The sequence below is a fragment of the Neoarius graeffei genome, chromosome 3 (genome assembly GCF_027579695.1).
Source record: "Neoarius graeffei isolate fNeoGra1 chromosome 3, fNeoGra1.pri, whole genome shotgun sequence".
NCBI lineage: Eukaryota > Metazoa > Chordata > Actinopteri > Siluriformes > Ariidae > Neoarius > Neoarius graeffei.
This window is the reverse complement of record NC_083571.1, coordinates 5,534,590-5,588,444: the sequence shown is the minus strand read 5'-3', so window position 1 is coordinate 5,588,444 and position 53,855 is coordinate 5,534,590. Positions and strand designations below refer to the sequence as shown.

Sequence of the window (53,855 nt, the reverse complement as noted above, 5' to 3'; positions counted from 1 at the left end):
AATAACTTAATATGGCTAATATGCTAACTACCCACATTAGCGCTTGCAGCATGCCTGAAAATGTCTTTTGATTAGACTGTAATTTACTTCTATATCCACAATCGTAAACAAACAAGATATATTCATGAACATTAATCTCTTAAATTTGTATTGAATAGAGACACTTATCCAAGATGAGGGCTGGAATTTCATAAAACATTGTTGAATGCGGGGTCTCTTCAGAGCAAAGTTTATGGACAGCTTTCAAAATGACCGCCAGGATGAGTCAGCAGAATTGTGGTCATATCAAAATATGCAGCTGAATGATTGGTTGCACAATACAGGAAATGTTTAATAACAACTGTATCTATTGGTTCATTTGTAAAGCCAGACTATTTCATGTGCATTTTATTAGTTATTTGAGTTTAAAGTTGGCAGTGAGCTTAAAGTGCCATTCCACCATTGGATGTATTCTTTGGCATAAAATACAATATATTTTATGACAACATGACTAGACAGAGAAATATTTTAGCTTCAAAATGATATATCAAACATAATTTTTTGACAATGACAAGTACAACCCCGATTCCAAAAAAGTTGGGACAAAGTACAAATTGTAAATAAAAACGGAATGCAATAATTTACAAATCTCAAAAACTGATATTGTATTCACAATAGAACATAGACAACATATCAAATGTCGAAAGTGAGACATTTTGAAATTTCATGCCAAATATTGGCTCATTTGAAATTTCATGACAGCAACACATCTCAAAAAAGTTGGGACAGGGGCAATAAGAGGCTGGAAAAGTTAAAGGTACAAAAAAGGAACAGCTGGAGGACCAAATTGCAACTCATTAGGTCAATTGGCAATAGGTCATTAACATGACTGGGTATAAAAAAAAAGAGCATCTTGGAGTGGCAGCGGCTCTCAGAAGTAAAGATGGGAAGAGGATCACCAATCCCCCTAATTCTGCGCCGACAAATAGTGGAGCAATATCAGAAAGGAGTTCGACAGTGTAAAATTGCAAAGAGTTTGAACATATCATCATCTACAGTGCATAATATCATCAAAAGATTCAGAGAGTCTGGAAGAATCTCTGTGCGTAAGGGTCAAGGCCGGAAAACCATACTGCGCGCCCGTGATCTTCGGGCCCTTAGACGGCACTGCATCACATACAGGCATGCTTCTGTATTGGAAATCACAAAATGGGCTCAGGAATATTTCCAGAGAACGTTATCTGTGAACACAATTCACCGTGCCATCCGCTGTTGCCAGCTAAAACTCTATAGTTCAAAGAAGCCGTATCTAAACATGATCCAGAAGCGCAGACATCTTCTCTGGGCCAAGGCTCATTTAAAATGGACTGTGGCAAAGTGGAAAACTGTTCTGTGGTCAGACAAATCAAAATTTGAAGTTCTTTATGGAAATCAGGGACGCCGTGTCATTCGGACTAAAGAGGAGAAGGACGACCCAAGTTGTTATCAGCGCTCAGTTCAGAAGCCTGCATCTCTGATGGTATGGGGTTGCATTAGTGCATGTGGCATGGGCAGCTTACACATCTGGAAAGACACCATCAATGCTGAAAGGTATATCCAGGTTCTAGAGCAACATATGCTCCCATCCAGACGACGTCTCTTTCAGGGAAGACCTTGCATTTTCCGACATGACAATGCCAAACCACATACTGCATCAATTACAGCATCATGGCTGCGTAGAAGAAGGGTCCGGGTACTGAACTGGCCAGCCTGCAGTCCAGATCTTTCACCCATAGAAAACATTTGGCGCATCATGAAACGGAAGATACGACAAAAAAGACCTAAGACAGTTGAGCAACTAGAATCCTACATTAGACAAGAATGGGTTAACATTCCTATCCCTAAACTTGAGCAACTTGTCTCCTCAGTCCCCAGACGTTTACAGACTGTTGTAAAGAGAAAAGGGGATGTCTCACAGTGGGAAACATGGCCTTGTCCCAACTTTTTTGAGATGTGTTGTTGTCATGAAATTTAAAATCACCTAATTTTTCTCTTTAAATGATACATTTTCTCAGTTTAAACATTTGATATGTCATCTATGTTCTATTCTGAATAAAATATGAAATTTTGAAACTTCCACATCATTGCATTCCGTTTTTATTTACAATTTGTACTTCCTCCCAACTTTTTTGGAATCGGGGTTGTATATTAATTTTGCGACCAAAGTCACCTACCCTTTTAATTTCCGCGCGGTAGTGAAACGTGATGTCATCGGCAGGTTCCCCTTCTTGTGTACCACGTCACGTGTGACGTGGCACAGATTATCAGCAATGGCGGATAGAACGCGATTGTCAGCTTCGGAAAAGAAGCGAAGGAAAATAGCAAGTGATGCCCAAAGGAGACGGTCGATGGTGAATATCGGCACAGCAATCGACAAGTGGAAATCGTGTTCTATCCGCCATTGCTGATAATCTGTGACGTGGTACACAAGAAGGGGAACCTGCCGATGACATCACGTTTCACTACCGCGCGGAAATTAAAAGGGTAGGTGACTTTGGTCGCAAAATTAATATACTTGTCGTTGTCAAAAAATTATGTTTGATATATCATTTTGAAGCTAAAAGATTTCTCTGTCTAGTCATGTTGTCATAAAATATATTGTATTTTATGCCAAAGAATACATCCAATGGTGGAATGGCACTTTAATTGGTACGTTTACCTAGTTGGTGGTGGTGGCTGCTGTTATTATTATTATTATTATTATTGTTTTTGCTATTATTATTAATGCTGGTGGTGGTTGTTTATTTTTGTTATTGGTAGTTATTATTACTGTTTGTGACTATTATTGTTGATGGCGGTGGTTGTTCTTGATATGATTACTGTTTATTATTATTATGAAGGTTAAAAGATTCTAATTGGACATGCTTTTACAGAATTGTACAACCCTTAGATATTTGTTTCTAAGGAGGAAAAAAAAAAAAAAAACACCCACCACCTTTACCGTAACTGAGTAAACAGGCATCCTGAGGTATTTATTCACACACAAATATTTCCTCACCTGTGTTTATAAGATTTTTCATCTCCTGAACAGAGCGCTGTGTCCTGCTGAGGATCCCGGCGTGTGTCTAACACACTGACTGTCTCACTGCAGGACACCTGAGGCTTCACAGCACGACACAGAAGGGACGAAAACCATCAGACGACCGCGGACTCCGTCACAAAACAGTCATTTTGTCAGGAGAGCAGGAGGAGAGAAGCTCCGACCCAGCTGATCTGGGTGGAGCTCGGAGAACTGTCAGAACAGTCCAAACAGCATCCTGTGAAAATGAATCCTGTCCAAATAGGGCTTCAGATCACAACATGAGCATAGAGGAGCTTCAGGCTTTTCACAGAAATAAATCTTTTGGGACATTTAGGAACAACTGCGCCATCAGGTGGATGATCAGGAGACAGCTCAGAGGAGAGCGAGCAAAACAATGTGGAAGATAAACATCCTTCCTTCCTTCCTTCCTTCCGTATCCACCGGGTCTGTCTTCATTTAGGGTGGGTCCCAAAATAAAACAAAAAAAAAAAACACCCAGTCGCCCCACACACCCATTTTTAGACTCTCTTCATGATTTATTTGTATGATTAGTGCTAATTAATTCTATTAATTATTTGAATAAAAAAATTATTCTAATTCTTGAATATTTTATCCAACAGAACCGAAACCTTTCGCACTGTGTGCACGCAGGGTGGAGTTTCTGTGCATCCTCGAGTGCTTTATTCCTCTTCCACCACAGTCGCTCCCTCATTAATCTCGACTCGACCGCACAAGAGTTTAAGAGAAAACAGTACTGTATCTTAAAGAAAAATTAATAAATAACCCCCCAAAAGTTTTAAAAGGCACGATTGTATGTGTAACATTGAAATTTATTAACACATTTACTTTTATTTAATTAATTCAGGGCGGCACGGTGGTGTAGTGGTTAGCGCTGTCGCCTCCCAGCAAGAAGGTCCGGGTTCGAGCCCCGTGGTCGGCGAGGGCCTTTCTGTGTGGAGTTTGCATGTTCTCCCCGTGTCCGCGTGGGTTTCCTCCGGGTGCTCCAGTTTCCCCCACAGTCCAAAGACATGCAGGTTAGGTTAACTGGTGACTCTAAATTGAGCGTAGGTGTGAATGTGAGTGTGAATGGTTGTCTGTGTCTATGTGTCAGCCCTGTGATGACCTGGCGACTTGTCCAGGGTGAACCCCGCCTTTCGCCCGTAGTCAGCTGGGATAGGATCCAGCTCGCCTGCGACCCTGTAGAACAGGATAAAGCGGCTACAGATAATGAGATGAGATGAATAATTAATTTAGTCCAGATTTGCTCACCTTTCTCAACTTTTTTTTTTTCCTTTGTAATGAATTTTAGTGCCTGTTAATTTTAACAATTTTTTTTTCTTTTGAATGTTTAAAAATTTAAGAATTTTAAATTTAATACATTTTATTTATTCAGAATTTTCACAGAATAAAATTAATACTGCTGGGTTTTTTTTAAACATTTATAAAAGCTGTTTCTGAACACAGACGCAAACTTACTCTGAATTGCACTGAGGGTCGTTTAAAAGAAAAAAAAAAAGCCCTCATACTCAAAGCCGAGCTCATGGAAAGATTTGATTTGGCTTTTTTGTGTTTTTTTTTTTAAGAAAATAAAATTAGTTTGACAATGCACAAATTGAATATCTAACATTTGAAATTTATTAACTTATTTAATAATTTTATTTTTTTAAATTTAAATTCAATCCAGATTTGCTCACCTCTCAATTTTTTCTCCTTTTTTTGTAAAGAATTTTACAACCTGTTGAGTTTTCTTCTTTTGAATGTTTAAAAATTTAAATTAAATACATTTAATTTATTCAGAACAAATTTAATATTGCTGTAGGATTTAAAAAACAAAACCCACAACCCCACACAAAACTCCCTCATACTCAAAGCCAAGCTTCTATCAAGAATTGATTTTTTTTTAAAGAAAATGGTTTTAAAATGTACATTTGAATGTTTAACATTGAAATTTATTACCACATTTACTTAATATAATTTTATTATTTAAATTCGGTCCAGATTTGCTCACCTTGCACAACTTTTTTTTTGGTAATGAATTTTACTACCTGTTAATTGACAGGTTTTTTTTTCCTTTTGCAATGTTTAAAAATTTAAAATTTTTACTTTAATAATTTATGCAGAATTTTTACAGAATAAAATGAATATTTCTGCATGATGTTTTTAAAAGCATTTATAAAAGCTCTTTCTGAACACTGATGCAAACTTGCTCTGAATTTCACTGAGGGTCATTTTAAATAAATAAAACCACAAGAGTGACGTTAAATGACTTGACACGACACACACGATATATTTGTTCAAAGAAATTCATTTATCATAAGCTTGAGTTGCATAGTTTATACATTAAATCCCAGATTAATTGTAGGACAAATGAGACGAGTGAAAACTAAACCAAACTAGCGAAATGAGTCAGTTCAAGAGTGTTTTCAGTTTCAAGACTGTATTAAATGCAATATTTTAGTGTTGATGTTTAAAAAAAAAAAAAAAAACAAACAAAAAAAAAACACATTTGTACAGTTAATGCTGAACAGCCTCCGAGTCACGGCTGAGAGAACACGGCCGAGAAAAAGGGACATCTGGAAAAAAAAAAAAAAAGTCGCCAGATCTCCAATCAGTCAAAATATTAAATCAGAAGAACAATCTTAATAATAATTAAAAATTAAAGAGCACCCCAAAAAAAAAAAAAAAAGGTTCCTGCTGAAGCTGGTTTGATTCTGTACGATTTCAGGAGCGGAATAAGATCAGAAAAAAAGGGTCCTGATGTACGAGATCCCTTCTCCGAATTGTTTAAGAGACCAAGTGTGTTCTCGACACACCATTAAAGAACATCGTCACGTTTTCCTCAAGTCAGTCAGCCAGCATGATTCGGAGAGTCACTCGTGCAGGAAACAGACTTGCACCAACATGAATAAGTGAGCTGTGTGAAGTATGAACAAAGGTGAGGGTATCCGTCTACATGGGCGTCGCCCTACACCGTCCTCTGATCGGTGGATTTTAGATGAATGTCAAAGCAGCGATCGAGATTTTAATTTATAAAAAAAAAAAAAAAAACACAACCTCGCAGAACGTTGTTGGTCGTCCTTACACAGGGCTCGACGTTAACTCTTTAATCCACTCGTCCTGACAGTAGTAATCTTTCTATTCCTGTGTATTTACTCGCTCGATGAAAGGAAAAATGATTAAATCAAGTTGATCAAAAAAAGCAGATATAGTTATGATAAAGTTAAATCCTGATTAATCCAGTAAAACCTGAAGTATAAATTAATTTCATTAAAAGAAATCTCGTTGGGAACGAAAATGAACCGCAAGCTCGGCACTGTCGTAAAGTTCCCGCGGAATATTTTACGATGGTTAAGTTTTAATATGAACCACGCAAAAGAAAAAATACAGTAAAAAGTCTGAATGAAATGAAATATGTTCACCACGTACAGATATTTATTTTATTGAGGTGTTTGATTGCAGTTTCTCTGATTTCGATGACGTCTACTGTAATAATCTATAATTAGATATTATGACGTGGTTATTTTTGCGCACACACACACACACTGTACTCGGGTTCTCCAGAATTTCGTAAACAACAACACGGCGGATCAGTGAACAAGTTGTGTTGGAACTTTATTGATGTAACTCTTGAATAATTACTAGAACAACAAGAGTCATCAGGAGATGGTGTATCCCCCGGGCCCCCACTCCAAAATTTTCCCTAAGTTGAATTGGTTGCCATGGAAATACGGGGGGGGGGTATAAAAAAATAAAAAATATATATATCACAGAAATCCAAAAACGTCAAAAGGCACAACTGCTCTAGTCACTTAACATACAGTAACTGTCAGGTTTTGTGAAGAAAACTAAAACGTTTCCAGACAGACAGATGGAGTGATCGCTATAGATTGTCTGGGGCGGTTATATGGAATACTCTGAGTAATTTGCTCTCGTCTGTAAACCACGAGGTCGGCCTACATGCAGAAAACGTCACAGTACAATACGTAGACGACTTATAACTGTTCATGTAAACTGCTTACTATTATTTAACTCCTATAGACCCCTTTCACTGACGTCACCCGAAACCGGAAGTAAACAGACCCTGCGCCATTTTGGAAGACCAACAAACTCGTGATAAAGGGATAATAACGGCAGCGGTATGTGAACCCACGAGAATAAAGTGGAGTGGCAAACGACTTAAACAAACAAATCTGAGCTGTTTTATTTATGATTTATTGGCCCAACAGTAGACTTGAAAGAAACCTGTGTGAGACTTGGCAAAAAACTGTGGATATAATGGATAAGTCTGTGCATGATCTGCGGACACTTTGAGGTAAACAAACGCAAGAAATTCAGATTTAAAACATGCTAAAGTGGCCCCAAGTTGATAACTGTATGAGGAGCAAGCCTCCCAGACTTCTACAATTTAATAATAATAATAATTTAGGATGGTTTGGGGCTTGCTCGCTGCTGCCAGGTTGGTTGTTGAGTAGCCTGACTTTTTTTTTTCTTGCGTGTGGTATCATTGTTGACGCGAGGTTGTTTTTTGAACACGCCAATGCGGACACGATTTCCCCTGATGAGTTATGACTTCAGACGCGATGCGTGTGTGGAGTCCGCGTGATATGTGCGCAAGATAGGCTTCTCATGTGTTTGGAGATCCGCGCTCCGAGACAAGCGCAAGCACTCCCCCCCGAAAATATCGGCATAGTTCGAACACTGAGTGTAGGCACTGGGTGTAAACAACAAATAGTTTACAATGTCTGGGTAGCAAACAGATGGCAGAATTGGTGTCCGGTCCTACTTATGTTTCCATTCTCCCTTGCCCCGAGTCTTATCATATGGGTCAAACCCATCAATCACAGCCAGTTTCTCCACATACCGTGCCCTTTCTGCAGCTGGTAATGTACTCACATAACCAGAATTATCATCCATCGTGTCACTTTACTCTCACTCGTAGTTTGTTTTATATTGTGAGTGCATGTACTTGGTCTTCCAATATGGCGCCTAACAAAATCTCACGGTGTGGTGACGTCATGTGAAAGGGGTCTATACCTGTATTATTGCAACTTCAAGCAAATCTTCACGGAGTTTGTCCTTATCCTGTAGCCTTAGCGGTGAGCCAGCGAGTATAAATAACCTGCGCATGAACACATGACCCTGTGAAACTCGCCTCAACATGTCATACAATCGTTTACCGCGCCATGGACAACGCTAAAGTCACGGTTACAAACAGGACAGCGTGCACTGGCATGGCACTCGGCCATGACGCTCCTGGATACACTGAACTGATGGACTCTCGGTCCGGGAGAGAAGATGTAAAACCCGCCCACACAACACTGATCGGTCTACTTAACAATACAGCACGATCAGGATGCTCTCTCTTTCGCGCGCGCTCTAGATTCCGGGATATTGTATCTAATTTGCGGGCGTCAGAGCGCCATATTGGGGGAAGCCATGGCCTAATGGTTAGAGAAACAGCTTTGGGACCAAAAGGTCACTAGTTCAAGTCCCTGGACCAGCAGGACTGGCTGAAGTGCTCTTGAGCAAGGTGCCCAACCCCCAACAGCTCCAGCAAGTGTGGCGCCATACCTTGTGTCTGATTAGCCAAAAGAGAGTTGGGAATAATTCACCTTGTCCCGTCAGACAAGCAGATGAAGATTTGACTTGTCTGGATCAAACCACTACTTGACAAGCGTTAATGTCCAGCCCTGGTAACTCTTACTACAAAAATTATGATTTCCACCAAATATTCAACTTGTCCCGTCGGATGCAGATTTGACCAAACATTTTGTTGTCCCGGACAGTCGGACTACCATTAAAAGGTAGACTGCCTTTCAGATTTTTCAAGTCCTAAAGGTCATAAAAAGAATTTTCCCGACACCCAATTATATTGTTTAGTGACCGAAAGCTACTGAATTCGAATCACAGACTTCCAATTTTATTAGTTATTTTAAAAATAGAACAATTAATGAATTTATCTCCACGTGGCCCTAAATTCTCCACTATTTTTTCCTGCTTCACCATGACCCAGTACAAGATACTACGTCATGCATTACATGATGGGCTTTCCCTGTTCGCGCAAGGCATTGTGGGATACAAATTTGAAACAGAAGAGAAAAATGGAAGATGCGAATGAAACGTGAAAGACCGACTACAGTAACAAAGAAAGCAAGAAGAAAAAAGACGTTATGTTCTATACAAAGGAAAGGAAACTCAGAACCAAACTAATAAATATGGGCGCTCAGCGAGCACCTCGGTGTGATCAGCTGTTCGTTTAGCGACAGAATGATGGAACTGTCAGTGCACGCTCAAAGGGAAACCTGTGCATGCGCACACACACGGACTTTCTCTGTCTGCTCAACTGCGCAAAGCGAGTGATTTCATGCACAATTTGCTTTAATCCCATCAAATTAAATAACTTCCCAGCCACAGAACAGAACGGCCTGATATTTTGCGAGACGTTACAGAAATAATCACACTGACCACATTTCAGAGCGAACTAAATTTCACCGATTTTATGAAATCGAAAGGCCGTCGAGCTTTAACGTCGAGCCCTGGTTTGGTTATAAATAGCATGAAATCCTCAATTATCCTCAAATTTTTTAAAACAATGTATGCAACAGCTAAAAATCTGGCCAAAAATCGTACAGTGTAAATCCAGCTTCATGCTTAACTTCTGTAAGATAAGCAGGAGAATTGATTTAAAAAAAATCATAATAAAAAAAAAAATAATAATAATAATGGACCAGTTAATCTGGACTAAAATAGAAGGACATTTCTGTTTGAAACTGGTGTTACACTTAAACTTTACACGTAGAGTAAAATGAAATGAGATTTATCAAAAAAAAAAAGTGTGCCTAACGCTCGAGGCACTGAATCCAACAACACCTGGATTATGCATACAATTAAAAGTGCAGTTTCATAGATTATTTGGTGTCTAAGTGCATAGATTTCTCACATTTATCGCAAAAAATGGCTTATTTAAAAAGGGAAAAAAAAACCCAACAAAATCATATGATCCCCGTTTACTGCCTCTTGGTGTGCTTTAGGTTGTAGTGGCTTCGCATGTCTTTGCGAAGGCGAAACTTCTCGCCGCACACGCCGCAGATGTACAGGTGAACGTCCATGTGCTTCTCCAAGTGCTCGGTACTGGGAAAGATCTGGAAGCACACCTGGCAGATGGTCTCTCCGGCTGACAGGTGGGAGATCATGTGGCGCACGTGGTCGTGCTTCAGGAAGGTGCCTTGTTCGCACACGGGGCACACGTAGCGCGCCATCCCCTTGTGCATGTCGGTGTGCAGCCGAAGCTGGCGCTCGCGTAGAAACCGCTTCCCGCAGGTCTGGCAGGTGAACTGTTTCTCCTTGGTGTGCACGGTGTAGTGCTCACGCAAGTGGCACCGCTGGTAGAACCCTTTGCCGCAAATGGCGCAGAAGTGCTTGCGCCGGTGGTCCGGTTCGTCTTCCATGGTGGCAGGACGGAAGGAGTCCTGCTCAGGACAGGCCAGAGTGTGCTCCACCGCCAGGCTTTCCGTCTCGAAGATCAAGCCACAAAGAGGACAACGGAAGCCCAAGTCTGCACCTTCGATCAAGCCTTCCTCCATGGCCTGGGTGTCTTCCGGTAAAGGGCTCTCTTCACCTGGGGAATCCGTTTCGGCGCAATGGGGTTCACCGCAGCGCTCGGCATGCTCCTGGAGCTGCCTGCCTTTAATCAGAACCTGACCACACCTTCCACAGGCACATATGTGTCCCATGTGGTTGGAGATGTAATGAGCAGATTGATCCTCCTCGGTTAGCAAAGCGCCACACAGCTCACATGGAGTGCACTCTCCATCCTGCTTTTCCTCTTTAATCTGGCAAACGTTCGCTTCCGGACCCTTACTGTGGCCCTCCAGAGCACCATCGTCTACGACAGAAACTCCTGCTCCTTCTTCTTCGCTGTCGAATCGGACGTTATCTCCGACATTGGTTCTGAATGTTCTTCGGCGTATTTTGCAGCTCCCCACGCTGTGGTTGCTGACTTGGACAACTTTTATGTTTTCCATCTCAGTATCCGAGTCTTCTTCCTGCTCCACTTTGATCTTGATGTTGGACGCCGATTCGTTGTCCATCCCAGTGGCGATGGATCTGATGACCGTTTCGGTGTCAGACTTGTGGTCAGGCCAGTCTTCTTCCCCTTTACAGACTGCTCTCTGGTCTCCGTTTCCTTCGGACGCCGAGCTCTCGCCTTTGCTGGAGTCGCTGTCTGCCGCTTTGCCGGCTCTCGGGGTTTGGAACGCCTTGCGGTTGGTGCATGTGAGGATGTGTTCGATGAGAAGCTTCTCACAGCTGAAAACGAACCCGCAGTCGTCGCACGTGTACGTGCGACCAAACCGGGGACGCTCTTTCAAGGTGGCGCTTCGGCCCGAGGTTCTCTTTCTCAGATCGCACGGTTGCTCGACAAGATTCTCAGAGTGCACTGGAGGAAGCGGAAGAACCACGTCCTCGACGGGCCTTACAGTAGATATATTAACGTTTTGCTGAGTCGCCGGGTTTGAAATCTTCGGCACATGGTCACTTTTAGCAGGACTCGGCCTCTGCTGCTCAAACATGCGAACGCCGAACATCATCTTCCCTCCTACCACACCGGACGAAGACGAGGAACTGGATGATGACGAAGAAGAGGAGGAAGAAGGAGTAAGATTAGACGCACGGATGTCTCGGAGATCCTCCAGCGAGTCGGGGATGTAGTACATCTGCAGGTAAGCCATAGACGACTTCAGTTCTTCGAACTCGTAATGTCCCACGACGATGCGCCCGAGGTACATGAGCTGCAGGATGAGGTCGAAGCACTCGGCGCTGATCTGCATGTTGCTGAGATCAAGGCGCGCCGTGCCCTGCTGGTCTCGGATGAACATCATCCTGAAGTAGGAGCTGCAGGCTGCCAGGACGGCCTTGTGGGCCCTGAAGTAAATGTCACCGATGGCGATGCAGCAATCGCACAGGAAGCCCCATTCGCGTTGGTTGTTGAGCTGCTGGAGGACATGCTCACTGTGGCTTGGTCTTGCCATCACCCTGTAAAGGACTGGGAAAGAAAGACAGACAGACAAGAGCTTCAGTAGAATTCAAAAGCTTATTCAGCATGAGAACGGATCTCAGCTTGCTTCGGGGAGATTTCCAGCAGTAAACAGGAAGCAAAACTACTTAGAAGAAGTATTTAGTCATGAAAGTTCTCAGTTGCTATGGATCTCTGAGGTCTCTCAATTTGCTCCTGTGCCAAATAACGGTCTTCAAAGAGACTCAGGAGAGTTTGATGTTTATTGTGAGCAAGTTCTTCTTGACTAAGCAGGACCTGGAACGGTTCATATTGGAGTTAAACACTGTGTTTGGGCAAAACTGTGCAGGCTCCTGAGTGACAGGACCAAAAAAAAAAACCTTGTAGTATTGCTTGTATTTTACCTTTTAAAAACATCATAATAAATAAACTATTAAATCATACAGAACAAAAGTTAGTTTTCCAAAAGAAAGAAAAATGAGCATTTCTGCCATTTCAGGTTTATGAGAATAGGGAAGGGTAGAATACTACCGGTACAACCAGCTGTGCAGATGGGAAATACGGGTCAGCAGCTGCAATAATGGACTGTTACTTCAGCAAAACTGGGTGGAGTAGGGTGGGGCTTACTCTCGTTTCACCTTTAATCACGGCAACACTCGCCGATCTCGAGCATCTGTGAGTTTGAGTATGTAGAAGAGGGTAGATAGCGCTTACGCTACGTTCACACTGCAAGGCTTAATGCTCAATTCCGATTTTTTTGTGAAATCCGATTTTTTTGTGAGGTCGTTCACATTAACAAATATATGCGACTTGTATGTGATCCTCAGTATGAACGAAAAGCGACCTAAAAAGTGTTCCGCATGCGCATTGCAGGATACGACGACGTCACACGCAGTGAGCATGGCCAGTGTTTACGGAAGTAAAACCGCCCGGTTGCGGTATGACCCATCCAATCTAGCTTGAATAGCTGCATCCCCCCAAATGGAAATCAGCTCCCTAACCTCTGCGTCCTTCCATTGAGAAGATTCAGAACCTTCACAGCCCGAAGCGTCCCTCGCATTGATGTCATGCGCAGGGGCGCAGATACGTTTTTTGAACTGGGAGGGACAAAAAACTGGGGGGGGGGGAGCTGCCAGCAAACCAACCCCAATATGCCTGTCAAACTTGTTGTTAGTAACCATAGCAACCAAGCTCGAGCTCGCAACCTGTGCAGTCTGCGCAGCTCAACCAACCGAATATCAGTCTTTGTTTTGTTTTATGTGAGTTGTTGCAACTATGTATACACTGCTGTGCACCTCAATAAACCGAATGGTAATTAGTCTTTTGATTTTTCCGTGAGGTTTGCCTTATACAAAGAAAGACAGCATAGACGTTTTTTCCTCCCTATAAGTGGGGGAGACCGAACGAGGTGAATTTAAATCTGGGTGGGACGAATCCCACCCGTCCCCCCCCTCTATCTGCGCCCGTGATTATGCGCCATGTTGTTGTAACTTTTTTTGAGAGACCCGCCGCCTACTTCAGCGCAGAATAGTGACGTTTGTGGCTTGTTGATGACGTGTAAGTCGGATGAATGCGACCTGGCGGTTCAGACTGAAGTCGCATATGAAAAGAGCGGATAGGGATCGGAATTAGGACCACATATCCAAACGGCCTGGGTCGGATTTGAAAAAATCGGATCTGTGTCATTCATATTGTCAATAAAAGATTGGATACAGGTCACATATGGGCGAAAAGATCGGATTTGAGTCACTTCAGCCTGCAGTGTGAACGTAGCCTTAGTGTGTTACGCCGTCTCGGTTTCACACGTCTCAGAAGAACCACATGAAGGCCTTCACCATTCTCTGGTTGGAATAAATATTGCGCATTGTCGTTAACTATATACTAGGGGTGTACGGTTCAGATGTGGACCGAATGCAATCTTTAACAGTAGGTTTTCTTTGCGTACGGAACATACTTCAAATCCAAGTTCCCACGCAAACATGTTAAGTGCCGGACCGTACGTTAGAGCCCTGCACTCCCACGGGAGTCCCGCGGGACCCGCCGCAAAGCAGTGCGGCGCGGGACAAATTTTGAAAGCTCATTGCGGGCGCGGGCGGGACAGGAAGTGCACATATGCGCGCGCGGGCGGGAGCGGGAGTGCACATATGCGGCGCGGGCAGGAGCGGTGATAAGCTGCAGTCCCGCTAACTAAAATTTATAAATTATTAATTTGTGTCTATCATATATAATTTGTGCTGGATATTTTATTTGGCATTAATAAAAACATTTTAAGATGCCTAAATTTACAGAGAGAGTCAGATTGCCAGATTGAGTGAGGAATGGCATCTTAAATTTGCCACTGATCACCCTAACGGGAAATCCTTTGATCACTCTAATGACTCGCAGTTCACACCCAGCTAGCAAGAGAACCACGAATGAAGTGATTTACTGCTTGAGTTACGTATTGAGTTATGTAGTGTGTCTAATAATAATTAGTGCTGTCAAGCGATTAAAATATTTAATCGCAAATTTTTATCACATGAGAAACCATTGTAATTCTCTGATCAGCATAAAAAAGTGAATGGGCTTGCTTTGTACCAATGGTGGTTTGTTGTTGTTTGTTTGTTTTTTTTATTGCAAAGCAGAGCTAGTAAGAGAAGTGAATTGATTTACTGCTTGAGTTAGTCTACAACTTTAATCAGAGAGACAGGTTACACAGTGACGGTAGGCTTGACTCAATGCTATCCCAGAAATCCTTCCTGTAATATGCAAATTTGGCTGTCCAATCAGAGGTGACCAAATTTGCATATTACAGGAAGGATTTCTGGGATAGCATTGAGTCAAGCCTACCGTCACTGTGTAACCTGTCTCACTGATTAAAGTTGTAGACTAACGCAACAAGTAAATCAATTCACTTCTCTTACTAGCTCTGCTTTGTAATAAAAAAAAAAAAGAAGAAACACCATTGGTACAAAGCAAGCCCATTCACTTTTTTATGCTGATCAGAGAATTACAATGGTTTCTCATGTGATAAAAATGTGCGATTCGCGATTAGATATTTTAATTGCTTGACAGCACTAATTATTATTAGAGACACTACATGCTGAATTCAGAAAGAAGGTAAATAATAATGAACATGAGCTGTAGATATTTATGCTCAAATCCACTCAAAGTAGGGGGCGGGGCACCATCACGCTGTGTCAAGACAAGAACTTTCTTGAGAAATAACACGAACGTCTGCATCATGCGGGATTTGCGAGCGGGACAAAATATGGCAGGCGCGGGTGGGAGCGGGACTGAAAATCATAATTTTTTTGTGGGCGCGGGCGGGAGCGGGACTGAAAATCATAATTCTTTGCGGGCGCGGGCAGGAGTGGGACTGCACAATGCGGGTGCGAGCGGGACTGAAAAATCTGACCCACGCAGACCTCTACCGTACGTTTAAGTCTCTGCATCGCACTTTGAGCGCACAGCCAAGCTAGCAAACAAGAAGCCAGAGCTTGAAGACCTGCCCTTTTCATTAAGGCCTCCTGTTTGGGAACACTTCAGTTTCCCGGTGAAATACAACAACGGACAAAGACAAGTGGAGAAAATGAAAGTGGTGTGCCGACATTGTTCAGGAGTAATCCGGTACGCTTCTGGCAACATGTCAAACTTCATCGGTCATGCGGAAGTGAATAGAACCTCTGTCCCAAGCGAGAGGGGATTTTCTACAGCTGGAGGTACTGTAATGGCCAGCAGACCTGCCTTTTAGAGGACAATATGGATGAGTTAATGTTTCCGAAAAAATTTTTTTAAACGTTTTGACGTCAGTGTCAGAGTAAAACAAACCATGTTCAAGTAAATGATTACGAGTCAGTTCAAGTTTTTATCAAGAGAGTGAATCAAATAAAAACCTTGGCACGTATGGAATCAGATTCGAGGTTTAATTTTGGCTTTATTGCTTGGATGAGCGACATCTCGCAAATCAGACAGTCCAGCTGCTTCCCAGTGCATTTTCATAGACTAACTAGAAAAGCACTCGGAGAGCGCAGACCTCCGCCAAGAATCCTTTAAAAAAATCCGGGATCCAGAAGGTGATCCGGATCACCACCAAAAGTTAATGGATTGTTACTTGTGCCCAGTCACACCTCTGGAAAAAATTTCAGAGCAATCCGTTCATAACTTTTTCCGTAATGTTCAGGGGGTTTTCTAGAAAAATTTAATACGAGGGCGCTCACCATGGCGAGGGAGCGAAGTGTCCGTCCCCCCTCCGCCGTGAGAAGCCTTTGAAAAATTGAGGCTACAATGGGACATTCTGAGGCTATCTGAGAGGGAAATTAAAACAAATTGTCTGTCAACACTGAAAAAGAAAGAAGTAATCTTCTTCTGCCCTGGACAGTCTTTGGCTTTCTTCCGTTTCGTGCCGCGGGATGACATCTTTAAATGCCCAAGTGTCAACAAAAACAACTCGCGAACTACTTCTGCCAAAAGCTCCCGCGCCGGTGGGTGAAAGGTCATTCAGTCTCGAGAAATCTCGCTCTACAAGTCAGCTGACCTTGTATGCAACCCATGTCAAATCTCGCGAGAGCAGCCGCGACAAGTAAACAACATGGCGCGTCAGTCTGGAAACCGCCAATTCGGATTGTTTTTGCACCGGCTGGCGGTGTATCTACTATGATTGGAATATTTTTGGAGTAATTATAACGTATTTGATGATCAGACACATTGTCACGTGGTGTTGCTGGGATGTTTTCACGGAGAAAAGATCGTTTTGAGAAAGAGTGCATGTTGTGCAGGAGCATACAAGTGCATAGCCTAAGTGCGACTTGGGGTTCAATCGGCATTTCGGTAAGGGGGCGCACGCTGAGAGTAAGAGGGCGCAGCACCCCTGTTCCCCGGTTTAGACGAAAGCCTGATGTTGCTAACAGACAAACCAACAAACAAACAAACAAACCAACGCTACCGAAAACATAACCTCCTTGGCGGAGGTAATAAATCGACTGCTCAAGTCAGGGACGTCTAGGAGGCCGTGCTCAGTCTTAAAGTGTTTACCAATAGTTGAGTGGCGATGTTCTTCAATTCGTTGGTACAGATGCCTGCAGGTGTAGCCAATATAGTCTGCATCACACAGACCACACTGAAATAAACAAATAGCCACTCAATTACTTGTAAATCAGTGCACCATGCTGCCTGGAACAGAGCTCCCTTCAGTCGCTTGCCGGCTGACAGCACTTTCACTTTGGTGGTTTTTATTTTTTATTTAAACCGACCCCTGGATCACTGACACCATCCAATGTGCTTGGGGCTCGGAGTGTGCCTCCCTTGTGCCCGTTTCAGCCCTTAAATCATCTTCAGTGCTTGAAGAAGCTCACTCAAAAAAAAAAAAAACTTCACTAGCTTAGACTGCGCCATTGTCCGGTTCACGCAGAGATGATTACTCCACCACACCAGGCCGATTACGACGCACTGCGATTACCAAATGAGCGCCAAGCTTTTGACCAATGATGTGTAGTTGATTTTTATTGATTGTAAGCATGCGCTTATTGTTTACACTCCGGCTTCCCGCCGTCTTTTCACTGGGGTTGGATTTCGGCAAACGGAGGGATTTCTAGAAAAGATTTATGAGTAGCACGCTGTGTGAGCACAATCGCTATCAGGCGCGTTAAAATGTAAATAACTTTTCTAGAATTTCATCAAAACTCATTGAATTTTCAGCATTGTAAGAGGACTCCCTAAAGTATTATTCAGCAAAACCCCAGAATGATAGCACAAATCTAGAGTTTTTAACAGAATTTTAGTTCTTAAAATTTAACGTAATTATGGACGTCACGCGTAACATTTACACCCGTGAAAAATCACTTTGAATGCTGTTTTGAAAGCTTTGATCAAATATTCTCTGTAATAAATTGCTTAAATATTATAAACACAGTCTTTTAATGTATCAAAAAATAATTTTGATAAAGCAAGGAAATTCGGAAGAAAATTTGTGTTTTCTTTTGCTTGTTGTGTGCGTCACGCTACTAAAATCTAACTAACCCCTTCACGAACTATTCCAACTTTCATGGACTTGTAGCGCGAATAAACCTTTCAAAAAAATATAGAATACTTCTCACCCAGTAAATTAGAATCCTGGTGATGTATATCCTCGTAGCTTCAGTAGATCTAGAGATTTAGTCGATTTAGTAAATCCCAAACGCTGTGAAACACGCCAGCCATCTATGGTGAGAAGTGCTGCTGTAGTTGAGAAACTCTCATTCCTCCCGCTTCCAACTAACTCCGTGACCCAGACCAAAATAACAATGTCACGCTCATCACTTAAGGATGATTTATGCCAAGTTTCACGGAAAAATACAGCGAAATAAACTCGCTAGAAGCATTTTTCTAAATCCCAAACATTATGAAACATTTCTTGTAGGGTTTCAGGTTACAAATTTCAAGAATAGAGAAATTGCGGTGCAAAAGTTTACCGCTAAACTCGCGACAATACTCCATCCTAGCGAGTTTCACAACCGAACTAGGCTACGTGACAGTCCGTGACCACCCAGGAATGTTCTAGAAGGTACGCTTCTAGGCACGTGCGATCGAGAAAGACGCCACGTGAAGGTAGTAAAGGTAGTATTTCCACTGTCGTATGACATTTTTGCTTGTTTTAGCGCGATAAACAATGCATTATGGGTAATCATTAAAATGCTGATTTCAAGGTTAAAATGGGTAAAAACAACTAATTTATATAGATATTGTAAAAATTGTGCCTGTTATTTCAGTACATAAAATCAAAACCTGAATTTTTTATTTTTCCCCTATGTTACACCATTGTGCATCTATAGCACGCTACTCATCAATACTTATGATAACGAGAACAAAAATACATTCGTCACTGTGACGACTGCGAGTAATTTTTTTTCTTCGTCACCGATGGACAGTACGTCAGTCAATGACGAGCACCAGTGGGAACCCTGCGGTCACTTTGGACAGTTAGAGTTCATTCGTTTTTATTTATCTTCCTGCCACTTGTGCACAGTTTTAAAATTCATTTATCACAATTCTTGTTTTTAGCACTATTAATGCACAAAGTATAGATACATAGATTTTTTTTAATGATTACATTTTTATGTGTATTGTACAGTCAGCTTGTTCTTGGGACCTTTTTTTTTATTCTATATTTGGGTCCATCTCAGAAACTGCTCTCTCATTTGGGACATTATGGTCAAAAAATAAATTTTCTAATTTTACTGGGTTTTTTGCATTTACCCAACATTCAATGTTTCTTTTGTCATGTTTAATAAGAATAAATATAGCGTCTTGCTTTATCTGGCCTCCACTGTGGAAAAGTTTTTTGATTACAATTCAAATGCTTTTGTAAAATTGATTTCCATATAAAATAACTCCATCATGAAGAATTAAAGTGCTGATGACACGTTTTGACATCTTTGGCGATGTTTTATAACATAAAAAGTAATTCCCAATGATCCATATATTAATTCACGAAGGCGCCTATTTTACAAGTTATGATAAAAAACGCGGCTATTTGGGCAAATTTGACGGGGCTGCAGCGCCCAGGAGACGAAAGAGGAGGAGCTATATGACGTCAGCGAAAGAATCTTCCTCCTAACTTACCAGTTTGTTGATGTGACAGGTGTTCAGTTTATCATTATTAGTATTATTATTATACATTTTTTATATATATATAAAAGTTATTATGCCTTCGCGTTGTGTTGCCGGCTTTTGCTCCAAAACCCACAAGGATGGGGTAAGTTTATTCAAGTTTCCCAGAGATCCCGAGCTGCATGCGAAGTGGGTGAAGCAAGTCAGGCGCACTCGTGACAAGTGGGAGCCCTCACCAACATCCGTCCTGTGCTCTGAACACTTCGATTTGGATTGTTTTGACACCCTTCCCAGCTTAAAAGAATCTCTTGGGTGTTCAGTTCAGCACAAACGTGTGTTACTACCATCAGCAGTGCCTACACAGTGTTGCCAGACTGGGAGGTTTCCTGCCCAGTTGAGCAGTTTTAAGTGCATTTTGGTGGGTTTTGAACATATTTTGGGCTGGAAAACGTCAGCAGTATCTACTGCTGACATTTTCCAGCCCAAAATATGTTCAAAACCCACCAAAATGCACTTGAAACCGCCCAACTGGGCGGGATTCCTCCCAATCTGGCAACACTGGCAGTATTCCGGAGGGGGTCTACTAGTAGCTATGCCGGATCCAAAGACAGTCCTCCTGTCAGAACATGTGTTGTGAAACGACATAAGATAAAGCTCCGTAGAGCTATAGATTCTACATGATAATAATAAATGTAATCATAAAGTCGGCGTGATATCAGTCATGTATTTGCTTGTGAAAGCTTGCGGCTTTCATGTAACTGCCGCCTAGCAACGAGAGGCAAAGGGTAAAGAGGGTAGGCTATCATAGATTCTATTCGGAAGAGATCAACACAATTCTAGACTCCCAGAAGAGGAAGAGCTAGCACTAGAGAGTTCACCGGCGTTTTCATGCGCCATTTCCATTGAGTAGAACCAGAGTAGAACAGCCAGTGAACCGCAGCGTGTTCTCCCATGGCCGCGAGCCACGGACCCAGTTTTCTTGCGCTGTGCAATTAAAAGTTGGATATTTGCGTAACAACAGCTTCTTTTCACGTAATTATAACAGAAATCTAACATGTTTGCCATGTTGTATAGTTTATTTAAGAAATTGCATAGAGTCATGTTCGTGTCATCAGCACTTTAAAGCCCCTCCTTCACAGATGAGTGAAAATATTGAATAAATTTCCTCTTTTTGATTGCTTGGGTTAAAAATGCCAAGTTATGATGACTGAATTGATTATTCACTTAAATATGAATAATATGATACAGTTTGGGTATTTGATACGGTGAAATAGGACACAATGGAAAAATCAAGAACACACCGGAAAGATGAGAATAACGGCGGTGGTAAAAGAACAGCGACTGTACCGGCTGAAGGTCGCGCGGGTCTCTGCTGCGGCGCGCGAGCAACGGGACATCACTACCGCACCGGACGGAGCGCGAGGCGGGGGCGGGGCAAAATGACTGGCCGTAGATTCTATCAAAAGTTCGATCTAAATTGACCATGGTTGCAAAATATTGGCCAAAAATACGCAAACACTACGAAATATGAAAGTAAGATGAAAAAGAAACATTCTATTGCCTTATACTGCAAGACTAAAACAAAATAAAACCGTCAAAACTCACCTTTTCAGCGATAACGTCCGAACAGATCACCAGCGTAACAGAGAGACCGCAAATGGAAGCACGATCAACTTCTAACTGTTGGAGTGGAAAATTCCATTCTACACATGCAAATTGTTAATGCGTGTCCTTCCCCGCACACAAATAACACGCTACGGTAAAAAATAGACCACGACTCATTTTATAGCTCAGAAATTCATACAAGACCAGCTACCATCGAACATATTCTGTAAGAAACAGATTCTATACCTAACTTTCAGCTTTCAGTTTAAAAAACAAAATCGCAGATTTATAACTAAATTTTTATACGGCGCAGTGATTTTAAGTTACTGCTTTTGGTGAGGTCGTGACCTTGACCCTGAGGCTTTCCGTTTAGATCAAAACACACGATCGTATTGGTTTTGGGTTTGCGGAAAATGGCGTTACGACGGTGATGAAATATTTTGCGTGACGTTTTATTACGGTTATGATTATTCTGTGAGCGCATCAATCCTTAGGTGGATAAAGTTACAACTTAAAATACAAATCAGTGATAACTGTAGACTTTTCGTAAGGGAATGCGATGTAGTCGACCGTTTATCATGTCCCAGATCAAGCCGCCATTTTTCCACAAATTTTTGCCAAATTCTGAATAGGAGTATTTACATCATAGATTTAGTTTATTGAGTGCGAGTATATTTAGTGGGGTACCCAACAGTACCCAGTTTCTGAGATGTTGTACAGTGTGTCTTTTTCTTTTTGCATGTCTGATAACTTGCTACTGTAACAGAATTTCCCAGCTTTGGATCAGTAAAGTAAATCTATCCATCCATCTGTACAACTGTTTTCTGCAGTTCTCTAAATCAGCCGATCCCTTGACGCAGATACAAATCAAGAGCTTCAGCTAATTAATGTTCAAACACCAGAATGGGGAAAATTGTGATCTCAAAGCGAAGTGCGACTTTCTTTCACCGGTTTGAGCCAGATGGACTGCTGGTTTGAGTATTTCAGAAATTGCTGATGGTCTGGGGTTTTCACACACGGCAGTCTCGAGGGTTTATCCAGAATGGTGCGGAAAACAACCGAGTAAACCAATATTCTGTAGCCTGTGAAGATTCTCAGTCATCCAGGTCATGGTAAACCGTGGGTGGTAGAAGAGAGCAACTGGACTTGCTTGAAGATTCTTGAAGACGTTTCACCTCTCATCCAAAAGGCTTCGAAGAAGAGGTGAAACGTCTTCAAGAATCTTCAAGCAAGTCCAGTTGCTCTCTTCTACCACCCACGGTTCAACATTCTGTAGTAACTCGTAGAAATCACTTTTGACAGGCGTGGTGAGCAGAAAAGCATCTCAGCATGTGCCTATTAAAGTGGCCGGTGAGTGTAGCTTGAAAGTCAGTGTTGATGTGTGTAGGAAAGAAAGAAAGAGGTTAAAGACAGTTTCAGCACTTTGCACGTGTTTGTGGTCGCGTCTGAAACCACGTGTGTGACGCAGAGACTGAGATCATGCTGTGGTGGATGAAATTTTAAGCACTTCTTATTAAAGTCGCATTATACAGTGGGTGTATAGATAGACAGATAGATAGATAGATATTGATATTAAAAACTAAAGATATGAATAAAGGCAGACATGTGGTTGCCATGGCTCCAGCGGTGGCGAACACTGCACTGAGCTGCACGCGCGTACTTTCCCTTTGTTTTGCTAGCACTGAGCGTTATGTCCCGCCCCCAGCCCGCGCTCCGATTGGCTGATTTGCTGTGAACAGGCTCGTGCGGGCGTCGCGGCTGTCAATCACACCGCAGCAAAAGTAAAAGCCGAACAGGGCGAGATTGTGTAAAGCAGCGCGCGCGCGGTCCGGTACCGAGGGAAGGCGAGGCGGAAGGGCAGCGCGAGCCCGTCGAGGTTTGCGTCCCGCACGAGCTTCATCAGCTCCGCCACCGCGCGCGCGCACACACAGATCCTCCGCTGATTAGCAGAGCTAGCAAAGCGGCTAACACAACAACACACACACACACACACAACCACACCGAGCCCACAGAAAACACACTCACCGACGGGAACGGACTCTCCAGACACGAACCGGAAGTCAAGCCCGAATCGAAAACGTGCTCTTTGTGCGCTGAGGCCGGGAGTCGGAGCCGCTGAGGGCGGCGATGTTCGCAGCGGGGGATGAAAAGACTTCCGCACAGCCGCGCTCGCGAGTCGGATCACCGCACTGAGACTGTGCTGCGCGAGATCCGGCCTCGCTCACGCAAATTCAACCCGCCCTAAAATCTAAATCCGGCCCCGCTCACGCAAATGTGCTGCAGCAGCCCGCCCTCCCGCCGCCATGCATGCACAAACAACTGCAGTGACCATGCAACCATACATGAAAATACAGGCACGACTGGGGGAGGGGAAGGGACACACTGACACACAACCGTGTACATTATACATGACTGAGACACTGTCAAACACACTGATATTCCATGAGACACACTGATATTCCCTGAGACACTCTCAGACACACTGATATTCCATGAGACACACTGATATTCCCCGAGACACTCTCAGACACACTGATATTCCCTGAGACACTCTCAGACACACTGATATTCCATGAGACACACTGATATTCCCTGAGACACTCTCAGACACACTGATATTCCCCGAGACACTCTCAGACACACTGATATTCCATGAGACACACTGATATTCCCTGAGACACTCTCAGACACACTGATATTCCCTGAGACACTCTCAGACACACTGATATTCCATGAGACACACTGATATTCCCCGAGACACTCTCAGACACACTGATATTCCCTGAGACACTCTCAGACACACTGATATTCCATGAGACACACTGATATTCCCTGAGACACTCTCAGACACACTGATATTCCATGAGACACACTGATATTCCCCGAGACACTCTCAGACACACTGATATTCCCTGAGACACTCTCAGACACACTGATATTCCCTGAGACACACTGATATTCCCTGAGACACTCTCAGACACACTGATATTCCCTGAGGCACTCTCAGACACACTGATATTCCCTGAGACACACTGATATTCCCTGATACAGGCTAAGACACACTGATATTCCCGGAAACACTCTCAGACACACTGATATTCCCTGAGACACTCTTATACACACTGATATTCCCTGAGACACTCTAAGACACACGGATATTCCCTGAGACACACTGATATTCCCTGAAACACTCTCAGACACACTGATATTCCCTGAAACACTCTCAGGCACACTGATATTCCCTGAAACACTCTCAGACCACTGATACTCTCAGACACACTGATATTCCCTGAGACACACTCACAGACACACTGATATTCCCTGAGACACTGGTATTCTCTGAAACACTCTCAGACACACTGAAATTCCCTGAGACACTCTCAGACACACTGATATTCCCTGAGACACACTGATATTCCCTGAGACACTCTCAGACACACTGATATTCCCTGAGGCACTCTCAGACACACTGATATTCCATGAGACACACTGATATTCCCTGCGACACTCTCAGACACACTGATATTCCCTGAGACACACTGATATTCCCTGATACAGGCTAAGACACACTGATATTCCCTGAAACACTCTCAGACACACTGATATTCCCTGAGACACTCTTATAGACACTGATATTCCCTGAGACACTCTAAGACACACGGATATTCCCTGAGACACACTGATATTCCCTGAAACACTCTCAGACACACTGATATTCCCTGAAACACTCTCAGGCACACTGATATTCCCTGAAACACTCTCAGACCACTGATACTCTCAGACACACTGATATTCCCTGAGACACACTCACAGACGCACTGATATTCCCTGAGACACTGGTATTCTCTGAAACACTCTCAGACACACTGAAATTCCCTGAGACAGTCTCAGACACAATGATATTCCCTGAGACACACTGATATACCCTTAGTGTGTCTCAGGGAATATCAGTGTGTCTGAGAGTGTGTCTCAGGGAATATCAGGGTGTCTCAGGGAATAATCAGTGTGTCTCAGGAAATATCAGTGTGTCGGAGAGTGTCTCAGGGAATATCAGTGTGTCTCAGGGAAAGTCAGTGTGTCTGAGAGTGTCTCATGGAATATCAGTGTGTCTCAGGGAATATCAGTGTGTCTGAGAGTGTCTCATGGAATATCAATGTGTCTCAGGAAATATCAATGTGTCTGAGAGCGTATCAGGGTATATCAGTGTGTCTCAGGGAATATCAATGTGACTGAGAGTGTCTCAGGGAATATCAATGTGTCTCAGGAAATATCAATGTGTCTGAGAGCGTCTCAGGGAATATCAGTGTGTCTCAGGGAATATCAGTGTGTCTGAGAGTGTCTCATGGAATATCAGTGTGTCTCAGGGAATATCAGTGTGTCTGAGAGTGTCTCATGGAATATCAATGTGTCTCAGGAAATATCAATGTGTCTGAGAGCGTCTCAGGGAATATCAGTGTGTCTCAGGGAATATCAGTGTGTCTGAGAGTGTCTCAGGGAATATCAGTGTGTCTCAGGGAATATCAATGTGTCTGAGAGTGTCTCAGGGAATATCAGTGTGTCTCAGGGAGTATCAATGTGTCTAAGAGTGTCTCAGGGAATATCAGTGTGTCTCAGGGAATGTCATTTTGTCTGACAGTGTCTCAGGGAATATCAGTGTGTCTGAGAGTATCTCAGGGAATATCAATGTGTCTGAGAGTGTCTCAGGGAGTATCAGTGTGTCTCAGGGAATGTCATTTTGTTTGACAGTGTCTCAGGGAAAATCAGTGTGTCTCAGGGAATATCAATGTGTCTGAGAGTGTCTCAGGGAAAATCAGTGTGTCTCAGGGAATATCAGTGTGTCTGAGAGTGTCTCAGGGAATATCAGTGTGTCTCAGGGAATATCAGTGTGTCTCAGGGAATATCAGTGTGTCTGAGAGTGTCTCAGGGAATATCAGTGTGTCTCAGGGAATATCAGAGTGTTTGAGAGTGTCTCAGGGAATATCCTTGTTTCTCAGGGAACATCAGTGTCTGAAAGTGTCTCAGGGAATATCAGTATGTCTCAGGGAATATCATTGTGTCTGACTGTGTCTCAGGGAATATCAGTATGTCTCAGGGAATGTCAGTGTATCTGAGAGCCTCTCAGGGTATAGCAGTGTCTCAGGGAATATCAGTGTGTCTGAGAGTGTCACAGGGAATATCAGTGTCTCAGGGAATATCAGTGTGTCTGAGAGTGTCTCAGGGAATATCAGTGTGTCTCAGGGAATATCAATGTGTCTCAGGGAATATCAGAGTGTCTCAGGGAATAGCAGAGTGTCTCAGGGAATATCAGTGTGTCTGATAGTGTCTCAGGGAATATCAGTGTGTCTCAGGGAATATCAGTGTGTCTCAGGGAATATCAGTGTGTCTGAGATTGTCTCACGGAATATCAATGTGTCTAAGGGAATATCAGTGTGTCTGAGAGTGTCTCAGGGAATATCAGTGTGTCTCAGGGAATATCAGTGTGTCTGAGAGTCTCTCAGGGAATATCAGTGTGTCTCAGCGAATATCAGAGTGTCTCAGGGAATATCAGTGTGTCTCAGGGAATATCAGTGTGTCTCAGGGAATATCAGTGTGTCTGAGAGTGTCTCAGGGAATATCAGTGTGTCTCAGGGAATATCAGTGTGTCTGAGATTGTCTCAGGGAATATCAGCGTGTCTCAGGGAATATCAGAGTGTTTGAGAGTGTCTCAGGGAATATCCTTGTTTCTCAGGGAACATCAGTGTCTGAGAGTGTCTCAGGGAATATCAGTGTGTCTCAGGGAATATCAGAGTGTTTGAGAGTGTCTCAGGGAATATCCTTGTTTCTCAGGGAACATCAGTGTCTGAAAGTGTCTCAGGGAATATCAGTATGTCTCAGGGAATATCATTGTGTCTGACTGTGTCTCAGGGAATATCAGTATGTCTCAGGGAATGTCAGTGTATCTGAGAGCCTCTCAGGGTATAGCAGTGTCTCAGGGAATATCAGTGTGTGAGAGTGTCTCAGGGAATATCAGTGTGTCTCAGGGAATATCAGTGTGTCTGAGAGTGTCTCAGGGAATATCAGTGTGTCTCAGGGAATATCAGTGTGTCTCATGGAATATCAGTGTGTCTCAAGGAATATCAGGGTGTCTGAGAGTGTCTAAGGGAATATTAATGTGTCTCATGGAATATCAGTGTGTCTGAGAGTGTCTCAGGGAATATCAGTGTGTCTCAGGGAATATCAGTGTGTCTCATGGAATATCAGTGATGTCTGAGAGTGTCTCAGGGAATATCAGTGTGTCTCAGGGAATATCAGTGTGTCTGAGAGTGTCTCAGGGAATAGCAGTGTGTCTCATGGAATATCAGTGTGTCTGAGAGTGTCTCAGGGAATGTCAGTGTGTCTCAGGGCATATCAGTGTGTCTCAGGGAATATCAGTGTGTCTCAGGAAATATCAATGTGTCTGAGAGCGTATCAGGGTATATCAGTGTGTCTCAGGGAATATCAATGTGACTGAGAGCGTCTCAGGGAATATCAGTGTGTCTCAGGGAATATCAGTGTGTCTGAGAGTGTCTCAGGGAATATCAGTGTGTCTCAGGGAATATCAATGTGTCTGAGAGTGTCTCAGGGAATATCAGTGTGTCTCAGGGAATATCAATGTGTCTGAGAGTGTCTCAGGGAATATCAGTGTGTCTCAGGGAATGTCATTTTGTCTGACAGTGTCTCAGGGAATATCAGTGTGTCTGAGAGAGTCTCAGGGAATATCAATGTGTCTGAGAGTGTCTCAGGGAGTATCAGTGTGTCTCAGGGAATATCAGTGTGTCTGAGAGTGTCTCAGGGAATATCAGTGTGTCTCAGGGAATATCAGTGTGTCTCAGGGAATATCAGTGTGTCTGAGAGTGTCTCAGGGAATATCAGTGTGTCTCAGGGAATATCAATGTGTCTGAGAGTGTCTCAAGGAATATCAGTGTGTCTCAGGGAATATCAGTGTGCCTGAGAGTGTCTCAGGTAATATTAGTGTGTCTCAGGGAATATCAGAGTGTTTGAGAGTGTCTCAGGGAATATCCTTGTTTCTCAGGGAACATCAGTGTCTGAGACTGTCTCAGGGAATATCAGTATGTCTCAGGGAATATCATTGTGACTGACTGTTTCTCAGGGAATATCAGTATGTCTCAGGGAATGTCAGTGTATCTGAGAGCCTCTCAGGGTATATCAGTGTCTCAGGGAATATCAGTGTGTCTGAGAGTGTCTCAGGGAATATCAGTGTGTCTCAGGGAATATCAGTGTGTCTGAAAGTGTCTCAGGGAACATCAGTGTGTCTGATAGTATCTCAGGGAATATCAGTGTGACTGAGGGAATATCAGTGTGTCTGAAAGTGTCTGAGGGAATACCAATGTGTCTCAGGGAATATCAGTGTGTCTGAGAGTGTCTCAGGGAATATCAGTGTGTCTGAGAGTGTCTCAGGGAATATCATTGTGTCTCAGGGAATATCAGTGTGTCTGAGAGTGTCTCAGGGAATATCAGTGTGTCTCAGGGAATATCAATGTGTCTCAGGGAATATCAGTGTGTCTGAGAGTGTCTCAGGGAATATCAGTGTGTCTCAGGGAATATCAGTGTGTCTCAGGGAATATCAGTGTGTCTGAGAGTGTCTCAGGGAATATCAGTGTGTCTCAGGGAATATCAATGTGTCTGAGAGTGTCTCAGGGAATATCAGTGTGTCTCAGGGAATGGCAGTGTGTCTGCAAATGTCTCAGGGAATATCAGTGTGTCTGAGAGTGTCTCAGGGAAAATCAGTGTGTCTCAGGGAATATCAGTGTGTCTGAGAGTGTCTCAGGGAATATCAGTGTGTCTCAGGGAATATCAGTGTGTCTCAGGGAATATCAGTGTGTCTGAGAGTGTCTCAGGGAATATCAGTGTGTCTCAGGGAATATCAGAGTGTTTGAGAGTGTCTCAGGGAATATCCTTGTTTCTCAGGGAATATCAGTGTGTCTGAAAGTGTCTCAGGGAATATCAGTATGTCTCAGGGAATATCATTGTGTCTGACTGTGTCTCAGGGAATATCAGTATGTCTCAGGGAATGTCAGTGTATCTGAGAGCCTCTCAGGGTATATCAGTGTCTCAGGGAATATCAGTGTGTCTGAGAGTGTCTCAGGGAATATCAGTGTGTCTCAGGGAATATCAGTGTGTCTGAGAGTGTCTCAGGGAATATCAGTGTGTCTCAGGGAACATCAGTGTGTCTCATGGAATATCAGTGTGTCTCAAGGAATATCAGGGTGTCTGAGAGTGTCTAAGGGAATATTAATGTGTCTCATGAAATATCAGTCTGTCTGAGAGTGTCTCAGGGAATATCAGTGTGTCTCAGGGAATATCATTGTGTCTCATGGAATATCAGTGATGTCTGAGAGTGTCTCAGGGAATATCAGTGTGTCTCAGGGAATATCAGTGTGTCTGAGAGTGTCTCAGGGAATATCAGTGTGTCTCATGGAATATCAGTGTGTCTGAGAGTGTCTCAGGGAATGTCAGTGTGTCTCAGGGCATATCAGTGTGTCTCAGGGAATATCAGTGTGTCTCAGGAAATATCAATGTGTCTGAGAGCGTATCAGGGTATATCAGTGTGTCTCAGGGAATATCAATGTGAGTGAGAGCGTCTCAGGGAATATCAGTGTGTCTCAGGGAATATCAGTGTGTCTGAGAGTGTCTCAGGGAATATCAGTGTGTCTCAGGGAATATCAATGTGTCTGAGAGTGTCTCAGGGAATATCAGTGTGTCTCAGGGAATATCAATGTGTCTGACAGTGTCTCAGGGAATATCAGTGTGTCTCAGGGAATGTCATTTTGTCTGACAGTGTCTCAGGGAATATCAGTGTGTCTGAGAGAGTCTCAGGGAATATCAATGTGTCTGAGAGTGTCTCAGGGAGTATCAGTGTGTCTCAGGGAATATCAGTGTGTCTGAGAGTGTCTCAGGGAATATCAGTGTGTCTCAGGGAATATCAGTGTGTCTCAGGGAATATCAGTGTGTCTGAGAGTGTCTCAGGGAATATCAGTGTGTCTCAGGGAATATCAATGTGTTTGAGAGTGTCTCAAGGAATATCAGTGTGTCTCAGGGAATATCAGTGTGCCTGAGAGTGTCTCAGGTAATATTAGTGTGTCTCAGGGAATATCAGAGTGTTTGAGAGTGTCTCAGGGAATATCCTTGTTTCTCAGGGAACATCAGTGTCTGAGACTGTCTCAGGGAATATCAGTATGTCTCAGGGAATATCATTGTGACTGACTGTGTCTCAGGGAATATCAGTATGTCTCAGGGAATGTCAGTGTATCTCAGAGCCACTCAGGGTACATCAGTGTCTCAGGGAATATCAGTGTGTCTGAGAGTGTCTCAGGGAATATCAGTGTGTCTCAGGGAATATCAGTGTGTCTGAGAGTGTCTCAGGGAATATCAGTGTGTCTCATGGAATATCAGTGTGTCTGAAAGTGTCTCAGGGAATATCAGTGTGTCTAAGAGTGTCTCAAGGAATATCAGTGTGTCTGAAAGTGTCTCAGGGAACATCAGTGTGTCTGATAGTATCTCAGGGAATATCAGTGTGACTGAGGGAATATCAGTGTGTCTGAAAGTGTCTGAGGGAATACCAATGTGTCTCAGGGAATATCAGTGTGTCTGAGAGTGTCTCAGGGAATATCAGTGTGTCTGAGAGTGTCTCAGGGAATATCATTGTGTCTCAGGGAATATCAGTGTGTCTGAGAGAGTCTCAGGGAATATCAGTGTGTCTGAGAGTGTCACAGGGAATATCAGTGTCTCAGGGAATATCAGTGTGTCTGAGAGTGTCTCAGGGAATATCAGTGTGTCTCAGGGAATATCAATGTGTCTCAGGGAATATCAGAGTGTCTCAGGGAATAGCAGAGTGTCTCAGGGAATATCAGTGTGTCTGATAGTGTCTCAGGGAATATCAGTGTGTCTCAGGGAATATCAATGTGTCTGAGAGTGTGTCAGGGAATATCCGTGTGTCTCAGGGAATGTCAGTGTGTCTGAAAATGTCTCAGGGAATATCAGAGTGTCTCAGGGAATATCAGTGTGTCTCAGGGAATATCAGTGTGTCTCAGGGAATATCAATGTGTCTGAGAGTGTGTCAGGGAATATCCGTGTGTCTCAGGGAATGTCAGTGTGTCTGAAAATGTCTCAGGGAATATCAGTGTGTCTGAGAGTGTCTCAGGGAATATCATTGTGTCTCAGGGAATATCAGAGTGTTTGAGAGTGTCTCAGGGAATATCCTTGTTTCTCAGGGAACATCAGTGTCTGAAAGTGTCTCAGGGAATATCAGTATGTCTCAGGGAATATCAGTGTGTCTGACTGTGTCTCAGGGAATATCAGTATGTCTCAGGGAATGTCAGTGTATCTGAGAGCCTCTCAGGGTATATCAGTGTCTCAGGGAATATCAGTGTGTCTCAGGGAATATCAGTGTGACTGAGAGTGTCTCAGGGAATATCAGTGTGTCTCAGGGAATATCAGTGTGTCTCAGGGAATATCAGTGTGTCTCAAGGAATATCAGTGTGTCTGAGAGTGTCTAAGGGAATATTAATGTGTCTCATGGAATATCAGTGTGTCTGAGAGTGTCTCAGGGAATATCAGTGTGTCTCAGGGAATATCATTGTGTCTCATGGAATATCAGTGATGTCTGAGAGTGTCTCAGGGAATATCAGTGTGTCTCAGGGAATATCAGTGTGTCTGAGAGTGTCTCAGGGAATATCAGTGTGTCTCATGGAATATCAGTGTGTCTGAGAGTGTCTCAGGGAATGTCAGTGTGTCTCAGGGCATATCAGTGTGTCTCAGGGAATATCAGTGTGTCTGAGAGTGTCTCAGGGACTATCAGTGTGTCTCAGGGAATGTCATTTTGTCTGACAGTGTCTCAGGGAGTATCAGTGTGTCTCAGGGAATATCAATGTGTCTGAGAGTGTCTCAGGGAATATCAGTGTGTCTCAGGGAATATCAGTGTGTCTGAGAGTGTCTCAGGGAATATCAGTGTGTCTCAGGGAATATCAGTGTGTCTCAGGGAATATCAGTGTGTCTGAGAGTGTCTCAGGGAATATCAGTGTGTCTCAGGGAATATCAGTGTGTCTCAGGGAATATCAGTGTGTCTGAGAGTGTCTAAGGGAATATCAGTGTGTCTCAGGGAATATCAATGTGTCTGAGAGTGTCTCAAGGAATATCAATGTGTCTCAGGGAATATCAGTGTGCCTGAGAGTGTCTCAGGTAATATTAGTGTGTCTCAGGGAATATCAGAGTGTTTGAGAGTGTCTCAGGGAATATCCTTGTTTCTCAGGGAACATCAGTGTCTGAGAGTGTCTCGGAATATCAGTATGTCTCAGGGAATATCATTGTGACTGACTGTGTCTCAGGGAATATCAGTATGTCTCAGGGAATGTCAGTGTATCTGAGAGCCTCTCAGGGTATATCAGTGTCTCAGGGAATATCATTGTGTCTGAGAGTGTCTCAGGGAATATCAGTGTGTCTCAGGGAATATCAGTGTGTCTGAGAGTGTCTCAGGGAATATCAGTGTGTCTCATGGAATATCAGTGTGTCTGAAAGTGTCTCAGGGAATATCAGTGTGTCTAAGAGTGTCTCAAGGAATATCAGTGTGTCTGAAAGTGTCTCAGGGAACATCAGTGTGTCTGATAGTATCTCAGGGAATATCAGTCTGACTGAGGGAATATCAGTGTGTCTGAAAGTGTCTGAGGGAATACCAATGTGTCTCAGGGAATATCAGTGTGTCTGAGAGTGTCTCAGGGAATATCAGTGTGTCTGAGAGTGTCTCAGGGAATATCATTGTGTCTCAGGGAATATCAGTGTGTCTGAGAGAGTCTCAGGGAATATCAGTGTGTCTGAGAGTGTCACAGGGAATATCAGTGTCTCAGGGAATATCAGTGTGTCTGAGAGTGTCTCAGGGAATATCAGAGTGTCTCAGGGAATAGCAGAGTGTCTCAGGGAATATCAGTGTGTCTGATAGTGTCTCAGGGAATATCAGTGTGTCTCAGGGAATATCAGTGTGTCTCAGGGAATATCAGTGTGTCTCAGGGAATATCAGTGTGTCTGAGAGTGTCTCAGGGAATATCAGTGTGTCTCAGGAAATATCAATGTGTCTGAGAGTGTCTCAAGGAATATCAGTGTGTCTCAGGGAATATCAGTGTGCCTGAGAGTGTCTCAGGTAATATTAGTGTGTCTCAGGGAATATCAGAGTGTTTGAGAGTGTCTCAGGGAATATCCTTGTTTCTCAGGGAACATCAGTGTCTGAGAGTGTCTCGGAATATCAGTATGTCTCAGGGAATATCATTGTGACTGACTGTGTCTCAGGGAATATCAGTATGTCTCAGGGAATGTCAGTGTATCTGAGAGCCTCTCAGGGTATATCAGTGTCTCAGGGAATATCAGTGTGTCTGAGAGTGTCTCAGGGAATATCAGTGTGTCTCAGGGAATATCAGTGTGTCTGAGAGTGTCTCAGGGAATATCAGTGTGTCTCATGGAATATCAGTGTGTCTGAAAGTGTCTCAGGGAATATCAGTGTGTCTAAGAGTGTCTCAAGGAATATCAGTGTGTCTGAAAGTGTCTCAGGGAACATCAGTGTGTCTGATAGTATCTCAGGGAATATCAGTGTGACTGAGGGAATATCAGTGTGTCTGAAAGTGTCTGAGGGAATACCAATGTGTCTCAGGGAATATCAGTGTGTCTGAGAGTGTCTCAGGGAATATCAGTGTGTCTGAGAGTGTCTCAGGGAATATCATTGTGTCTCAGGGAATATCATTGTGTCTGAGAGAGTCTCAGGGAATATCAGTGTGTCTGAGAGTGTCACAGGGAATATCAGTGTCTCAGGGAATATCAGTGTGTCTGAGAGTGTCTCAGGGAATATCAGAGTGTCTCAGGGAAGAGCAGAGTGTCTCAGGGAATATCAGTGTGTCTGATAGTGTCTCAGGGAATATCAGTGTGTCTCAGGGAATATCAGTGTGTCTCAGGGAATATCAGTGTGTCACAGGGAATATCAGTGTGTCTGAGATTGTCTCACGGAATATCAATGTGTCTAAGGGAATATCAGTGTGTCTGAGAGTGTCTCAGGGAATATCAGTGTGTCACAGGGAATATCAGTGTGTCTGAGATTGTCTCACGGAATATCAATGTGTCTAAGGGAATATCAGTGTGTCTGAGAGTGTCTCAGGGAATATCAGTGTGTCTCAGGGAATATCAGTGTGTCTGAGAGTGTCTCAGGGAATATCAGTGTGTCTCAGGGAATATCAGTGTGTCTCAGGGAATATCAGTGTGTCTGAGAGTGTCTCAGGGAATATCAATGTGTCTCAGGGAATATCAATGTGTCTGAGAGTGTCTCAAGGAATATCAGTGTGTCTCAGGGAATATCAGTGTGCCTGAGAGTGTCTCAGGTAATATTAGTGTGTCTCAGGGAATATCAGAGTGTTTGAGAGTGTCTCAGGGAATATCCTTGTTTCTCAGGGAACATCAGTGTCTGAGACTGTCTCAGGGAATATCAGTATGTCTCAGGGAATATCATTGTGACTGACTGTTTCTCAGGGAATATCAGTATGTCTCAGGGAATGTCAGTGTATCTGAGAGCCTCTCAGGGTATATCAGTGTCTCAGGGAATATCAGTGTGTCTGAGAGTGTCTCAGGGAATATCAGTGTGTCTCAGGGAATATCAGTGTGTCTGAAAGTGTCTCAGGGAACATCAGTGTGTCTGATAGTATCTCAGGGAATATCAGTGTGACTGAGGGAATATCAGTGTGTCTGAAAGTGTCTGAGGGAATACCAATGTGTCTCAGGGAATATCAGTGTGTCTGAGAGTGTCTCAGGGAATATCAGTGTGTCTGAGAGTGTCTCAGGGAATATCATTGTGTCTCAGGGAATATCAGTGTGTCTGAGAGTGTCTCAGGGAATATCAGTGTGTCTCAGGGAATATCAATGTGTCTCAGGGAATATCAGTGTGTCTGAGAGTGTCTCAGGGAATATCAGTGTGTCTCAGGGAATATCAGTGTGTCTCAGGGAATATCAGTGTGTCTGAGAGTGTCTCAGGGAATATCAGTGTGTCTCAGGGAATATCAATGTGTCTGAGAGTGTCTCAGGGAATATCAGTGTGTCTCAGGGAATGTCAGTGTGTCTGCAAATGTCTCAGGGAATATCAGTGTGTCTGAGAGTGTCTCAGGGAAAATCAGTGTGTCTCAGGGAATATCAGTGTGTCTGAGAGTGCCTCAGGGAATATCAGTGTGTCTCAGGGAATATCAGTGTGTCTCAGGGAATATCAGTGTGTCTGAGAGTGTCTCAGGGAATATCAGTGTGTCTCAGGGAATATCAGAGTGTTTGAGAGTGTCTCAGGGAATATCCTTGTTTCTCAGGGAATATCAGTGTGTCTGAAAGTGTCTCAGGGAATATCAGTATGTCTCAGGGAATATCATTGTGTCTGACTGTGTCTCAGGGAATATCAGTATGTCTCAGGGAATGTCAGTGTATCTGAGAGCCTCTCAGGGTATATCAGTGTCTCAGGGAATATCAGTGTGTCTGAGAGTGTCTCAGGGAATATCAGTGTGTCTCAGGGAATATCAGTGTGTCTGAGAGTGTCTCAGGGAATATCAGTGTGTCTCAGGGAATATCAGTGTGTCTCATGGAATATCAGTGTGTCTCAAGGAATATCAGGGTGTCTGAGAGTGTCTAAGGGAATATTAATGTGTCTCATGAAATATCAGTCTGTCTGAGAGTGTCTCAGGGAATATCAGTGTGTCTCAGGGAATATCAGTGTGTCTGAGAGTGTCTCAGGGAATATCAGTGTGTCTCAGGGAATATCAATGTGTCTGAGAGTGTCTCAAGGAATATCAGTGTGTCTCAGGGAATATCAGTGTGCCTGAGAGTGTCTCAGGTAATATTAGTGTGTCTCAGGGAATATCAGAGTGTTTGAGAGTGTCTCAGGGAATATCCTTGTTTCTCAGGGAACATCAGTGTCTGAGACTGTCTCAGGGAATATCAGTATGTCTCAGGGAATATCATTGTGACTGACTGTGTCTCAGGGAATATCAGTATGTCTCAGGGAATGTCAGTGTATCTGAGAGCCACTCAGGGTATATCAGTGTCTCAGGGAATATCAGTGTGTCTGAGAGTGTCTCAGGGAATATCAGTGTGTCTCAGGGAATATCAGTGTGTCTGAGAGTGTCTCAGGGAATATCAGTGTGTCTCATGGAATATCAGTGTGTCTGAAAGTGTCTCAGGGAATATCAGTGTGTCTAAGAGTGTCTCAAGGAATATCAGTGTGTCTGAAAGTGTCTCAGGGAACATCAGTGTGTCTGATAGTATCTCAGGGAATATCAGTGTGACTGAGGGAATATCAGTGTGTCTGAAAGTGTCTGAGGGAATACCAATGTGTCTCAGGGAATATCAGTGTGTCTGAGAGTGTCTCAGGGAATATCAGTGTGTCTGAGAGTGTCTCAGGGAATATCATTGTGTCTCAGGGAATATCAGTGTGTCTGAGAGAGTCTCAGGGAATATCAGTGTGTCTGAGAGTGTCACAGGGAATATCAGTGTCTCAGGGAATATCAGTGTGTCTGAGAGTGTCTCAGGGAATATCAGTGTGTCTCAGGGAATATCAATGTGTCTCAGGGAATATCAGAGTGTCTCAGGGAATAGCAGAGTGTCTCAGGGAATATCAGTGTGTCTGATAGTGTCTCAGGGAATATCAGTGTGTCTCAGGGAATATCAATGTGTCTGAGAGTGTGTCAGGGAATATCCGTGTGTCTCAGGGAATGTCAGTGTGTCTGAAAATGTCTCAGGGAATATGAGAGTGTCTCAGGGAATATCAGTGTGTCTCAGGGAATATCAGTGTGTCTCAGGGAATATCAATGTGTCTGAGAGTGTGTCAGGGAATATCCGTGTGTCTCAGGGAATGTCAGTGTGTCTGAAAATGTCTCAGGGAATATCAGTGTGTCTGAGAGTGTCTCAGGGAATATCAGTGTGTCTCAGGGAATATCAGAGTGTTTGAGAGTGTCTCAAGGAATATCCTTGTTTCTCAGGGAACATCAGTGTCTGAAAGTGTCTCAGGGAATATCAGTATGTCTCAGGGAATATCAGTGTGTCTGACTGTGTCTCAGGGAATATCAGTATGTCTCAGGGAATGTCAGTGTATCTCAGAGCCTCTCAGGGTATATCAGTGTCTCAGGGAATATCAGTGTGTCTCAGGGAATATCAGTGTGACTGAGAGTGTCTCAGGGAATATCAGTGTGTCTCAGGGAATATCAGTGTGTCTCAGGGAATATCAGTGTGTCTCATGGAATATCAGTGTGTCTGAGAGTGTCTAAGGGAATATTAATGTGTCTCATGGAATATCAGTGTGTCTGAGAGTGTCTCAGGGAATATCAGTGTGTCTCAGGGAATATCATTGTGTCTCATGGAATATCAGTGATGTCTGAGAGTGTCTCAGGGAATATCAGTGTGTCTCAGGGAATATCAGTGTGTCTGAGAGTGTCTCAGGGAATATCAGTGTGTCTCATGGAATATCAGTGTGTCTGAGAGTGTCTCAGGGAATGTCAGTGTGTCTCAGGGAATATCAGTGTGTCTGAGAGTGTCTCAGGGACTATCAGTGTGTCTCAGGGAATGTCATTTTGTCTGACAGTGTCTCAGGGAGTATCAGTGTGTCTCAGGGAATATCAATGTGTCTGAGAGTGTCTCAGGGAATATCAGTGTGTCTCAGGGAATATCAGTGTGTCTGAGAGTGTCTCAGGGAATATCAGTGTGTCTCAGGGAATATCAGTGTGTCTCAGGGAATATCAGTGTGTCTGAGAGTGTCTCAGGGAATATCAGTGTGTCTCAGGGAATATCAGTGTGTCTCAGGGAATATCAGTGTGTCTGAGAGTGTCTAAGGGAATATCAGTGTGTCTCAGGGAATATCAATGTGTCTGAGAGTGTCTCAAGGAATATCAATGTGTCTCAGGGAATATCAGTGTGCCTGAGAGTGTCTCAGGTAATATTAGTGTGTCTCAGGGAATATCAGAGTGTTTGAGAGTGTCTCAGGGAATATCCTTGTTTCTCAGGGAACATCAGTGTCTGAGAGTGTCTCGGAATATCAGTATGTCTCAGGGAATATCATTGTGACTGACTGTGTCTCAGGGAATAGCAGTATGTCTCAGGGAATGTCAGTGTATCTGAGAGCCTCTCAGGGTATATCAGTGTCTCAGGGAATATCATTGTGTCTGAGAGTGTCTCAGGGAATATCAGTGTGTCTCAGGGAATATCAGTGTGTCTGAGAGTGTCTCAGGGAATATCAGTGTGTCTCATGGAATATCAGTGTGTCTGAAAGTGTCTCAGGGAATATCAGTGTGTCTAAGAGTGTCTCAAGGAATATGAGTGTGTCTGAAAGTGTCTCAGGGAACATCAGTGTGTCTGATAGTATCTCAGGGAATAGCAGTCTGACTGAGGGAATATCAGTGTGTCTGAAAGTGTCTGAGGGAATACCAATGTGTCTCAGGGAATATCAGTGTGTCTGAGAGTGTCTCAGGGAATATCAGTGTGTCTGAGAGTGTCTCAGGGAATATCATTGTGTATCAGGGAATATCAGTGTGTCTGAGAGAGTCTCAGGGAATATCAGTGTGTCTGAGAGTGTCACAGGGAATATCAGTGTCTCAGGGAATATCAGTGTGTCTGAGAGTGTCTCAGGGAATATCAGAGTGTCTCAGGGAATAGCAGAGTGTCTCAGGGAATATCAGTGTGTCTGATAGTGTCTCAGGGAATATCAGTGTGTCTCAGGGAATATCAGTGTGTCTCAGGGAATATCAGTGTGTCTCAGGGAATATCAGTGTGTCTGAGAGTGTCTCAGGGAATATCAGTGTGTCTCAGGGAATATCAATGTGTCTGAGAGTGTCTCAAGGAATATCAGTGTGTCTCAGGGAATATCAGTGTGCCTGAGATTGTCTCAGGTAATATTAGTGTGTCTCAGGGAATATCAGAGTGTTTGAGAGTGTCTCAGGGAATATCCTTGTTTCTCAGGGAACATCAGTGTCTGAGAGTGTCTCGGAATATCAGTATGTCTCAGGGAATATCATTGTGACTGACTGTGTCTCAGGGAATATCAGTATGTCTCAGGGAATGTCAGTGTATCTGAGAGCCTCTCAGGGTATATCAGTGTCTCAGGGAATATCAGTGTGTCTGAGAGTGTCTCAGGGAATATCAGTGTGTCTCAGGGAATATCAGTGTGTCTGAGAGTGTCTCAGGGAATATCAGTGTGTCTCATGGAATATCAGTGTGTCTGAAAGTGTCTCAGGGAATATCAGTGTGTCTAAGAGTGTCTCAAGGAATATCAGTGTGTCTGAAAGTGTCTCAGGGAACATCAGTGTGTCTGATAGTATCTCAGGGAATATCAGTGTGACTGAGGGAATATCAGTGTGTCTGAAAGTGTCTGAGGGAATACCAATGTGTCTCAGGGAATATCAGTGTGTCTGAGAGTGTCTCAGGGAATATCAGTGTGTCTGAGAGTGTCTCAGGGAATATCATTGTGTCTCAGGGAATATCATTGTGTCTGAGAGAGTCTCAGGGAATATCAGTGTGTCTGAGAGTGTCACAGGGAATATCAGTGTCTCAGGGAATATCAGTGTGTCTGAGAGTGTCTCAGGGAATATCAGAGTGTCTCAGGGAAGAGCAGAGTGTCTCAGGGAATATCAGTGTGTCTGATAGTGTCTCAGGGAATATCAGTGTGTCTCAGGGAATATCAGTGTGTCTCAGGGAATATCAGTGTGTCACAGGGAATATCAGTGTGTCTGAGATTGTCTCACGGAATATCAATGTGTCTAAGGGAATATCACTGTGTCTGAGAGTGTCTCAGGGAATATCAGTGTGTCTCAGGGAATATCAGTGTGTCTGAGAGTCTCTCAGGGAATATCAGTGTGTCTCAGCGAATATCAGAGTGTCTCAGGGAATATCAGTGTGTCTGAGAGTGTCTCAGGGAATATCAGTGTGTCTCAGGGAATATCAGTGTGTCTGAGAGTGTCTCAGGGAATATCAGTGTGTCTCAGGGAATATCAGTGTGTCTGAGATTGTCTCAGGGAATATCAGCGTGTCTCAGGGAATATCAGAGTGTTTGAGAGTGTCTCAGGGAATATCCTTGTTTCTCAGGGAACATCAGTGTCTGAGAGTGTCTCAGTGAATATTATGTCTCAGGGAATATCATTGTGTCTGACTGTGTCTCAGGGAATATCAGTATGTCTCAGGGAATATCAGTGTATCTGAGAGCCTCTCAGGGTATATCAGTGTCTCAGGGAATATCAGTGTGTCTCAGGGAATATCAGTGTGTCTCATGGAATATCAGTGTGTCTCAAGGAATATCAGTGTGTCTGAGAGTGTCTCAGGGAATATTAGTGTGTCTCATGGAATATCAGTGTGTCTGAGAGTCTCTCAGGGAATATCAGTGTGTCTCAGGGAATATCAGTGTGTCTCATGGAATATCAGTGATGTCTGAGAGTGTCTCAGGGAATATCAGTGTGTCTCAGGGAATATCAGTGTGTCTGAGAGTGTCTCAGGGAATATCAGTGTGTCTCATGGAATATCAGTGTGTCTGAGAGTGTCTCAGGGAATATCAGTGTGTCTCAGGGCATATCAGTGTGTCTCAGGGAATATCAGTGTGTCGCAGAGTGTCTCAGGGAATATCAGTGTGTCTCAGGGAATATCAGTGTGTCTGAGAGTGTCTCAGGGAATATCAGTGTGTCTGAGAGTGTCTCAGGGAATATCAGTGTGTCTGAAAGTGTCTCAGGGAATATCAGAGTGTCTGAGGGAATATCAGTGTGTCTGAAAGTGTCTGAGGGAATATCAATGTGTCTCAGGGAATGTCAGTGTGTCTGAGAGTGTCTCAGGGAATATCAGTAATTCTGAGCGTGTCTCAGGGAATATCAGTGTGTCTCAGGGAATATCTGTGTGTCTCAGGGAATATCAGTGTGTCTGAGAGTGTCGCAGGGAATATCAGTGTGTCTCAGGGAACAGCAGTGTGTCTGAGAGTCTCTCAGGGAATAACAGTGTGTCTCAGGGAATATCAGAGTGTTTGAGAGTGTCTCAGGGAATATCCTTGTTTCTCAGGGAATATCAGTGTGTCTGAGAGTGTCTCAGGGAATATCATTGTGTCTCAGGGAATATCAGTGTGTCTGAGAGAGTCTCAGGGAATATCAGTGTGTCTGAGAGTGTCACAGGGAATATCAGTGTCTCAGGGAATATCAGTGTGTCTGAGAGTGTCTCCGGGAATATCAGAGTGTCTCAGGGAATATCAGAGTGTCTCAGGGAATATCAGTGTGTCTGATAGTGTCTCAGGGAATATCAGTGTGTCTCAGGGAATATCAGTGTGTCTCAGGGAATATCAGTGTGTCACAGGGAATATCAGTGTGTCTGAGATTGTCTCACGGAATATCAATGTGTCTAAGGGAATATCAGTGTGTCTGAGAGTGTCTCAGGGAATATCAGTGTGTCTCAGGGAATATCAGTGTGTCTGAGAGTCTCTCAGGGAATATCAGTGTGTCTCAGCGAATATCAGAGTGTCTCAGGGAATATCAGTGTGTCTGAGAGTGTCTCAGGGAATATCAGTGTGTCTCAGGGAATATCAGTGTGTCTGAGAGTGTCTCAGGGAATATCAGTGTGTCTCAGGGAATATCAGTGTGTCTGAGATTGTCTCAGGGAATATCAGCGTGTCTCAGGGAATATCAGAGTGTTTGAGAGTGTCTCAGGGAATATCCTTGTTTCTCAGGGAACATCAGTGCCTGAGAGTGTCTCAGTGAATATTATGTCTCAGGGAATATCATTGTGTCTGACTGTGTCTCAGGGAATATCAGTATGTCTCAGGGAATATCAGTGTATCTGAGAGCCTGTCAGGGTATATCAGTGTCTCAGGGAATATCAGTGTGTCTCAGGGAATATCAGTGTGTCTCATGGAATATCAGTGTGTCTCAAGGAATATCAGTGTGTCTGAGAGTGTCTCAGGGAATATTAGTGTGTCTCATGGAATATCAGTGTGTCTGAGAGTCTCTCAGGGAATATCAGTGTGTCTCAGGGAATATCAGTGTGTCTCATGGAATATCCGTGATGTGTGAGAGTGTCTCAGGGAATATCAGTGTGTCTCAGGGAATATCAGTGTGTCTGAGAGTGTCTCAGGGAATATCAGTGTGTCTCATGGAATATCAGTGTGTCTGAGAGTGTCTCAGGGAATATCAGTGTGTCTCAGGGCATATCAGTGTGTCTCAGGGAATATCAGTGTGTCACAGAGTGTCTCAGGGAATATCAGTGTGTCTCAGCGAATATCAGTGTGTCTGAGAGTGTCTCAGGGAATATCAGTGTGTCTGAGAGTGTCTCAGGGAATATCAGTGTGTCTGAAAGTGTCTCAGGGAATATCAGAGTGTCTGAGGGAATATTAGTGTGTCTGAAAGTGTCTGAGGGAATATCAATGTGTCTCAGGGAATGTCAGTGTGTCTGAGAGTGTCTCAGGGAATATCAGTAATTCTGAGCGTGTCTCAGGGAATATCAGTGTGTCTCAGGGAATATCAGTGTGTCTCAGGGAATATCTGTGTGTCTCAGGGAATATCAGTGTGTCTGAGAGTGTCTCAGGGAATATCAGTGTGTCTCAGGGAACAGCAGTGTGTCTGAGAGTCTCTCAGGGAATAACAGTGTGTCTCAGGGAATATCAGAGTGTTTGAGAGTGTCTCAGGGAATATCCTTGTTTCTCAGGGAATATCAGTGTCTGAGAGTGTCTCAGGGAATATCAGTATGGCTCAGGGAATCTCATTGTGTCTGACTGTGTCTCAGGGAATATCAGTATGTCTCAAGGAATGTCAGTGTATCTGAGAGCCTCTCAGGGTTTATCAGTGTCTCAGGGAATATCAGAATGTCTGAGAGTGTCTCAGGGAATATCAGCGTGTCTCAGGGAATATCAGTGTGTCTGAGAGTGTCTCAGGGAATATCACTGTGTCTCATGGAATATCAGTGTGTCTGAAAGTGTCTCAGGGAAAATCAGTGTGTCTGAGAGTGTCTCAGGGAATATCAGTGTGTCTGAAAGTGTCTCAGGGAATATCAGTGTGGTTCAGAGAATATCAGTGTGTCTGATAGTGTCTCAGGGAATATCAGTGTGTCTGAGGGAATTTCAGTGTGTCTGAAAGTGTCTGAGGGAATATCAATGTGTCTCAGGGAATATCAGTCTGTCTGAGAGTGTCTCAGGGAATATCAGTGTGTCTGAGAGTGTCTCAGGGAATATCAGTATGTCTCAGGGAATATCAGTGTGTCTCAGGCAATATCAGTGTGTCTCAGGGAATATCAGTGTGTCTGAGAGTGTCTCAGGGAATATCAGTGTGTCTGAAAGTGTCTCAAGGAATATAAGTGTGTCTCAGGGAATATCAGTGTGTCTGAGGGAATATCAGTGTGTCTGAAAGTGTCTGGGGGAATATCAATGTGTCTCAGGGAATATCAGTGTGTCTGAGAGTGTCTCAGGGAATATCAGTGTGTCTCAGAGTGTCTCAGGGAATATCAGTGTGTTTCAGGGATTATCAGTGTGTCTGAGAGTGTCTCAGGGAATATCAGTGTGTATGAGAGTGTCTCAGGGAATATCAGTGTGTCTAAGAGTGTCTCAGGGAATATCACTGTTTCTGAGAGAGTCTCAGGGAATATCAGTGTGTCTGAGAGTGTCTCAGGGAATATCAGTGTCTCAGGGAATATCAGTGTGTCTGAGAGTGTCTCAGGGAATGTCAGTGTGTCTCAGGGAATATCAATGTTTCTCAGGGAATAGCAGTGTGTCTGAGGGTGTCTCAGGGAATATCAGTGTCTCAGTGAATATCAGTTTGTCTGAGAGTGTCTCACGGAATATCAGTGTGTCTCAGGGAATATCAATGTGTCTCAGGGAATATCAGTGTGTCACAGGGAATATCAGTGTGTCTGAGATTGTCTCAGGGAATATCAGTGTGTCTCAGGGAATATCAGTGTGTCTGAGAGTGTCTCAGGGAATATCAGTGTGTCTCAGCGAATATCAGAGTGTCTCAGGGAATATCAGTGTGTCTCAGGGAATATCAATGTGTCTGAGAGTGTCTCACGGAATATCAGTGTGTCTCAGGGAATCTCAGTGTGTCTGAGAGTGTCTCAGGGAATATCAGTGTGTCTCAGGGAATATCAGTGTGTCTCAGGGAATATCAGTGTGTCTGAGAGTGTCTCAGGGAATGTCAGTGTGTCTCAGGGAATATCAGTGTGCCTGAGAGTGTCTCAGGGCAGTGTGTCTCAGGGAATATCCGTGTGTCTTAGGGAATATCAGTGTGTCTGACAGTGTCTCAGGGAATTTCAGTTTGTCTCAGGGAATATCAGTGTGTCTGAGAGTGTCTCAGGGAGTATCAGTGTGTCTCAGGGAATATCAGTGTGTCTGAGAGTGTCTCAGGGAATATCAGTGTATCTCAGGGAATATCAGTGTGTCTGAAAGTGTCTCAGGGAATATCAGAGTGTCTGAGGGAATATCAGTGTGTCTGAAAGTGTCTGAGGGAATATCAATGTGTCTCAGGGAATGTCAGTGTGTCTGAGAGTGTCTCAGGGAATATGAGTAATTCTGAGCGTGTCTCAGGGAATATCAGTAATTCTGAGCGTGTCTCAGGGAATATCAGTGTGTCTCAGGGAATATCAGTGTGTCTCAGGGAATATCTGTGTGTCTCAGGGAATATCAGTGTGTCTGAGAGTGTCTCAGGGAATATCAGTGTGTCTCAGGGAACAGCAGTGTGTCTGAGAGTCTCTCAGGGAATAACAGTCTGTCTCAGGGAATATCAGAGTGTTTGAGAGTGTCTCAGGGAATATCCTTGTTTCTCAGGGAATATCAGTGTGTCTGAGAGTGTCACAGGGAATATCATTGTGTCTCAGGGAATATCAGTGTGTCTGATAGAGTCTCAGGGAATATCAGTGTGTCTGAGAGTGTCACAGGGAATATCAGTGTCTCAGGGAATATCAGTGTGTCTGAGAGTGTCTCAGGGAATATCAGAGTGTCTCGGGGAATATCAGAGTGTCTCAGGGAATATCAGTGTGTCTGATAGTGTCTCAGGGAATATCAGTGTGTCTCAGGGAATATCAGTGTGTCTCAGGGAATATCAGTGTGTCACAGGGAATATCAGTGTGTCTGAGATTGTCTCACGGAATATCAATGTGTCTAAGGGAATATCAGTGTGTCTGAGAGTGTCTCAGGGAATATCAGTGTGTCTCAGGGAATATCAGTGTGTCTGAGAGTCTCTCAGGGAATATCAGTGTGTCTCAGCGAATATCAGAGTGTCTCAGGGAATATCAGTGTGTCTGAGAGTGTCTCAGGGAATATCAGTGTGTCTCAGGGAATATCAGTGTGTCTGAGAGTGTCTCAGGGAATATCAGTGTGTCTCAGGGAATATCAGTGTGTCTGAGATTGTCTCAGGGAATATCAGCGTGTCTCAGGGAATATCAGAGTGTTTGAGAGTGTCTCAGGGAATATCCTTGTTTCTCAGGGAACATCAGTGCCTGAGAGTGTCTCAGTCAATATTATGTCTCAGGGAATATCATTGTGTCTGACTGTGTCTCAGGGAAAATCAGTATGTCTCAGGGAATATCAGTGTATCTGAGAGCCTCTCAGGGTATATCAGTGTCTCAGGGAATATCAGTGTGTCTCAGGGAATATCAGTGTGTCTCATGGAATATCAGTGTGTCTCAAGGAATATCAGTGTGTCTGAGAGTGTCTCAGGGAATATTAGTGTGTCTCATGGAATATCAGTGTGTCTGAGAGTCTCTCAGGGAATATCAGTGTGTCTCAGGGAATATCAGTGTGTCTCATGGAATATCAGTGATGTCTGAGAGTGTCTCAGGGAATATCAGTGTGTCTCAGGGAATATCAGTGTGTCTGAGAGTGTCTCAGGGAATATCAGTGTGTCTCATGGAATATCAGTGTGTCTGAGAGTGTCTCATGGAATATCAGTGTGTCTCAGGGAATATCAGTGTGTCTCAGGGAATATCAGTGTGTCACAGAGTGTCTCAGGGAATATCAGTGTGTCTCAGGGAATATCAGTGTGTCTGAGAGTGTCTCAGGGAATATCAGTGTGTCTGAGAGTGTCTCAGGGAATATCAGTGTGTCTGAAAGTGTCTCAGGGAATATCAGAGTGTCTGAGGGAATATCAGTGTGTCTGAAAGTGTCTGAGGGAATATCAATGTGTCTCAGGGAATGTCAGTGTGTCTGAGAGTGTCTCAGGGAATATCAGTAATTCTGAGCGTGTCTCAGGGAATATCAGTGTGTCTCAGGGAATATCAGTGTGTCTCAGGGAATATCTGTGTGTCTCAGGGAATATCAGTGTGTCTGAGAGTGTCTCAGGGAATATCAGTGTGTCTCAGGGAACAGCAGTGTGTCTGAGAGTCTCTCAGGGAATAACAGTGTGTCTCAGGGAATATCAGAGTGTTTGAGAGTGTCTCAGGGAATATCCTTGTTTCTCAGGGAATATCAGTGTGTCTGAGAGTGTCTCAGGGAATATCATTGTGTCTCAGGGAATATCAGTGTGTCTGAGAGAGTCTCAGGGAATATCAGTGTGTCTGAGAGTGTCACAGGGAATATCAGTGTCTCAGGGAATATCAGTGTGTCTGAGAGTGTCTCAGGTAATATCAGAGTGTCTCGGGGAATATCAGAGTGTCTCAGGGAATATCAGTGTGTCTGATAGTGTCTCAGGGAATATCAGTGTGTCTCAGGGAATATCAGTGTGTCTCAGGGAATATCAGTGTGTCACAGGGAATATCAGTGTGTCTGAGATTGTCTCACGGAATATCAATGTGTCTAAGGGAATATCAGTGTGTCTGAGAGTGTCTCAGGGAATATCAGTGTGTCTCAGGGAATATCAGTGTGTCTGAGAGTCTCTCAGGGAATATCAGTGTGTCTCAGCGAATATCAGAGTGTCTCAGGGAATATCAGTGTGTCTGAGAGTGTCTCAGGGAATGTCAGTGTGTCTCAGGGAATATCAGTGTGCCTGAGAGTGTCTCAGGGCAGTGTGTCTCAGGGAATATCCGTGTGTCTTAGGGAATATCAGTGTGTCTGACAGTGTCTCAGGGAATTTCAGTTTGTCTCAGGGAATATCAGTGTGTCTGAGAGTGTCTCAGGGAGTATCAGTGTGTCTCAGGGAATGTCAGTGTGTCTCAGGGAATATCAGTGTGCCTGAGAGTGTCTCAGGGCAGTGTGTCTCAGGGAATATCCGTGTGTCTTAGGGAATATCAGTGTGTCTGACAGTGTCTCAGGGAATTTCAGTTTGTCTCAGGGAATATCAGTGTGTCTGAGAGTGTCTCAGGGAGTATCAGTGTGTCTCAGGGAATATCAGTGTGTCTGAGAGTGTCTCAGGGAATATCAGTGTATCTCAGGGAATATCAGTGTGTCTGAAAGTGTCTCAGGGAATATCAGAGTGTCTGAGGGAATATCAGTGTGTCTGAAAGTGTCTGAGGGAATATCAATGTGTCTCAGGGAATGTCAGTGTGTCTGAGAGTGTCTCAGGGAATATGAGTAATTCTGAGCGTGTCTCAGGGAATATCAGTAATTCTGAGCGTGTCTCAGGGAATATCAGTGTGTCTCAGGGAATATCAGTGTGTCTCAGGGAATATCTGTGTGTCTCAGGGAATATCAGTGTGTCTGAGAGTGTCTCAGGGAATATCAGTGTGTCTCAGGGAACAGCAGTGTGTCTGAGAGTCTCTCAGGGAATAACAGTGTGTCTCAGGGAATATCAGAGTGTTTGAGAGTGTCTCAGGGAATATCCTTGTTTCTCAGGGAATATCAGTGTGTCTGAGAGTGTCTCAGGGAATATCATTGTGTCTCAGGGAATATCAGTGTGTCTGAGAGAGTCTCAGGGAATATCAGTGTGTCTGAGAGTGTCACAGGGAATATCAGTGTCTCAGGGAATATCAGTGTGTCTGAGAGTGTCTCAGGGAATATCAGAGTGTCTCGGGGAATATCAGAGTGTCTCAGGGAATATCAGTGTGTCTGATAGTGTCTCAGGGAATATCAGTGTGTCTCAGGGAATATCAGTGTGTCTCAGGGAATATCAGTGTGTCACAGGGAATATCAGTGTGTCTGAGATTGTCTCACGGAATATCAATGTGTCTAAGGGAATATCAGTGTGTCTGAGAGTGTCTCAGGGAATATCACTGTGTCTCAGGGAATATCAGTGTGTCTGAGAGTCTCTCAGGGAATATCAGTGTGTCTCAGCGAATATCAGAGTGTCTCAGGGAATATCAGTGTGTCTGAGAGTGTCTCAGGGAATATCAGTGTGTCTCAGGGAATATCAGTGTGTCTGAGAGTGTCTCAGGGAATATCAGTGTGTCTGAGAGTGTCTCAGGGAATATCAGTGTGTCTCAGGGAACAGCAGTGTGTCTGAGAGTCTCTCAGGGAATAACAGTGTGTCTCAGGGAATATCAGAGTGTTTGAGAGTGTCTCAGGGAATATCCTTGTTTCTCAGGGAATATCAGTGTGTCTGAGAGTGTCTCAGGGAATATCATTGTGTCTCAGGGAATATCAGTGTGTCTGAGAGAGTCTCAGGGAATATCAGTGTGTCTGAGAGTGTCACAGGGAATATCAGTGTCTCAGGGAATATCAGTGTGTCTGAGAGTGTCTCAGGGAATATCAGAGTGTCTCGGGGAATATCAGAGTGTCTCAGGGAATATCAGTGTGTCTGATAGTGTCTCAGGGAATATCAGTGTGTCTCAGGGAATATCAGTGTGTCTCAGGGAATATCAGTGTGTCACAGGGAATATCAGTGTGTCTGAGATTGTCTCACGGAATATCAATGTGTCTAAGGGAATATCAGTGTGTCTGAGAGTGTCTCAGGGAATATCACTGTGTCTCAGGGAATATCAGTGTGTCTGAGAGTCTCTCAGGGAATATCAGTGTGTCTCAGCGAATATCAGAGTGTCTCAGGGAATATCAGTGTGTCTGAGAGTGTCTCAGGGAATATCAGTGTGTCTCAGGGAATATCAGTGTGTCTGAGAGTGTCTCAGGGAATATCAGTGTGTCTCAGGGAATATCAGTGTGTCTGAGATTGTCTCAGGGAATATCAGCGTGTCTCAGGGAATATCAGAGTGTTTGAGAGTGTCTCAGGGAATATCCTTGTTTCTCAGGGAACATCAGTGCCTGAGAGTGTCTCAGTGAATATTATGTCTCAGGGAATATCATTGTGTCTGACTGTGTCTCAGGGAATATCAGTATGTCTCAGGGAATATCAGTGTATCTGAGAGCCTCTCAGGGTATATCAGTGTCTCAGGGAATATCAGTGTGTCTCAGGGAATATCAGTGTGTCTCATGGAATATCAGTGTGTCTCAAGGAATATCAGTGTGTCTGAGAGTGTCTCAGGGAATATTAGTGTGTCTCATGGAATATCAGTGTGTCTGAGAGTCTCTCAGGGAATATCAGTGTGTCTCAGGGAATATCAGTGTGTCTCATGGAATATCAGTGATGTCTGAGAGTGTCTCAGGGAATATCAGTGTGTCTCAGGGAATATCAGTGTGTCTGAGAGTGTCTCAGGGAATATCAGTGTGTCTCATGGAATATCAGTGTGTCTGAGAGTGTCTCATGGAATATCAGTGTGTCTCAGGGAATATCAGTGTGTCTCAGGGAATATCAGTGTGTCTGAGAGTGTCTCAGGGCATATCAGTGTGTCTCAGGGAATATCAGTGTGTCACAGAGTGTCTCAGGGAATATTAGTGTGTCTCAGGGAATATCAGTGTGTCTGAGAGTGTCTCAGGGAATATCAGTGTGTCTGAGAGTGTCTCACGGAATATCAGTGTGTCTGAAAGTGTCTCAGGGAATATCAGAGTGTCTGAGGGAATATCAGTGTGTCTGAAAGTGTCTGAGGGAATATCAATGTGTCTCAGGGAATGTCAGTGTGTCTGAGAGTGTCTCAGGGAATATCAGTAATTCTGAGCGTGTCTCAGGGAATATCAGTGTGTCTCAGGGAATATCAGTGTGTCTCAGGGAATATCTGTGTGTCTCAGGGAATATCAGTGTGTCTGAGAGTGTCTCAGGGAATATCAGTGTGTCTCAGGGAACAGCAGTGTGTCTGAGAGTCTCTCAGGGAATAACAGTGTGTCTCAGGGAATATCAGAGTGTTTGAGAGTGTCTCAGGGAATATCCTTGTTTCTCAGGGAATATCAGAATGTCTGAGAGTGTCTCAGGGAATATCAGCGTGTCTCAGGGAATATCAGTGTGTCTGAGAGTGTCTCAGGGAATATCACTGTGTCTCATGGAATATCAGTGTGTCTGAAAGTGTCTCAGGGAAAATCAGTGTGTCTGAGAGTGTCTCAGGGAATATCTGTGTGTCTGAAAGTGTCTCAGGGAATATCAGTGTGGTTCAGAGAATATCAGTGTGTCTGATAGTGTCTCAGGGAATATCAGTGTGTCTGAGGGAATTTCAGTGTGTCTGAAAGTGTCTGAGGGAATATCAATGTGTCTCAGGGAATATCAGTCTGTCTGAGAGTGTCTCAGGGAATATCAGTGTGTCTGAGAGTGTCTCAGGGAATATCAGTATGTCTCAGGGAATATCAGTGTGTCTCAGGCAATATCAGTGTGTCTCAGGGAATATCAGTGTGTCTGAGAGTGTCTCAGGGAATATAAGTGTGTCTGAAAGTGTCTCAAGGAATATAAGTGTGTCTCAGGGAATATCAGTGTGTCTGAGGGAATATCAGTGTGTCTGAAAGTGTCTGGGGGAATATCAATGTGTCTCAGGGAATATCAGTGTGTCTGAGAGTGTCTCAGGGAATATCAGTGTGTCTCAGAGTGTCTCAGGGAATATCAGTGTGTTTCAGGGAATATCAGTGTGTCTGAGAGTGTCTCAGGGAATATCAGTGTGTCTGAGAGTGTCTCAGGGAATATCAGTGTGTCTAAGAGTGTCTCAGGGAATATCACTGTGTCTGAGAGAGTCTCAGGGAATATCAGTGTGTCTGAGAGTGTCTCAGGGAATATCAGTGTCTCAGGGAATATCAGTGTGTCTGAGAGTGTCTCAGGGAATGTCAGTGTGTCTCAGGGAATATCAATGTTTCTCAGGGAATAGCAGTGTGTCTGAGGGTGTCTCAGGGAATATCAGTGTCTCAGTGAATATCAGTTTGTCTGAGAGTGTCTCACGGAATATCAGTGTGTCTCAGGGAATATCAATGTGTCTCAGGGAATATCAGTGTGTCACAGGGAATATCAGTGTGTCTGAGATTGTCTCAGGGAATATCAGTGTGTCTCAGGGAATATCAGTGTGTCTGAGAGTGTCTCAGGGAATATCAGTGTGTCTCAGCGAATATCAGAGTGTCTCAGGGAATATCAGTGTGTCTCAGGGAATATCAATGTGTCTGAGTGTGTCTCAGGAAATATCAGTGTGTCTCAGGGAATATCAGTGTGTCGCAGAGTGTCTCAGGGAATATCAGTGTGTCTCAGGGAATATCAGTGTGTCTGAGAGTGTCTCAGGGAATATCAGTGTGTCTGAGAGTGTCTCAGGGAATATCAGTGTGTCTGAAAGTGTCTCAGGGAATATCATTGTGTTGCAGGGAATATCAGTGTGTCTGAAAGTGTCTCAGGGAATATCAGTGTGTCTGAGAGTGTCTCAAGGAATATCAGTGTGTCTCAGGGAATATCAGTGTGTCTGAGAGTGTCTCAGGGAATATCAGTGTGTCTCAGGGAATATCAGTGTGTCTGAGTGTGTCTCAGGGAATATCAGTGTGTCTGAGAGTGTTTCAGGGAATATCAGTGTGTCACAGGGAATATCAGTGTGTCTGAGATTGTCTCAGGGAAGATCCGTGTGTCTCACGGAATATCAGTGTGTCTGAGAGTGTCTCAGGGAATATCAGTGTGTCTCAGCGAATATCAGTGGGTCTGAGAGTGTCTCAGGGAATATCAGTGTGTCTGAGAGTGTCTCAGGGAATATCAGTGTGTTTCAGGGAATTTCAGTGTGTCTGAGAGTGTGTCAGGGAATATCAGTGTGTCTCAGGGAATATCAGTGTGTCTGAGCGTGTCTCAGGGAATATCAGTCTGTCTCAGCGAATATCTGAGTGTCTCAGGGAATATCAGTGTGTCTCACGGAATATCAGTGTGTCTGAGAGTGTCTCAGGGAAAATCAGTTTGTCTCAGGGAATATCAGTGTGTCTGAGAGTGTCTCAGGGAATATCAGTGTGTCTCAGGGAATATCATTGTGTCTGAGAGTGTCTTAGGGAATATCAGTGTGTCTGAGAGTGTGTCTCAGGGAATAATCAGTGTGTCTCAGGGAATATCAGTGTGTCTGAGAGTGTCTCAGGGAATATCAGTGTGTCTCAGGGAATATCAGTGTGTCTGAGATTGTCTCAGGGAATATCAGTGTGTCTCAGGGAATATCAGTGTGTCTCAGGGAATATCCGTGTGTCTGAGAGTGTCTCAGGGAATATCATTGTGTCTCAGGGAATATCAGTGTGTCTGAGAGTGTCTCAGGGAATAGCAGTGTCTCAGGGAATATCTGTGTGTCTCAGGGAATATCAGTCTGTCTGAGAGTGTCTCAGGGAATATCAGTGTGTCTCAGCGAATATCAGAGTGTCTCAGGGAATATCAGTGTGTTTCATGGAATATCAGTGTTTCTGAGAGTGTCTCAGGGAATATCAGTTTGTCTCAGGGAATATCAGTGTGTCTGAGAGTGTCTCAGGGAATAGCAGTGTGTCTCAGGGAATATCAGTGTGTCTGAGAGTGTCTCAGGGAATATCAGTGTGTCTCTTGGAATATCAGTGTGTCTGATAGTGCCTTAAGGAATATCAGTGTGTCTCAGGGAATATCAGTGTGTCTGAGAGTGTCTCAAGGAATATTAGTGTGTCTCAGGGAATATCAGTGTGTCTGAGATTGTCTCAGGGAATATCAGTGTGTCTCAGGGAATATCAGTGTGTCTCAGGGAATATCAGTGTTTCTGAGAGTGTCTCAGAGTATATCAGTGTGTCTCAGGGAATATCAGTGTGTCTGAGAGCATCTCAAGGAATATCAGTGTGTTTCAGGGAATCTCAGTGTGTCTGAGAGTGTCTCAGGGAATATCAGTGTGTCTCAGGGATTATCAGTGTGTCTCAGGGAATATCAGTGTGTCTGAGAGTGTCTCAGGGATTATCAGTGTGTCTCAGGGAATATCAGTGTGTCTGAGAGCATCTCAAGGAATATCAGTGTGTTTCAGGGAATCTCAGTGTGTCTGAGAGTGTCTCAGGGAATATCAGTGTGTCTCAGGGAATATCAGTGTGTCTGAGAGCGTCTCAAGGAATATCAGTGTGTTTCAGGGAATATCAGTGTGTCTGAGAGTGTCTCAGGGAATATCAGTGTGTCTCAGGGAATATCAGTGTGTCTGAGAGTGGCTCAGGGAATATCAGTGTGTCTCAGGGAATATCAGTGTGTCTGAGAGCGTCTCAAGGAATATCAGTGTGTTTCAGGGAATCTCAGTGTGTCTGAGAGTGTCTCAGGGAATATCAGTGTGTCTCAGGGAATATCAGTGTGTCTCATGGAATATCAGTGTGTCTGAGAGTGTCTCAGGGAATATCAGTGTGTCTCAGGGAATATCAGTGTGTCTGAGAGTGTCTCAGGGAATATCAGTGTGTCTCAGGGAATATAAGTGTGTCTGAGAGTGTCTCAGGGAATATCAGTGTGTCTCAGGGAATATCAGTGTGTCTGAGCGTGTCTCAGG

General features: G+C 43.8%; 1 protein-coding gene across 4 annotated transcripts; it reads right to left on the bottom strand.

The window, feature by feature from the left end:
• Window positions 1-5,359: 5,359 nt before the first annotated feature.
• On the bottom strand, window positions 5,360-23,434 carry zbtb1 (zinc finger and BTB domain containing 1). Of its 4 annotated transcripts, none has more exons than XM_060916305.1 (2): window positions 23,250-23,434; window positions 5,360-12,083 (listed from the first exon to the last, which is right to left on the bottom strand). In XM_060916305.1, the coding sequence occupies exon 2, from the start codon at window positions 12,067-12,069 to the stop codon at window positions 10,048-10,050; it is 2,022 nt and encodes a 673-aa protein (XP_060772288.1). In that variant the 5' UTR covers window positions 12,070-12,083; window positions 23,250-23,434; the 3' UTR covers window positions 5,360-10,047. The 4 variants fall into 4 exon arrangements, with proteins under 4 accessions (XP_060772288.1, XP_060772287.1, XP_060772286.1 ...); XM_060916304.1 differs by lacking the exon at window positions 23,250-23,434 and adding an exon at window positions 21,225-21,238; XM_060916303.1 differs by lacking the exon at window positions 23,250-23,434 and adding an exon at window positions 18,128-18,343.
• Between the last annotated feature and the right edge of the window lie 30,421 nt (window positions 23,435-53,855).

Bases quoted from the DNA above. Each gene is read 5' to 3' on its own strand.
- zbtb1 (XM_060916305.1), bottom strand. From the start codon at position 12,069: ATGGCAAGACCAAGCCACAGTGAGCATGTCCTCCAGCAGCTCAACAAC.